Here is a 72,089-nt window from a genome sequence, read left to right as displayed (position 1 = left end):
AGGACATAGTTTTATGCAAATGTTTTTCTGATATCTTTTTCTTCCACTTATTTGTAATGGAGTTTCATCTAACAATGAGAATGAGGTGTACCCAAGAGTTTGTGATTTCTTTACTTGTTTTGGTTTTTTTCTAAAAAACCAAATTGAAGGCAGGGGATTGAGTAAAGAGTGGTCTATCATAGATGAAGATCTTGTAAACTCTATTGTGATCACTAATGACCAGCTCACTTATCTGTGGCCTCTACCCAAAGAATGGAGAAATGGAAATGTGACAGTCACAGTTGATCCAAATTTAGTCCTTGTCATACAAGGAAATGGTCATTCTTTTCCTCTGTGGGAATGTTTGAAACTGCAGAGAAATTAAATGCAATCAGCACCCTCCCCTCCCATTCTCTCCTTTGTTGTGCATGGTGTTTGGAGGAGGATTGTGGAGGATGCAATTAAAATTAACTTCAGCTGCTATCCTCTCCTCCCTCATGTGCCCCCCATCTCCCAAATCTCACGTGTGTGTCTGAAGGGATTGCAAAAGACCCTGTTGGACGTGAAGATGAGGAAGGGTCTGCAAAGACAAATTTAAACTAGTCAATGCCTCCCTCAGATGTGACATGTGGTAAGTGGGAAACTCACGTGAGGTGCAGGCCAAGTGATGTCTTTGCTGGGAGAGTGGGGAGGTAAAAACAAATCGCATTTGGCAAGTGCAGTGCCTTCGACCTCCACATTTCCCTTCTAGCAGCGTGGCATATTGAAGGCATTGGAAGCATGTTTCAAAACAAATAGTTGCATAATGGGTAAAACATAGCATGTGCCACCCAACATTCCTCCCAGTAATTCACGTGAGATGCAAAGGGGCTATAGAGGACCTCCAAGCCTTCTGCATGGAGATTGGAGAAGGAGTTGCAGATAATTCCAAATAAATTCAATGGAAAGGAATCAACCTCTGTTTAGCATGTTAAAAGATAATAAAGTTCTATGTTTTAAAATTGTTAGCAGGACTAAACACGTAGAAGGAGGAGAACCAGAGAAACTTTTAAGAAAATGCAACTTTGTACCTTCTCCCTTGTGGTCATGTGGGGGTTTTCAAACTCCATCAAATAGCATTTGGCAAGCATACATCCCTATGCAATGGAGAAGAAGGACATTAAAATCCCAAACAAATGCATTGCCAAGCCATTAAAGTTGTAGAGAAAGCTTAAAAAGTGAAGTTCTAGGCTTAACGTTTTAACCCACATTCGCTAGGAAATGGCATTTTTTGGTATATATGAGCAATACTCCACACAAGTATAATGTCAAAGCCTCAGGGCTTTTGATGGATAGTTCCCATTGGGCGCCCAAGCAGACCCCACACATGTGGGCACAAATCCCAAGGCAGCCAAAGAGGTGACAGATGGCAATAGGTGGACCCCACACAGGCATGGATCTCGAGGTAAGCGGGCGAATTTTGCAAAGAAGGGTCGGCTTAACCAGTGAGTGATTTGCAGAGGATCTGACGAAGCACGTTGATTCACAAGCCAAAGATGCTCGCCAGTTAAACCCTGTGAAACAGCAAAAAGAGGTAAAGATCATGCAGGTTCTAGCCGATCTGACGGTGCGTGTGACTTCGCGAAGGCGAGATGCACGGGAGTTAAGGGCTGCAAAATGGTGAAAAGCCCAGGGCGAAAATGCAGCGAGTTAAAGATCGAGCAAGTCTAATGAAGATCAATGGCTCACATGACTTCGTAACCCAAAGATGCACGAAACTTACCCATTGTGAAATGGCAAAAGCCAGGTGGCGCACAGGTGGCGGGTCCTATCAATGGTCTAGCAGGCGGGCCTCGGTGAGGTGGTTGTTCAGTGGCGCGTAGGTGGAGCTTAGGTGGCAATGACATGGCACTGAGGTGGCATTGAGGTGGCCGACAAGCAAGCAAACATGTGGCAGAATGATGAGGTGTCATCCAAGGTGGTGCCCAGTGGACCCCATCGACCAATCAGAGATCACCACGTGGCAAGGCATTAGGGCACAATCAGAGCAAAAATCAAAGTTAAATGCAAATTAAATATATAGTTTAAACTATATTATGTTATGAGGTTGTAATGGTATTGTCTGCTATCAGAGAAAGTTTCTTGTGAAGAATTAGAGAAAATATACATTGTTGAGAATTGTAAGAAGTTCTTACAGCTGTTTATGAATTCTCCCCAATGTCATAATTGGGTGGCGACTGTAGTCTCTGTACCAGTGCTTGTAGGAAGTTTTTATTCCAAGATTTTCACAAGATTAGTAGATAATCTGATGAGTCATATTAAGATGCAGATGATTAAATTAGTTGTATGCTCAGACATGATATTTTCATCATAAAAGCTTGAGAAGAAAAGTGCAGTAAAAGATTTCAGTTCACACATGAATCTGATGTGTTATCCAGATTTGTGTTTATAGCCTAGAGTGTTGGTTGCAGCGAGATTGAAAGAGAAACAGAGAATTAAATTTGTGTTGAAAAGTATTCTGCTGTTCAAAATATCCTCTGTGCAAGAGGTGGCGACTCTGATGTAAAAGGCAGTGCTGAAATGTGAAATAAATCTTCATATCTACAAGTCTTACAGCTGCAAATCTCCAAGTATTTTCAGAGGTTTTAAATGCAAGACATCTCTTCTGAAAAATTTGAATGTGTAATGTTATTTTCCCATTTAGTGAACAGCACTAGTCTAGAGGGAAAGGGGAATCACAAAATTAATTTGCATATCTATGATGCTAAAATATCCAGTGTATATGATCTTCCGTAGTATGCAAATTTGGAAGAACTTTGTGTCAAGCAATGTTAATGAATAGATTTGAATTAGGATATGTGCTTGAAGTTTCTTATCCTAGATTGTATAATCATTTGTAGGAGTAGGAAGAAATGTGTAGTGAACTTTTTCAGCCCCAATTATTTTCACATAGAACCATGCCTAGTGAAGTGTCACAACCGTGTAATAGGAAAGGTTTCAATATGAAGTATTATGCTGCTCTAAACTTTGAAGGTATTCCGGGTTACCCAAATCCCATACCCATAGAAATCAGAAAGTATTTACCCATATTCAGTGGGAAGAAATCAGAATCAGCATGTCAACATGTGAAAAGATTTTCAGATTTGATAGGAGAGTTTGAAATTTGTCAGGAAGATGTATGCATGAAATTGTTTGTTCAGTCATTGAAAGAGGATGCAAGGGATTGGTTTTCCTTTTTGCCAGTAGATTGTATTTCCTCATGGGAAGAATTAGTTTCAGATTTCATAGACTAATTTGATGAAAAAATGAGTGATTGTAATTTGTTGAAAGAATTCACTTATATACAAATCAGGGAAGATGAATTGGTACCAACATTTAATATCAGATTTTCACAAGTTTTGTCTAAAATTTCCAGAAAGTATAAACTTGATGATAAAGTATGTCTAGATGTTTATATGAGTGCATTTGATGAGAAGATGAGTTTCTTAATGAGAAACAAAGAACCCAAGACTTTGTATGAAGTGTTTAACATAGCTAGGGATATGGAAAATAACTTGAAGTATGGGATCTCAAAGAGATTCGTGCCTGCTGTTGTTTCATGCCAAAGTACCTTCAATGGTGAAATATCATGTGAAGCTGAGCAAATCATTCCTTGTCTAGGTGCATCAAGCTCTGTAGTTCCGAATGGTTTTGTCGATGCATGTGTTTCAAATTTAAATGAGAGTCAAGAACCTCTGCTGTTAATGTTGGTTGTCTCTCATGGTAATGATGGAATGATCAGTGGGAAGTGTTGTGAAAATGTTGATACAGAGGTAGATATATACAAGGGATATGTACCATTTGATTTGTATGCCGGTTATGCTGACTATGTGATTGCAAATTACCAAGTGAATCATGCATCTCTCAAAGATAATGACAATGAAAATAATGATGGTGATGACCATCAATTTTTACATGTTGCTGATGTATTTGATGTTGAAATACCAAATACAGAGGGATTACCAAGTGTTGCTATTTGTGCAAGTGAAAATGTGCAATATGATGAAAATCAAAGTTGTTTGGTGCAAACAATAGTTGATCCTCACTTAAATATTGATAATGTCACTTGTGTTGAGGATGAAGTAAAAGCATTTTCAGATTTCACTTCTTATAATCATGTTGGTGATCTTTCTAATTTGAAAGTTATGCATAAAGTTAATTCAGAAAATCTCAATGGTACACATGATTGCAATGAAAATATAGCACACATGGATGGACAAATTTTTATGGAATCTCACATGGAACAGCAAAGTGTAATACAATTTCAAAAGATTGCAGAACTTAGGAAAGCTCTTGAAATTGTGGACAAGAAGGTTCAAATGTTGGAGAGCCTTCGAGTTGTTAATGAACACCTTCTGCAATATGGTGAAGAGGATTCTTCAGAAAATGATTGTGAATTGAATGCTTGTACATTTGATGAACAACATGCTGATCTAACAGATGGTTTTATGACAGAAAATTTTAGTGAACATGCTAAAAATTCATCAGATGAAGTAAATGGCAGCGATATTCATTTTCATTCTTTGGCTAATGACGAGTGTTCTATTGGTAAAGAAGATCAATTGTGGCAAGATAAGTATGATTATCTTGATTTTCATAATGATGGTCATAGAATGAAATCTTATGGATGTGAAACATGGAACACTAAGGATTGTTCCAGCCAAGTTTCAATATCTTCTTTGTCTGATGAAGATGATTATGATGATCAAATGGATGGTATCTTTAGCAATTTTACTAATGTTTTATTCAATGTTGATATAGATATGGACTAACCACTTCAGTGTCATAATGTTCATAAGGGGATTTTTCATTTGGTTTCTAACCCTTTGTATGAAGAAATAATTGATCAACCAAATGTTGTAAATGATGAACCAGTCCATAATGCTGATACCATTCCATGTAGCAGTGACATGTTTCATGATGAAGAAAAGAGGCATGGGTTGTGTGATGATTACTCCAGACCATAGATGGAAGTTTTTCAAGTGGATATAAGTTTGAATGAAGAAAACTTAGCTGAGGATTTGCTTCAGCTAGAGGTATGCATTCTTTTTCATGAATGGGATTTTGAGAATGCGGAGGTTTTGAGCTTGATGAACAAGGATGGTAAAGAGTGTGATTAGCATAGGGAAGTATCACATCTGAACCAAAATGTTTATGTCCCTTGTTTGCATCAGTTGGTTAGTAGTGTCCCTCATTCTATTAATTTAAATGGTAATAAGGCATGTGCTGATGAGAATTACAGTGTTGAGAATGAATGTTTTACTTTTAAAGTTTGGCATGATAATTTCCTTGCAAATGATAGAGTTGAGTGGGACAGTGAAAGGTATGGCAGCTTGTGGGAAGGACCCTATAGTGGTTTGCCTCATGATTTTGTTTTTATTGAAGTAATGTGTGACTATAAAGTTCAAAATTAGACAAAAGGCATGTACACCAGTTGTTTCAGTAGTATGATGGTAAGATTTGATTATAATGATTATGCTCAGTTGTTACTGGAAGGTGCCTTTGTTTGGATCATGATATCAAGAGATGAAAATCAGATTTTTGACAGAGATAAATGTTGAGGAAAGTGGAGCAGTTATAATCAGTTGTAAGTATGTTTGTATCTCTTGTACAGTCGCTTTGCTTTCAGCTGTGTGGTTTTCAATAAAGTGCCCTGTTGTTCGGGTAGAATAAGGAAGCCCTGTTTTTGAGAAGAGAAGAGAATGATCCGTTTTTGGGTGGTCTGCTTAACCATTGATTCTATGTTCTTGTGTTGATCTTGCAATCAACCATCCCCAGTCAGAGCCACTATTGGAAATCTTTAAAATTGAGTCAAGTTTTGAGGCCCAATTCAAATTTTTGCTTTGCATTTCCAAATGAGTCAGTTTGAATGGCCTAGTTAGAGACAAGGTAAAAATGGAGCTAGTTGATTTTTGAAGGGTAAGGCTTGGGACACATGTACTACACCTTTCATTTGGCCTATTTAGTGATGTGCAACTTTCAAAATTCAATTTTGGATAAGTTTACTAGGTAGCCATTTCGAGGGGTGAGCTGAAAGTGCATTTTAGGCACAAATGCAGATTTTATTGAGTAGCCTACTTTGAGTGATTGTATCTTTTTCCCTATTGATCGTCATGAAGAAATTAAAAATGGATTAAATTCTATGCATAAATGTGAATGAACTTTCAAATTTTCAAGTTCTAATGAATCCATTTTCTCAATTTTCAGAGCCAAATCCGTTTGTAGTTTGTGTGGTTTGACTAGTCCCTGTTTTGACAACTAGTCAGAGCCATGTTTTGCACGAGTGTAAAAGTTGCCTCAGTGAGTTTCATTTTAGAAAGTTTTCTTAGGGTTATTATTGGTATATATGAAAAGCTATGTTTCAAATTTCAAGTCTCTGCCAATCCGTTTGATCGGTTTTCAAAAGGGTTCATTTAGCCATAGTTTTCAGTTATCCGTACTTTCAGTGCTATATCAGTTAAAGTAGTTGTTTTTATGAGTGCGCCATTTGCATCCAGTCAGGATTTTGGTTGAATTGAGAATTCAAAGATTTAGTATGTACTTTAAGGTACCTATGTTTCAAATTTGATGGTCTACGGAGGTCGTTTGATATTTTTGAAAAAGGCATCATGTGTTGCCAGAACATTGACTTCATCAGGTCCGCAGTGTCGACAAAGCCAGTTGGTCATCTTCACCAATTAATATCTCTTCACTCAGGACTCATCTTGAAAAACCGCTTGGCAAATTTTATCCTTGTATATCAAAGTACACGTCTATAAATTTTCAAGATCCAAAAAGGTGTTTTGACCACTTTGAAAAATATGTCTTCGCGATTAAATGCAAAAATCTAACGTAAGTGACTGAAAGTTGTAAAATTCAATTTTATGATCTGAAAACGATGCCAATCATTTCCAAAGGTGTGCTTGAGGTTCTTGAAGCATACTGGAAGTCAGTTGCAAGAAAACAAAAAAAAAATTAGTCGGACCCACTTTGGGGCCCGACCTGGCTCGTGCTCATGAATTGATTTTATCAGCGACTGTTCCTAGAGATGGGACACATGAGGAGGACATAGTTTTATGCAAATGTTTTTTTGATATCTTTTTCTTCCACTTATCTGTAATGGAGTTTCATCTAACAATGAGAATGAGGTGTGCCCAAGAGTTTGTGATTTCTTTACTTGTTTTGGTTTTTTTCTAAAAAACCAAATTGAAGGCAGGGGATTGAGTAAAGAGTGGTCTATCATAGATGAAGATCTTGTAAACTCTATTGTGATCACTAATGACCAGCCCACTTATCTGTGGCCTCTACCTAAAGAACGGAGCAATGGCAATGTGACAGTCACAGTTGATCCAAATTTAGTCCTTGTCATACAAGGAAATGGTCATTCTTTTCCTCTATGGGCATGTTTTAAACTGCAGAGAAATCAAATGCAATCAGCACCCTCCCCTCCCATTCTCTCCTTTGTTGTGCATGGTGTTTGGAGGAGGACTACAGAGGATACAACTAAAATCAACTTCAGCAGCTATCCTCTCCTCCCTCACGTGCCCCCCATCTCCCAAAGCTCACATGTGTGTCTAAAGGGATTGCAAAAGACCCTGCTGGACGTGAAGATGAGGAAGGGGTTGCAGAGACAAATTTAAACCAGTCAATGCCTCCCTTAGATGTGACATGTGGTAAGTGGGAAACTCATGTGAGGTGCAGGCCAAGTAATGTCTTTGCTGGGAGAGTGGGGAGGTAAAAACAAATCGCATTTGGCAAGTGCAGTGCCTTCGACCTCCACATTTCCCTACTGGCAGCGTGGCATATTGAAGGCATTGGAAGCATGTTTCAAAACCAACAATTGCAGAATGGGTAAAACATAGCATGTGCCACCCAACATTCCTCCCAGCAATTCACGTGAGATGCAAAGGGGCTGCAGAGGACCTCCAAGCCTTCTGCATGGAGATTGGAGAAGGAGTTGCAAATTCCAAATAAATTCAATGGAAAGGCATCGACCTCTATTTAGCATGTTAAAAGATAATAAAGTTCTATGTTTTAAAATTGTTGGTAGGAGTAAATACATAGAAGGAGGAGAACCAGAGAAACTTTTAAGAAAATGCAAATTTGTGCCTTCTCCCTTGTGGTCACGTGGGGGGTTTTCAAACTCCATCAAATAGCATTTGGCAAGCATACATCCCTGCGCAATGGAGAAGAAGGACATTAAAATCCCAAACAAATGCATTGACAAGCCATTAAAGTTGCAGAGAAAGCTTAAAAAGTGAAGTTCCAGGCTTAACGTTTTATCCCACATTCGCTGGGAAATGGCATTTTTTGGTATATATGAGCAATACTCCACACAAGTATAATGTCAAAGCCTCAGGTCTTTTAACGGACGGTGCCCATTGGGTGCCCAAGTGGACCCCACATGTGTGGGCAAGGATCCCAAGGCGACCGAGGAGGTGACATTTGGTGACAGGTGGACCCCACACATGCATGGATCCCAAGGGAAGTGGGCAAATTTTGCAGAGAAGGGTCATCTTAACTGGTGAGTAGGTTGCAGAGGATCTGATGAAGCGCGTTGATTTGCAAGCCAAAGATGCTTTCCAGTTAAACCCTACGAAACAACGAAAAGAGGTAAAGATCATGCAGGTTCCAGCCAATTTGATGGTGTGCGCGACTTTGCGAAGGCGAGATGCACGCAAGTTAAGGGCTGTGAAATGGCGAAAAGCCCAAGGTGAAAATGCAGTGAGTTAAAGATCAAGCAACTCTGATGAAGATCAAGGGCTCGCGTGACTTCGTGACCCAAAGATGCACGAAACTTACCCATTGCAAAATGGTGAAAGCTAGGTGGTGCACAGGTGGCGGGTCCTATCAGCGATCCAGCAGGCGGGCCCCGGTGAGGTGGTTGTCTGGTGGCACGTAGGTGGAGCTTAGGTGGTGATGACATGGTGCCGAGGTGGTGTTGAGGTGGCTGACAAGAAAGCAAACACGTGGCAGAGTGATGAGGTGTCATCCAAGGTGGCACCCAATGGACCCCATCGACCAATCAAAGATTGCCTTGTGCTAAGGTATCAGGGCATAATCAAAGCAAAAATCAATGTTAAATGCAAATTAAACATATAGTTCAGACTATATTAAAATTTTGAAAATTTAAATGATGTGCACATGTTGAGTGATTAATTCGCCCAAAGGTCCATTTTTGTTCAAAATGGCAACTATCATATATCACCAGAAAGCTCTTGAGATGAGTAATGCAGTTATGAAGTTTGTTTCAACAAAGATCAGATATTTTGAGAGCAGTTTCCTTGGGAATGATGAAGGAATTGAAATTCAGTTGGAAAATGAGACACTTGGCAATTTCGGTTGTAGACCTAATCTTTTCCGTCTTTCCTTCTTATTCCAATTTTCTTCTCATTGTAAGGGTTCCAGAATTCTATGAGAAGTGCTCCAGTTTTCATGGCTTCCATTTTCTGAATTTCTTGACTCGGATGTGTAAATTTCTATGGTTTTGTTTCAGGGTACAGAGGATTTCAGTGCAACATTCAAGATGTGTTTTCTAGTTGCAGGCTTTACTTGTGTCAAGCATGAGTAATTTCCCACCATATTGTCTCTGTGTATGCATTTTAGTATTATGAATTCAATCCTCAAGGAGGATGAAATTTGTCAATTTCAAGGAGGTTGTGTGATTGTTTGTGGGTATCCTTCAATGAAGGTTTTAAATTCTGTAACCAATCATGAATAATGGAATGTGTCCCAGCTTTGATAATGTTGTGAATGGATCTGAATAATGCACTAATATAAGGTGTTAATGTGGGGATATCTTGTAAGGAAAACAAATTTGCAGCTATGATTGGTATTTTGTAGTTCTGTGTGTGACTCTATTACCCGATGAACAAGGCACTGGTCTTTGACAGATTTGGGGATGGTTTTTAGATATATATTTTAAAAGACAAATATAATTTCCCTTTATGTTTAGGGGTTTGTGTTCCATTCTTTCCAAGCTCTATTTCATCTTATTGTTTGTACAGATCTAGCCAATCTGTAGTGTTTCCTATCCTATTGAGCTTGTGAAATGATCTATCTACTTCATTGATGCTATCATGGTGAGTAAATAAGTTTTGATTCAGAGCATCAAAAGGTGTCCCCCCCTAGGTCTAACAGAACCTAAAGTATAGGAGGATCATTAGGATCCTACGTTATGTTGTCCAAGCCTTTAGGTGTTTTCATTGATTGAGATTGGTTGTCTTATAGATAGATTTGCAGGTGTTCTTGGGTTAACCAGATTTGGTGAACAACAATTTCAATTCAACTCTTGCTTTGTGATTAATTCCTCTTTTGTAATAAATTAATTCGTTTTGCATGATTAAATGGCAATTTTATTAATTAATTAAATATGCAAAGATATTTAATAAATTAAAATGGGATAATTGATCAAAATGATATTCTTGGAATGATTCAATTAATTAAATAAATATTTAATTAATATTGAGTAATTGATTTGCCATGTGATATATCATGATTAAAGAATTAATAATGTGCTCAAGATTGATTTAATTCCCTTTGGTTAGGACCTTGGTGATGTTGTCGAGATTAGGGGCCCATGGTTTAGATGACCATTTTTAGGGTATTATAATATGAGGAGACACAAGAAGGGATGTCGGAAGAGCCACCTAGTGCTGAGATGAACTTGACTGAAGGTGAGCTCAAAGGTAAACAGTTAGACCCTACTGTCAAGCAAGCCAGTGAGGAGTTCCTGGTTGATAGTAACTTTGTTACAACAGGGGCCTTCATGCAATTTGTATGGAAATAGAACATGAAACAATTTAAGGCCAGATATTAAAAAAGGAAGAGTGAGCAACCTCATAGAGATGTAACTCAGGTGGAGGAAGAGGTAAAACAAGAAATGATTGAAGAATTCAAGACCATTACTCCTGAAAAGGGAAGAGAGATGGTATCAAAGGTTGGTGTTGTGATCCTCCCTGAGTGGGATATAGTTGATGCTCTGGTACTTGAAGCAGTTAGGAAGGAAACTAAACCCATGGAAGGAGTGACCTTCAGCAAAGATAATGTTGCTTTAGTTATATGGTCATTAAAAAGGGATGAAAATAGAAGAAGGAAAGATGCCTCAGATTCTAGTTTCCTGGGAGGTATGATTGTAAAAAGAGTTCAAGATACAGGGATGGTGGAAGCTACAAGCACAGTCTTAGAAACTGCAAAGTTCAGTGTAGTAGTGGTAGAAAAGGAGGCAAAAGAAAAGGCTAATCACCAGTTCAAATTGGAAACAATCTTGAAGGCATATAATGAAGCCAAAGAAGGAATAGCCAACCAAGATAGCATTATTTCTATGCTTCAGAGTTAGTTGGCAGGTCAGCACCATCAAGGTGAATCCTCTACTCTTATGATAGCTTCTTCTCCAGAAAGACCTCCACCTACAAGTCCTATCATAGAATATCCCCCTTCTCCTATGCCTTCAAGTTTCCAGCCAACTGAAACTATTCAACATGAGTTGGAAAAGTTGAAACAGGCTCAAGCCCTATTTGCAAGCAAATATGAGTTGTTTCCAGGGGGTTTTGTTGGTCCTACTCAATTAAAAGAGGAGAAGGCATGGCTAGAAGAGATGGACCACAAATTATCCCATAGGGTCAATGAAATAATTAACACTAATGACACGTCCTTATTTTTCAAAACAATTGAGGAGATTGAAAAGGTAAAATCACATTATGGTTTCATAGAAACAGAAATTGGGCAGTTAAGAGTTACTTAGAAAAGGCTAGAAGGGATGAAGAAGAATATTGTTAGCTTCTCTTGGTGGAGTGATGATGTGTCCCAAGAGTGGAAAGACAAGTATGTCAGACAAAGAAAAGATATTCTAGAATAGCTAGAAGATGTTGCAGTGGAGCAACCATCTGAAGAGGTCGTTGATGTTGAAAAGGACTTGTAACTGTTTCTTGGAGAATATTGCGGTCTGTAACAAACTTTTCTTAGAAATTGTTTGAAGCTTGTAAGCTTCCTTGATATTATAAATGGATACCAGGACTAGTAAAAAAGGGATCACAAGAATTTTGTAAAGGACCTCTGGCAAAATATATTTAGGGCTTTTTCTGGTCGTAAGCAGATTCCTCTGAGTTATGTAATATTTTCAAGAATGAATATGAGTATACAGATCAAAGTTCCAGGCCTAAAATTTCTTTGTCTTCTGGTGTGCATTCTTTAGCTTTCTAGTTTCATTTGGATAATCTAGGGTTGTTCGAATGAGCATGGATTGCAAGGCAATCTTATAGACATTATTTTTGGCTTTTCTCTTTAGGAGAGGGATTAAATGTGCATGAAGTACTTCTGTTAGCAAATCTATTGTTTGTTGCTATGAATCTGATGAATTGTTTTAGTTAAATGGGAGAGGACCTATGTATATGTTAGGCATGTATGGGGTTCATAAAAGCCGAGATGATGAGATGTATGCGAATGTTTAGTTTTGAAAATTAATGCTTAATTTAGGTGACTCTGTGGCCTGGATAAGGCACTGGTATCTGATTGTAGGATTTCTTTCTATCTTTTCTTGAAGATCAATACTAAAAATGAATACATGTTTTTCTTTTAGTGTTTTAGTTTCGTTGAGGTGATGAAATCCATAGGTTTTTAGCATTGGTTTACTATGGATCTCAATTTTAAAGTGTGAAAGTATTCACAGAAGGTATACCCACCTGAACTTTGGATAAGTTCAAAGTGTAGAAGGTCTCAAAACCTTGCTATATGTTACTCTTGAGTTCTATTTCCCTGATCTTTGCATATGCAGATGGAATTATTTTATTTCTTACAGGAAGGATAGAAGGGAAATCAAAATTTGAGACTAACAAAAGTGGCGACTCTACTGGGGAGAGTCATAGTGCATATCTATGTTACAGATTGCTGCCTGAATTAGTTCAGAAGTTTGTTCAGATATTTGTATTGTGGAAGATTGTCTGATCTCTCATTTGTGCTATCTTTCTCTTTGAGAATCTTCATGATTTTGTTAAATCTTTGCAAGTAATTTGTTTAAGCTTGTTTTCTTATTTCCCACAATCTTTGTGGGTGGTGACTCTGACAAGTATAACCAGTCCTTTTGAATAAGTGTAACTCTTTTAAGAAAAACAAGTATAATGCAAAGAGGGAGGAACACCAGGTCTTTCATGAGGAAACATCCTCATGAGATGTTGCAAGAGGGATTACCTGAGCAGGCATGGAGAGGCCAGAAAAGATTAGTCGTACATGATCCATCTAATGCTTCTTGGGTATAGAAGAGAATCGATAAGGGTAAGTCATCTGAGAGACCCGTATATGCAAATTCAAATTCTTCTTCTCACAAATCTGATCAAGATATTTTAGGTTTCCATTATGGTTTGTTTGGTAACATTGAAGATGTCCAAGTTTTAAATCAGCGGATCTCCCATGCTAATTTGTTTGGGAATGACAGGAATAGTTCAAATATTAAGAGAGATTTTGTACCTAGGACAGTTGATGGAAATATCAATTTAATTGATATTGACCAAGTCAATGTGTCAAACTCTGAAGAAATCTTCCTTGATGAAGATAAGGTATCTCAAGAAATTGAAGTCCTAAATAGAAAATTCCATCATTTAATTTCCTTAAGAGCACAAAAGGAAGAAAACAAGGAAAAAGAAGTAAAAGCAAAATTGATGGAGAGAGATAGGCTTTTAAGATAGATAGTTGATCTTGAGTTATTTACCCAAGACAAAGCCAAGAGTGAGCATGAAGGTCCAATCATAAGAGAAATTCTAGTCCCCAAGACCAACCCTCCATACAAATCTATTGTGCAACCGAATAGGGAAGTCCGTAGTGACCCACAACCTGTTAGAAATAATGTAGACAAGGGAAAACAAAAGTACATGGAGGGTGGGTCTGGATCTAAGACTACAGTGGAGATTTCTCATATGCTATCTGCACATGAGAGAGAGATGGAGAGGATGAGGAAAGAGAAAGAAGATCTGCAAATGGAGTTGGAAAAGACTGAATCAGAAGCAGGCAATCAAGAAGTTAAAAGAAAGATTAATTATCTAAAAGCTCCTCCTACAAGTTTTCCCTCAGCAGACCTAAATAAACTTGTTCCTCAGAAAGCTTCACCCCCCCCCAGTCAAAATTCAATCAACGTTGCCTATGAGTACTATCCCAGCTAATCAAGCCCCTGTTACTAACCAAGGTGACCATATCCCTCTAATTCATGGCCCTAATGTAAGAATGAACATGGGAAATAATCTTGTTGCTAATCAATTCCAGAGAAGACCTATTAACTTGGAGTTATACAGACAGCTCTTCTTTGATGGAATCCCAAGGTACCCCAACCATGTTCCTATAGAATTAAGGGATAGACTCCACAAACTTGTTGGCAACAATGCAATCAGTGCAGAAGAGCACTTAAAATCTTTTGGTGACTTAATCAATGATTATGAAATAATAGATGAAGATGTCATCATGAAATTGTTTGTACAATCCTTAGTAGATGATGCAAGGGATTGGTATAGAGGTCTCCCTGTGAATAGCATTGGGTCTTGGGAAGATTTTAAAATTTTCTTTCAAGAACAATATGGTGACAAGATAAATGTGAGTTTTATGCTCAATGAGTTCAATACTATTAGAAATTCTTATAATGAAATTGTCACAGATTTCAATGCTAGATTTCAGAAAGCAATGCATAGGCTATATCAAGTGATGAGGTTAGATAATAATATGTGTTTGGATACTTATTACAATGCTTTTGATTCTACAATGGCCTATATTCTGAGGGATAAAAATCTGCATAGTTTGAGAGATGCATTTAGAATTGCCATCAATGTGGAGAGTAATAGGAAAGCATCTAGGAAAGTAGGGAGAAGAACTGATGGTAGGTTGTAGCAAGAATCAAAACAGCAACCCAATAAAGGTTCTAAAGAAGAAGACAAAATAGAGAAATTAGTGACTACCATGAAAGATCTTACTACCAAGGTGAGTAAAAATGATAAGCCTCATTACAATTGGAAAGATAGACCTCCTAGGTTGCATGACATGCCTTATAACACCACTTGGAAGGATGGCAAACCCCAAAATGAGAAGCCAAGAAACACTTAGAACCAAGATACCTCGGATCCCTTGAAAGGAGGAAATGTTCATAATATGGAGAACACTCCTTGGTGTATAGCTTGTGATGGACCACATTCTCCTCATCAATGTGTTTTAACTCAAGCCCTTGAAGAATCCATGAGACAAGAGGCTGAGCCTAATATTAATATGTTTGAAACTATTATTGAAAGTGATGATGAGTCATTACAAAGTGAACTCAGTGAATGTGATGTGCCGAATAGCAAAAGGTCTTACCAAGGATAGTTGACACTTGATTGGCATCCCACTTTGAACGTGGTAACAATTGAAGATGAAGAAGTTCATCTTAGAAGACCCAGTGATGAAGAAGTAAGAAACCTTACTAAGGTTGCCATAGCCAAAGCTAAGCATAATTACAACTTGAGAAGCAGTAAAAGGGATGAGGATCAAGGTGAACCTGGTTCAATGTTTATAAAAGAGGTATCCCAGAAGAAAGCAGCAAGTAATGCCACCTTGCCCCAAGATAGTCAAAAGAAGAATAACCAATTGAAAGATATGGCCAAAGGTATGGATAATAATGCTACTAGTGATATACAAGAAACTGTTGCAATAAAGAAAGTTAGCCTAAGACATAGAAAGTTAAGGCTAATATTGAGTTGATTAATAATTCCACATTTGATATGACTCAAACTCTTACCTAGATGAAGGTCACTATCCCATTGATAGAATTATTGAAAATAAAGGAACATAGAAAAGTTGCTTTATCTTTATTTTCTAAGATATCTGACAGTAGCACAACTTTGCCTTTAGGTTCAATGGAAGGTGAAAAGGATCATGAGCTGCAAACCCCAGAGGTATATGTTGGAACAACTATTACACAAGAGCCTTCACAGGTTGATCCTTTTTATGTTACTTTGTTAGTGAATAACCAATTAATTAAAAACTGTATGATAGATTCTAGTGCAGTTGCAAATGTAATGCCATATGGTGTCATGAAAGAATTAGGATTGTCAGTAAGTACAGTGTATGGGAAGTGTTATGCTATGGATAACAAAGAAGTGCTAGTGATAGGTACAATGAAAGATGTTGAAGTAAAAATAGCAGCATTCCCTTAAGCAACATATAAGATGGATGTCATTGTAATTGACACTAAACCTCACTATGGCATGTTGTTATCTAGACAGTGGGTTGTAGCAGTAGGTGGAAATGTTCAGTTGGATTTGTCATATGCTACCATCCCAATTAATGGAAACCAAGTCAAAATGTATAGAGAACCACGTGCCCCTAGGGTAATTGAGAAAGTAGACCCTAGTATGTATGATTGATGTGGATCTTGACAATTTTAGAATACAGCCAATTTTACCTCTATTGAAGAATATTGATTCTATTGTGACTGAATTGGAATCTCAACAGCATGATCTGTGGCACATGTATTTTGATGGAGCTTGCTCTAAAGAAGGATCTAGAGCAGGAGTTCTTTTTGTGTCCCCATCAGGTATAACCTTCAACTATTCCTTTTTGCTAGCCTTTCAGTGTACAAACAACACTGTTGAATATGAATCCTTGTTATTGGGGCTTGAAATTGCAAAAAGGCATGGGATTCAGTTGTTAAAAGTGTTAGGAGACTTAGAATTGGTTGTTTCTCGGGTTAGATCTAAGTGTGCATCTAATAATGATAGACTGAAAAGATATAAGCATGCAATATGGGATTTGATTGAACATTTTAGTGCATTCTCTATTATTTGGATAGAGAGGTCAAAGAATATCATGGCTGATTTCTTAGCAAATGTTGCATTAAAAAATGATGATATAACTCTAACCGGTGTATCCATGGTTGAGATAAAAGCTAGGCATGCCATTCCTGATAATGTATATAATTGGCAAGTGTTTGTTGATGATGAAGATATTCTCAGATTTATACAATGCATTGATGACTATGATGGACAAAAAATTGATTGCAATGCATTGGTAGAAGTAGTTGAAGATAAAGAAACTGTATTTGGAAATGACTTGGTTCAATTGGAAACTAGTGAAATTCCTAAAGGATTAGTAGAATTGGAAGGTATGTTCAGTTACAGTGACAGTCATTTACATCAGCAGTCAACCACCAAGTTAGATGAATTAGAGGAAGTAAATTTGGGGACTGAATCATCCCTCAAGTTGGTGTATATTGGAAAGAATTTGTCTCCTCATGTCAGAATTAACCTTATTAATTTATTGAAGAAATATAAGTATGTTTTTGCTTGGTCTAATGAAGATCTGAAGGCGTATAGACAAGATCTATTTCAGCATGAAGTCCCTTTGTTTCTAGATGCTAAGCCTTTCAGATAGAAACAAAGACCTATCAACCCCCTACTGGAATCTAAAATGCAACAAGAATTAACCAAGCTGAGGGAAGGGGGAATTATTAAGCCTATAAGGCATTCATCATGGGTGTCTAATTTGGTCCCAGTTAGGAAGAAGAATGGGGACATAAGACTCTGTGTTGATTTTAGGAATCTAAATGTTGCTTCTTTGAAAGATAATTACTCTTCTCCTAATATGGAAGCAATGTTGTAGAGAGTAACTGGTTGTGATCTATTGTCTATGATGGATGGGTTCTCAGGGTATAATCAGGTATTAGTGAAGGAATCTAAACAATTCAAGACTTCTTTTACCACCCCTTGGGGATCATATGTGTATGTAAGAATGCCTTTTAGTTTGAAAAATGTTGGAGCTACTTTTTAGAGAGAAATGGATGTAGCTTTCAAGAAATTCATCAATATTATCATGGTAGCATATCAAGATGATTTGACATGTTTCTCCAAAAGGGAAGATGACCACTATGGGCACTTGGAAAAGGTTTTCAGTAAAGTTCTGGAATTTGGCGTATCCTTAAATCCGAAAAAGTGTTATTTTGTTGTCACTGAAGGGAAGCTGCTCGGGCATATTGTCTCCAAAGAAGGGGTTAGGATTGACCCTGAAAGAATTGAAGCTATAAATAATGTACCCAAGCCAAAAAGTGTCAAAGGTATCCAATCTTTCTTAGGCAAGGTAAATTTTGTTAGAAGATTTATTGCAAATTTTATAGAGATAGTTAAGCCCATTGTTAAATTGCTTAAGAAGGATACAAAGTTCTATTGGGATGAAGAAGCTTCGAAGGCTTTTGATGAAATTAAAAGGGCTATTTAGGAGGCACCAGTGTTGAAGCCCCCTGACTATAGTAAGCCTTTCTCTCTATTTTATTTTGCTTCATATCACACAGTGGCTGTAGTTCTTCTACAAAAGGATAATGAAGGATATGAACATCCTATAGCTTTTTATAGAAAATCTGCAGAGTTAAAATATGAAATTATGGAGAAGAAAGCATATGCTTTGGTCAAGGCGGTTAAAGAATTTAGGCCCTATCTTGTAAATGCACAAGTAATTGCTTATGTCCCACATGTGGCTATCAAAGATATTTTATCCCAGTCTAAGGTCACTGGTAAAAGATGTGGATGGATAACCAGAATCCAGGAGTTTGATTTAGAGATTAAGATCACTAAATTGGTGAGAAGTTTAGGCCTTGCTAAGTTGATGGTTGAATCAAACCTTCTTGATGTTGAAGTAAATAATATTGAAGTTAGGGACATCTTGGTCACCAATATTGAGACACAACCCTGGTACTCAGAGATAGTACATTTTTTAAGGGATGCAACATTTTTAGAAGGGATGACCCATAACCAGAGAAGAACATTGAAGTTGAAGTCTCAAAAGTATGTCCTCATTCAGGGTGATCTATTTTGATGGAATAGAGATGGGGCATTGCTGGTGTGTTTGGATAAATCCCAGGCTAAAAGAGTGTTAACTAAAATGCATGATGGAGTGTGTGGAGGTCACTACTCTGCCAAGACAACTGCTGGTAAGATAGTTCGGGTTGGATATTATTGGCCTACTTTGTTTAAAGATGCCCATGAACATGTCTAGAGATGTGACCCATGCTAGAAGTTTTCATCAAAATTGAAGTATGAGGGAGCTTTACCCCTCAACCCAGTCACAGTGGAAGCCCCTTTTGTCCAATGGGGCATTGATTTTATTAGAGAAATCGTTGAGAAATTAGGAAGAGGTCATAGGTGGATTATAGTAGCTACTGATTATTTCACCAAGTGGATTGAATCTATACCCACTAGGAGAGCCACAAGTAAGGTTGTTAGTGACTTCTTGATGAATAATGTCATAACTAGATTTGGAGTCCCTGTAAAACTAGTGATGGATAATGCCATGAGCTTCAAGTCAGAAGAGTTCATTGAATTTTGCACCAGCCATGGAATAGTTATGTCGTACTCTTCGCCATATACTCCTCAGGGTAATGGGCAAGTTGAATCCAGTAATAAGAGCCTCTTGAACATTATTAAGAAAATATTGGAGGAGAATAAAAGGTCTTGGGACCAAAAGTTAAAGTTATCTCTATGGGCAGACAAGGTTACTAACAAGAAAGCAATTGGGGTTTCACCTTTTGAATTGGTTTATGGCACACAATCTAGGGTGCCAAACAATAATCTTCTTCCAGTATACAAGTTCCTGCAAGCTAAAGACATGGAGTTATCTGAACCTATGGAAGATAGAATGATTCAGATGGTGGAGGTGGAAGAAATTAGAACTTTGGCTCACAAGAGGAATTTGAAGATCCAATTACAGTCCAAATATCTATTTGACAAAAGAACCTTGTTAAGAAAGTTTCAAATTGGTGATGTGGTTCTTCAATGGAATGCGAAAGGACAAGATAAGGGAAAACACAAAAAATTTGAGTCACTATGGATAGGCCCCTTTGTGGTTTACGATCTTAATGGAAAGGATCCATATTTTTTGCAGAATACGAATGGTGAGGCACAGAAATTTCCAGTGCATGGACAATTCCTAAAACATTCCTTCTCTTAAGTCCATGCACAATAGGTCTTAGTCTGTACATATTTAGGTTTGCTTTTGTTGTTTGTTTTTTAGGCTTGTGTTTGGTCTATTTCTCCAAAGTTTCTAAATTCTTGTGTTGATCTTGCAATAAACCATCCCCAATCAGAGCCATTGTTATCACTGTTTAGAAAATGGGGTGTTTTTGTCTCATAGTTGGCTAAAATTCTGCAAAAATGTGCTTGGCATAGCCTTGTTGCCTCTGTGTTGTTTGGTCAAAAGAGGGTTTAAGGTTTTTGAAAAGATTTAACCCTTCATATGTTTGAAAACCCTCATGTTCATTTCCTACATTACTTTTTCCACTTAAGGAAGGGTCAGTTTATCATGAAAAGTGTCCCCCCCCATAGGTTTTTCCTGGGCGGTCTTTTTAAAAAAGTCTTCAAATATTATGCCTTTGCCTATGTATTGTTTTAATTTTATCGAGCTTCTTAACTATCATGCAAGTTAAAGCTCATCCTATGGTGTGCATTGGTTCACTGAGAGAAGAAGCCCGTGGTTTATGTCTTTGCGAAGTGGCGAAAAGGGTAAGCGGGCTTGACCAGAGGATTGCTCATCAGGTTAAAAGATTGCATCTCATTTTTTATCCAACGGCTAGCATTGCTTCACTAGCCCAAGATGCGTGTCATTTACCTTTCGTGAAATAGCGAAAGACTTGGCGGGTCCCAGAGGCAAGCAGTTCCATTGGATAAAGGATGATCAATTTAGAAGAAATCAACGGTTGGTGTTGATTCGCAAGCCAAAAGATGCATGTGTTTTACCTTTCGCAAAGTAGCGAAAAGGTGGAGGGCCCAGGAAAGGTGACCATGGCAAGGGTAACAGACGAGTGGGTTTCTAAGATCTAACGATGGTCTTTGCTTCATGAAAGAAAAGCTGCCCAAGATTTAAGGTCCACGAAGTAGGAAAAAGGTCTATGGGCCCAAAGGATAGGCAGGTCATAGTTTTAAAGACTGATTAAGTAGGAGTTAATTGGATAGTTGTCGTGGATTCGTAGCCTCAAGTCAAGCAAAGGTTTAATGTTCACAAAATGCTGAAAACCATTAGCCATCATGGTTGAGCGTGGTTAGTTAAGAAGATTGGCGGTCACTGTAAGAAGTAAAGATCAAGCAAGTAGATGATGATCTAATGGCCGACGTTGTTTCATGTGGTGAAAGTGTGCAAGGTTTAGTGTTCGCGAAATAGTGAAAAGAAGGTAGGGCCCATCACTAATGCAGAGGGACCGAAAGGAATAAAGGTGGTGCAAGTTCCAAGGATCTGTTGATTGTCCTTGCTTCATAAAAGAAAAGTTGCAGGGGTTTTAAACTCTGTGAAATGGTGAAACAACTCAAACAGAGAAAGACTTAGAGAATTTGTGGTCAGTTGGAGCCTCTTTTTGAATTCGATTTTTATGAATTCAATTCTAAGGTGATGGCTGAAGCATGTGGGATTAATTTCTCAATTCAATGCCAACTTGCTGTATTAAGGTCCACATCAATTGAATATTAGTACCATTTTGACAAGTTTGTTGCAGAGGAACTGGTGTAGAGCGAGTTTCTTCAGGTGAATAACCAGGTTTTTTCAAGTGTTTTCCTTGCTAATTGCAGTCTGAGAATCAGTGTTGCTGTGTGAATTGTTTCATTTGATTTTTATGCAAATCTCAAATTGATATAAATGCATTAACAAGATGGCACCAAGAAGGGAGTTAACAGGAAAGGTAAACTACTAGGATAGGAATATATGTGATGACTTTTTGGAACAACTAACTATGTCTACCAATGTCTGGGCCAAAGCAAAAGAATTGGTGTCGAAGAACCCTCATTTAAGAATTGGGGATGGCTTATATGACAAAGGTAATTGGTTAAGGGATCCAAAAATAGGGATGTCAGGTTTAGGACTATTCAAGGTAGGTTTTGGTCAGAGACATTCCCTTGCCCCTTTAAATAGTATATGGGAATTGGATGTGGGGAAGCTTATAGTCCCTAGGGTCTTCATGATGTAGATTTGTTGACTCTAATTGCACAAAATTATGACCCTGTAGCTAGATGTATCAGGAATGTGAAGGGATTAGCCCTGATTGAAAATAATGATGATATTTTTAGAAGAGTGTTTAAGCTCAGTGAGGATTCAAATTTGTTAGAGCCTATTGATTTTGAATCACTGTCCCAGGTTTATAATGCACAAAGGGATCACCTTAGGAGTGGCCCATTGAAAGATTTTTTTGTTAAGATACGAGGGATGACTGTTGTAGGCCCCAGCACCATGGAACCTTTCTCCCTAAATTTGTTTACTTTAAGAGCTAAGGGCATGTATTGGGCACTTTGTCAGATTTTTGGAGAAGATGCTGAGAAAAACATGCCAACCCATTATATGCTGATATTGCACAGATTCTAAACCACTCTCTGGTAATAACATTTGACTATGTGCCTTACCTCACTAATGCAATTCATGTAGGGCTGGTAGGGATAAAAAATGGTAGGGTGGATAGACCATTTGGATGGTATTCTCTTCTAATGCACATATTTTTGTTCAAAGGTGCTGATTATTTTGCAAAAGAAATGGATTTAGTCAAGGTGAAAGATAAGGAAGAGATGCATGTTCAACTTTGGAGTACTATTTTGTCCTGGGATAGGGAAGATGCCAGTTACCTAAAGTTTGACAGATGCTTTGCATCTAAAATCAGGATTCTTTTGTGCATAGAAAACCCTAGGATCCCTAAGGCTCTTTTAGAATTCCTCAGGCCCAAGGAGTTTGCTAAGGGTATTAAAATTGTTTATAATGGGGGAGATATGTATTTGTACCCTGTTTCTACAATTTTTAGAGTATATGGTTTCAGAGGCACTCCATATTCATTGCCTTATCAAGTCCCACTAAAGATAGGAATTGCAAAAATCTTAAGGCAGATTGGAGGTGTGCAAGAGGCAAAGCTGACAAATAGAGTTAAAGGGACTATTTTCCCAACTATTACCATGGCCCATCATTTTGTGATCACCAAAGGTGGCTGGAAGTATCTTGAAGAATTCTTTAAACCATATAGATTGTCAATTGCAGTTTCAAGATTTGTAGACCCTAAAAACTTTTTCAACGGCATGTTTAGAAAAAGAGCAGTTTGTAAAGGTAGGCCTCACCAATTTCAATTCCCTGAAGATTTAATTAGGAATGAATTCAATTTGGATGAGAAAGAATTGAGGAAAGAGAAATGGGTTGCATATAAAAGGGCTCTTGACTTCATTCATCAGTTTGATAGTAGTTATGACCCTCTTTCTAGTTTCAATCCCTTTGAGGAAAAAATAAAATTCTTAATTCTTTATTTTGAAGACCTCATGCAAACTTTGAAAGAAAAGAGGGAGGCTATAATGAGAGATGATCCTGATAGGGTTAAATTGGTTCTTGCTAAGCCTACTTTTGCTAAGGCTATCCCACCAGGTGATTATGTAATGCACAAGAAATCAAAATACAGTGTGATGATGCCAGTGACTGGTGAGCCTTCTACTTCAAGAGGGAAAAGAGCAATTGACGATGTCATTGACATCCAAGACTCCACTAAAAGGAAAAGAGTGTGGAAGGAAGTGAAAACTAATGAGCCTCTATATTCTCCATCTTAGTCCCCTATCCACATAGGAGATGAGCAGGTGGTGGTCGAACAATTGTTATAGTTAGGGAGTCTCGGGGAGATTGCCTACACATATTAGGAGACACAAGAAGGGATGTCAGAAGAGCCATCTAGTGTTTAGATGAACTTGACTGAAGGTGATCTCAAAGGTTAAGAGTTAGACCCTACTGTCAAGCAAGCCAGTGAGGAGTTCTTGGCTGATAGTAACTTTGTTACAACAGGGGCCTTCATGCAATTTGTATGGAAATAGAACATGGAACAATTTAAGGCCAGATGTGAAAAAAGGAAGAGTGAGCAGCCTCATAGAGATGTAACTTAGGTGGAGGAAGAGGTAAAACAAGAAATGATTGAAGAATTCAAGACCATTACTCTTGAAAAGGGAAGAGAGATGGTATCAAAGGCTGGTGTTGTGATCCTCCCTAAGTGGGATATAGTTGATGCTCTGGTACTTGAAGTGGTCAGGAAGGAAACTAAACCCATGGAAGGAGTGACCTTCAGCAAAGATAATGCTGCTTTAGTTATATGGTCATTAAAAAGGATGAAAATAGAAGAAGGAAAGATGCCTCAGATTCTAGTTTCCTAGGAGGTATGACTGTAAAAAGAGTTCAAGTTACAGGGATGGTGGAAGTTGCAAGCACAGTCTTAGAAACTGCAAAGTTCAGTGTAGCAGTGGTAGAAAAGGAGGCAAAAGAAAAGACTAATCTCCAGTTAAAATTGGAAACAATCTTGAAGGCTTAGAATGAAGCCAAAGAAGGAATATCCAACTGATATAGCATTTTTGCTTGGCTTTAGAGTCAGTTGGCAGGTCAGCACCATCAAGGTGAATCCTCTACTATTGTGATAGCTTCTTCTCCAGAAAGACCTCCACCTACAAGTCCTATCATAGAATATCCCCCTTCTCCTATGCCTTCTAGTTTTCAACCAACTGAAACTGTTCAACATGAGTTGGAAAAGTTGAAACAGGCTCAAGCCCTGTTTGCAAGCAAATATGGGTTGTTTCCAGGGGGTTTCGTTGGTCCTACTTAGTTAAAAGAGGAGAAGGCATGGCTGGAAGAGCTGGACCACAAATTATCCCATAGGGTAAATGAAATCATTAACACTGATGACACATCCTTATTTGTCAAAACAATTGAGGAGATTGAAAAGGTAAAATCACATTATGGTTTCATAGAAACGGAAATTGGGCAGTTAAGAGTTACTTGGAAAAGGCTAGAAGGGATGAAGAAGAAGATTGTCAGCTTCTCTTGGTCGAGTGATGGCATGTTCCAAGAGTGGAAAGACAAGTATGCCAGAAAAAGAGAAGATATTATAGAATAGCTAGAAGATGTTGCAGTGGAGCAACCAACTGAAGAGGTCGTTGATGCTAAAAAGGACTTGTAACTGTTTCTTGGAGAATATTGTGGTCTATAACAAAATTTTCTTAGAAATTGTCCGAAGCTTGTAAGCATCAATGATATTATAAATGGATACCAGGACTAGTAAAAAAGGGATCACAAGAATTTTGTAAAGGACCTCTGTGAAAATATATTTAGGGCTTTAATGGTCTTAAGTAGATTACTCTGAGTTATGTAATATTTTCAAGAATGAATATGAATATATAGATCAAAGTTCCAGGCCTAAAATTTCTTTGTCTTCTGGTGTGCATTCTTTAGCTTGCTAGTTTCATTTGGATAATCTAGGGTTGTTCGAATGAGCATGGATTGCAAGGCAATCTTATAGATGTTATTTCTGGCTTTTCTCTTTAGGAGAGGGATTAAATGTGCATGAAGTACTTCTATCAACAAATCTATTGTTTGTTGCTATGAATATGATGAATTGTTTTAGGTAAATGGGAGAGGACCTATGTATATGTTAGGCATGTATGGGGTTCATAAAAGTCGAGATGATGAGATGTATGAGAATGTTCAGTTTTGAAAATTATTGTTTGATTTAGGTGACTTTGTGGCCTGGATAAGGCACTGGTATCTTATTGTAGGATTTCTTTCTATCTTTTCTTGAAGATCAATACTAAAAATGAATACGAGTTTTTCTTTTAGTGTTTTAGTTCCATTGAGGTAATGAAATCCATGGCTTTTTAGCACTAGTTTACTGTGGATCTCAATTTTATAGTGTGAAAGCATTCACAGAAGGTATACCCTCCTGAACTTTGGATAAGTTCAAAGTGTAGAAGGTCTCAAAACCTTGTTATATGTTACTCTTGAGTTCTATTTCCCTGATGTTTTCATATGCAGACAGAGTTATTTTATTTCTTACAGGAAGGATAGAAGAAAAATCAAAATTTGAGACTAACAAGTTGCGTTCTCAATTTAAGAGACTCTAAATAGTGAGGAAGTTAAGAAAACATATAGAGGAATATGCAGAGAGCATTGTCATTTCGGCAGAAGCAGTTAGGAAAGCTAGGAAGAAAGTTGTAGAGGTGAAAACAATCAAAGTTGAAAAAGCGAGTCTGCAAGCCTCCTCCACAAAATCAAGACAAACCAGAAGCCTTACACCCTCCTCCAATTATCCTAAGCCAACCAGTACTGATAAATCGCAAGCTAAATCATTTGGCCAAGAAGAGAATAGAAAGAAAGAAAAGAGCAAAAAGGTGCATGTCATTGTTGAAGATGATGAAGAGAAAGAGTCAGATGAAGTTGTGAAGAAGATCAAGACTAAGGGAATAAAATAATCAAGAGTCTTTATGGATAAACTCTCTGAAGAAGAAAAATTAAGTAATCAAATGAAGCTAGATTCAAACAAACCTAGTATGTCAGTAAATGATGTCAAAAAAGCTATAACTATGCAAGGTAATTTGAAGCCACTTTCTCAATTCTATGATAAGTTTTTTGATACCAGTAAGAGGATACTTGAAGAAGCCATTGTTAAGTATTTGAATATATTCAATAGGGCTCTTGTTGAAATAATGTCTGAAATACCTAAAATTCTATATAACCTTTTATAAATGAGAAGAGTTAATGATAAGGTTGAGGATGAAATACTAAAAGAGCATGTATTGATCAATCTATGCCCTATGATATCTATAGAGGAAATGAATGAAATATTCAAAGAACCTAAAGAGGAGTTTAGGAGAAAAACCAGAATAAATAAGCTAATGATTGAGCAAACTGATGGAGTGGTTACAGAAATAGAGTAGATCTTGAAGTTGGTTCTGAATAAAAATAATTTTTATGTTGTCACAAAAGAAGCTCATGGTGGTGATGATTCATTTGTTTTAGATGTACAAGAATTACATTCAAAAGTTGAACATGTTGAAGTAAATATTTCCTATGTTCCATAAGAGGAAGGTGTGAATAAATAAAAAGAAAAGATGTTGAACCAAGGTGGAGAAGAGATAGAGAAAGTAGATAAAGTTGAGAATACTCAGAATCCTCCAGACCAGACAAATAAAATGGATACAATACCATCTGTGGAGATTCAAGATCCAGCTATAAATGAAGGTCCAAAGGAGGTCAAAAAACAACTCGACACAAGAATAAAAAATATTGAGGTAATTGGCATTGTCTCTAAAGCAAGAGACACTATAGCAGATGTCAAGAACTTCATTGAGATGGATAAACAACTTTTTGATGATCCTGCATTGTGCCAAGGGCCTATCAATTTGGCCACTCTCTCTCCCATCCAGAAGTTGAAGTTAGCATCACTTTCTCAAGCCAAAGAAAGAGAGGAGATTCTGAAAACTCACATGGAGGAGAGTGAGCTACTAAGTCTTGCATTTGGTATCCTAGAGAAGATAATGCATACATTCTGAAATAACACATCTGAGTCTCCCTCCAAATAGCTGAAGAGCTTAATCAACTTTGTAAGTACTCATTTTGAGTCTTTAGAAAAATCAGTAGAAGTTAAGGTCCGAAATGAGTTTCATGTCAAAAGATTTAGTGAGTTGAAGGAGATGATTGCTAAAGATAGGATTTTTCTAGATACTTGTGTAAAGAGTATTTAAAATGCCTTATCTGAAGGAGACAATATCTATAAATCTTGTTTATCATCTTCTAAATTTGTTGAAGATATTGAGAAGCAGATAAAGGAGAATGAGAAGCAGTTGGCAAGTATTTCTCAGTCCTTTGATCCCCTGACCATTTATGTGGCTAGTCAAAAAGGTCAAGTTATATCTTTACTTGACAAGATTAAGATCTTGATGCATGATAAGGATGATACTATTGGTAGTGTTGGTTCCCAAAACCACAGATTGGAAATCCTAGAGCTTTGCCAACTCACCTAGTGATTTCTCAATCTGCCTTGGCCAATGAACAGGAATGGTCAAAGACCAAATTCCTCTGCACTTTAGGCTCCACTAGACCTAAGTGGATATACCTCAATCTCCAAAGCACAAAGAGATTTCTTTATAGTGAATTTAAACTTAACAAATTAGCTATTTACAAGAATGGCAAAATATTTCCTGCAACTATGCTTTATCATGTGCTTTTAACTTGCTTTAATTTGAAAACTTGAATATAATTGATAATGAATAAAAGCTTATAAAAGAATGATGTTGGAACCTTGAGTAATTATGAAAAAACAATGCTAGTAGAGATTAGTAGTATTTTTCTCTGGTGATGACCTTATGCAAACCAAATTTTGTCATAGAAAACTAATAATAGACCAGTGCCTTATCTGACAATTTACATGCTACTTAATGGACAGATATTTGTAGTCTTTGGAGACAGTTTGAAAAAACTCACAAGTATGCAAGACTATCACTACAATGATTTCAATGTATATTATAAGAACAACAAAAATAATTATGTTACTTGCATAACAACAAGTGATAACACACTGCAAAAAACCTTATTAGATTTCTCCAAAGGACTTTGACTCATCAACATCATATAACATGAGACGATCTGAAGATAAAGATAGCAAATCTTGTATATTAATTTCTAGATAATAGGTATACAAAAGCTTCAGACTCACTGGTACTTCATGATATACTTGCTTGCACAAAATGAATTTTCATTTCTATAGACTTGTTTTACATAATACTACTAGTCCCAACAGACAATCTGAAAGAGAGCAGTTTTTTCTTACCTCTAAAAAAAAAAACCCATTAGAATACAAAATGATTCCCTATATATATGTGACTCAAAAGACACAAATGAAAGGACACACCCTTTCATTTGTATAAACTAAAACTAACAAAAAGCTAACTAACCCCCCCTAACTAATATAACCAAAATGCATCACAATGACATAGACTAATTCTTCCCATCCAGCCTTTGACCACACTTCTGGATATGCCTAAGATATCTTTCATCTTTATGTGTGCAGGAATTGAAGCTGATGTCTCTGACTGCTACTTCTGCTGTAACAAAGTTCTCGACGTGTTCCCCTATTTCATGCATATCCAAAGTATCTGCACAGGAAATGCTAAGGGTTGCACTAAGTAATGATCTGTAGTCAGAAATCCACTGGGTTTTATTCTTTATTTCCCCTTTATCATCCACCACACTTGGGAATCCATGATTAGCAATCACCTGACCCTCCTCATATTCAATCTTCAACTCTGTTGTAAATTTCTCATGAGTATCAATTAGCTTTTTGATCTTGTTGATCCTTTTGCCACTCTATGTCTTATCCTGTAGTAAATTTTTAACCGATCAAAAATCCTCTGGTGAAATACTGTATTATCCATGTTTCTCTGGTAAACAATACAGAATTCCTCTAGTATTTTTTGCAGATTCTCAAATCTTTTCGACAGTAAGACACATGTTGTGTCTATCCTTATATTTTGCATTCTCTCCTTCAACTTCTTATTTTCTTTGTACAATTATTCGCACTTCTTTTTCAGTTTTGATTCATCTGCTATCTGGGGTATAGGTTGGCCCCTTCTTCTTAAGAGTTCCTCATACAATGATTTGTATTTCCCTGTTTCGCTTGCCAACATCTTCATATGTGCTTTATTTAATTTTGAAATGTCAATTCCCATATCTGTTGTGACCATGGGATCCACTTCACCAGCCTTTAACTTCATCATGTGACCGAAAGCCTTATCCACATCTATAATCTTTGGCCTCTTATTTGGAGGATAAAGGGCCCATAAAAGAATGGCTTCATCATCTGGATCATATCTTGATCCAATAAAAATATCGTTCACGCCTTGAAAATATAACTTGAAATCCTTTTTATCTAAATGCAATAGGCTATCAAAAATGAAAGACGCACTAAGGCCCTAGCCTCAAAAAATAATTTACCTTCCCCTTTTAGGATTCATGCCTTCTAACTCTGAAATGATATCAGCCTTCATTTTTCTAAGCATCTCTGCCTCATTTTATGAGGTCACATCTGGCATTGCTTCTCTTAGCCTCTTTCCTTTGAAATGATACAAGAAGGACTTAAAATCCTTTGATTTAATGAATTCATCATCAGACACAAAAGAAGTATGCTCTTCTAACCTAATAGCCACATCAAAATTCATCCTCGCAACAATTTGGTCTTGTGCTTCAGGTTCCTCCTCCTTTTCAGGCATTCTAAATTTCAAGACAGCCTCATTCTCACCTAGTTCACTTTCAGCTTCTTCTTCTTCTTCCATTTCTTGCAGTTTTTGTTTCTTTTCTTCCATTTTTTGGTTCAAATCCTGTAAGATTTTCATAGCTTCTTCAGATTCCTTGTTTCTGAAGATGTCCAAGGCTTCAACATGCTCATGAAAATAGTCACCTAGATTCTGCCCTTTTCTGGTCTCTGTATATAGCCCTCTGGGTCATATTTTTTTCTACTTGTGTGCTCATAAAGATTATAATCTTCTATTAACCTCTTGTCAATAATTTCATATGCCTTTGTGGATACAATGGTGAAGTCACCAAAATGCAAAGTCTCAGGTAGAAAAACTTTCTTGTGGGCACGCCCAAAATGTTGGGCATTAGAGACACTCATTTGTCTCACAATCTCCAGGTAAGCAATTATGTCAGGCGTAGGCTTTGGTAACACATAAGGAGCACCTTCGAATCCAAAAACTCTAACATATGTGAAGTCCTAGCATACATACCAGTCACCCCAATTATGATTCACCTTGGTATCCCCATGCTCATGGGGTCTAAGAAATCTTTTGATTTCCTCTTAAAATTATCTAACAAAAGAAAACCCAAAAACTCTATATAATGGTTGCACAAAAAATTATTCAAACTTGACATAGTGAGATCTCATGAACCGAGAATCCCACAGTGATACCCATAATTGAACTAGCTTCTCCTGCCCATCTTTACCATGAACATTTAATTTCAAATCCTTAGGCCACAACCCCCTGAGTCATCCATAAAACAAGACAATATGCATCAACAATGAATAAAACTTAAAAGATTTGTCAGGGTTATTTTGAAGACTCAAGAAACCCTCATGCATCTTCTCGACAACGTAAGTAGCATAATCAAATTGTCTCAGCTCATGCATTTGTGTGTCCGCAATAAGTATTGATGCTCCTATTTGAGCCACATTAGGAACCTCAACTCTTCCCACTTGACCGCATGCCATATGCGTAGACTGTAGATACTGCCTGAAAATGTTGATATCAAATAGGGGCTCATCTTCATCTGTCAACTTTCCTTTCTTAGTATTATGTATGGCCAAATTCCACCCATTGTATATAGTGTCCATCTTTGTATATTCTTCTTCCAGTTTCTTGAAAGATAGAGGCACATCAAATTTGAAACCAAGACCAAAAACCTCATGAATGGTGGCTACTGAAAGGTGGATGAATGCATCACCATTTGGCAATTAAATACATCTTTTAATGGAATTATAAGCCCTAGCCAATGTTTTCATCAATTGAATATTTACAAAGAAATTTGGGACCACAAGTTTACCCAATCCAGTTGTCCATGGGTTTGAGATTGGGATTGGCTTTCTTCTTCATGAATAATGATACAAGAACAACTCGTGATCTCTAACCCTGGTCTAGACATCACCAATGACCTTGAAATCATCTTCTAGTTGGTCACGGATAGGAAAATTAGCCTTAGATTTTCAGGATTTGGCTCCTGTGAGCTCATTTGGTCAATCATATCTTGATTTAACTTTTGTTTTTGTGCACCTTATCCACCTTTAGACTTCTTTGAAACACTCTCTGAAACCTCAGTGACCTTCCTCTTTCCCTTGGAACTAGAACCCTCTATATTTGAATCCTTCAATATTTCTATCTATTGCATGAATGTAATAATGGCAGGCGGATTCGTTGAGATCATATTTTTCAATGGCTAGTCATCATAACTCCTCCCGATAATTCAATCATTTGGTGCCACCTGTCTTTTTGATTGGCATAGATCTCACCGATCACCTCGTTGACAATCAGCGTAGCTCATTTTCTCTCATTTTGATGGTTATAACTGTTGGCATTCTACACTCTTATGAGAATATTTGATGTTGTCATTGATGGCAACCAACTGGAAACTCACCTAAAATTACTTTCTACATTCCCGGCATCACAAACTTCATACATCAGCAGACACTGGCACTGGCAGGCACTTCACCAGCATTTAGATTACGTCGGCAACAAAGCATATCAGCACTCTAGCCGACATGGGATAAAGTTTTGTTTATATGAATTTTTTTGTAATGTAATTATCTTTTGTATGTTGACATGGTATATTGTAAAAGACTCATATATGTATGAGATCTTATAGGTCATTTTGATATGATTATGAGAGATGGAAGTTGTATGAGAGGTATAGAGAGTGAAACATTTTATTGTATAAGGTGATATAGTTGACAGGGAAGGTTTTGGTTATAGATTGAGCTTAAACCGGTATTGAACCTAGCATGAGAGATGTTGTTTTGAGTAGTACATTGTATTGGCTTTGATAATCCATTTTTCTAGTTAGTGTGACTCTTTATTGAGCAGTGAACTCTAGGTTGTTGGCCTCCCTACATGTGCAAGCCCCTCATTATAAGTAGTATTTATTCATTGGCCAGTGAATAAATATTGTGGGTCAAAAATCCCACTGATTTTTTTCCCACACCGGGTTTCCTCGTTAAATATCTTGTGTTATGGTGTGTTTCTATGTTGTCTCTATTATTTCTATTTATTGCATTATTTATTATTTATCGGTTCACTATTTTGGGATGCAAAGTTATAAATAAGTTTAAATATTCTGCAAACTAGTTAGACACTGACTCACCCCCCCTCTCAATGTCTTTGCGACTATCATTGAATCTAACAATTGGTATCAGAGCCTGGTCCTTTATTTTCAAAAGCCTAACAACTTGAGGAAGATTCTAACACTGGTACAGATGGATAACTTAAGAAAATAGTTGGAAGGAGCTCTTGAAGATATTGATGCAGAAAAATTAAAGAATATATCAAACTTGAAGATGATTTGAGGACTGCTAAGGAATTCATTAAAGGACTTCAGGAGAACCTGGTTATAGCAAAAAATAAAACAAAGGAACTTCATGAGAAGATAACAGTAATATGAAGAATGAAATGTAAGATATGACTATGAGATTATGTAAGGATATTGAAGACAGGAAGAAGATTGAAGAAGACTTGACTAGGAGACTTAATGATGCTGTAAATGAAAATCTAAGACTTGGTCATAAAAATGATATGCTAAACACAGATCTAATTCACATACAACATGATAAAACTGAGCTTGTGAGACAAGTTGGAATTCTGGAAGATGAGTTGGCTACTGCAAATGAACACAAAGACAAATTCAAGAAAAGTTCAAAAGAACTTGATGACATGCTTAAAAGATAGAAACTTGATGGAGATACAAATGGACTTGGATTTGAACATGGAGAAAGTTCTGGTACTACAAACAATCAAGATCAAAACAAATTGGTAAGACAACCTAATGCTTATAAATTTAATGAGAAATGTTTCAATTGCAACAAATATGGTCACAGAGAAAATTAGTGTAGATTTAGAAATAATCAGAATATAAACTCACCCACCAGTCAATGTTCCAAATGCAACAAAGTTGGTCATAATTCAGAAAATTGCAGAATGAATGTGAAATGCTATGTTTGTGGAAGATTTGGGCATTTATCTAATCAATGCAGATCACAAACTAGTCAAGGATATGGAAAGACTATCCAGAGGAATAATCTAACATGTTATGCATGCAACAAGATTGGACATATTGCAAAATTCTACAGAAGCAAGAATGCACTACCGAACAACAAAGGATCTAGTTTGAAGGGCAAAGAAAAGGTAGATGAAGTAAAGAAAGAATTTTCAAAACAATGTATTAAGAAGAGTGATCAGAGAACTGATGAAACTATCTCTGCACCGATAAAATAGAGTAATCCTCCACCGGCAGGAGATTCTTCATCTAACTAAGGAATAATCCTTAGGGGGTATTGCAGCAAGTTGAAGATCATGCATTCTACCCTCGGTTGATGGTGAGAAGATACATTTCTTCTTTACTGGTGGATGTGTTAAGTTTTAACTTAACTGGTGAGCATTTAATCTAGTTTTAAGAACCCTTTTTGGCTATAAAGTACCAGGAAACCCTCATTTTGAACTCACCAAGCATTCAAACAATTAGAGAGCACGAAATTGAGCAAGGGAATTCTAAGGTGAAGTTGCAAAGTGATTTTCAGGCATTCAAAATTTCGTTGTATTTATCTTTGAAATGGATTCCTCATCTTTTGTTCCTGAGTTTATTTCAAACCCTACCATTGTGGAAAATATCAAACGCCCTAGACCCTATTCAAGATTATCCTTGAGATTGCAAAACAAGATGATTATGTAGGAGATTTTTTGAAAATACTGAAAGGTGTAGCATTTGCAAAAGACCCTAGAATCTACATACATTGTAACATAGAAAACCTAGGGACTGAGGATTTGAAGAAGATATTCAATGACGTTATTACTGATGAAAATGGAGTGATTAAACCTGAACATAAGATTGTGGGAAATTTAGGTTTTGTAGAGATTTTGAACAGTCCCGAATTTCCAAAGGAAGTTATCAGAATTGTATTGAGCAGAGTCCATGGAGAATTCATGTGGTTTGAGTCAGTTTGCAAGATAACCAAGGATGTAATTAAGGCAGTTACTGGTTTACCTTAAACTGGTAGTAGGCCTGATAAAACAAATAAGATACCTAATAGAGGAGTTATGGATTTAATCAGAGCCACATATGATAGTAGGTCACTTAGAGTGAATGATGTTAAGGACATAAATGTGAGATATGTGAGTATGGTACTAGGTTACAAAGCAACTCATGAAAATAGACTAAATTCTATTTCTAGCCTATGTATTCACAGTGCATATGAGATGGTGAACAATAATGCTAAGATTGATGTGTGTGAATGGCTTAAGGATGAATTATTTGATAACACATTACCTATTCTAAAGATGATTGCACCAAATTGTAAGATAGATCACATTAAGGATTCTTTAGGGAAATTGGACACATTGTCCAAATTCATTGTTGATAATGTGATAACAATAGATAAGGTGAATGAGGATACCATAAAAGAGAGAGTTGAAAAAGAGAAAAACACATTCTTTGAAAATACCATAAAGAATTGTACCGCTCATGTGGATACACTTTTACCAGTACTCAATTCTACAATTTTGGAGTATAAGGAGTTATATAGGGAAGCAAGTAAACCTCACTATTTGACTAAGGACATTGATGAGGAGATCAAAAAGAAAAAAAAGGAAATTGATGACATTGCAGAGAATATTATAGGTTCATCTGAACTTATATCAGTTTTTGAGAAGGAAATGGTAGTTTTTGAGGAGAAGTTAGAAAAACTTGAGAAAGAGAAGGCAAGAATAAGGTCTAATGCCCGAGAACTAAAGGATAAACTTGATCCGAGGCTCGGTAATCTGATTACTTAGAGAGTTGAATTATCTAAGGCAACAGTTCAAGGAGAATGATCATCGGAGCAGCAAATGCACTCTCACCAATATGATCTAGTAGACTAAGGCAACTCTTACCGATAGCAACAAGTTTATGCAGAGTTTGAATATGATTTTGGCGGACATCTTTCAAATTGTAACCAACCAGTTACAAACCTTGAGGTAGCATTTTTTTGTACTCTTTTGATTATTTATGACATCATTTGTCATTGACATCAAAGGGGGAGTAGTGGTGAGAAAAATGCATGTACAGAGGAGATCACTTGCTCAGGGAGAGGACATCTTTTTGGATTTTAATTTTGGGATAACATTTTTTATTTTTCTCATGAGTGTTGCCATCAATGCCAAAGGGGGAGATTATTGGCATTCTACACTACTATGAGAATAGTTGATGTTGTCATTGATGGCAACCAACTGGAAACTCATTGGTAATTAGTTTCTACATGCCCGACATCACAAACTTCATACACCGGAAGACACCAGCACCGAAAGACACTTCACTGGCATTCATATTACATCGGCAGCAAAGCATACTGGCACTCCAGCCGACATGGGATAAAGTTTTGTTTGTATGAATTGTTTTGTAATGTAATTATCTTTTGTAAGCTGACATGGTATATTGTAAAAGACTCATATATGCATGAGATCTTATAGGTCATTTTGATATGATTATGAGAGATGGAATTTGTATGAGAGGTATAGAGAGTGAGACATTTTATTTTATAATGTGATATAGTTGACAGCAAAGGTTTTGGTTATAGACTAAGCTTAAATCGGTACTGAACCTGGCATGAGCGATGTTGTTTTGAGTAGTACATTGTATTGGATTTGATAATCCATTTTTCTAGTCAGTGTGACTCTTTATTGAGCAGTGAGATCTAGGTTGTTGGTCTCCCTGTATGTGCAAGCCCCTCATTATAAGTAGTATTTATTCATTGGTCAGTGAGTAAATATTGTGGGTCACAAATCCCACCGATTTTTTTCCTACACCAAGTTTCCTCGTTAACTATCTTGTGTTATGGTGTGTTTCTATGTTGTCTCTATTATTTTTATTTATTGCATTAATTCTTATTTACCGATACATTGTTTTGGGATGCAAATTTATAAATAAGTTTAAATATTCTGCAAACTGGTTAGACACTGATTCACCCCCCCCCCTCTTAGTGTCTTTGGGACTGTCATTGAATCTAATAATAACTTCCTCGATGGCTTCATCTTCTAGCTAATCTTTTACCTTTACCTTTATATCTCATCATTGTAGGTCACTCCGATATACCCTCCTTCTATTCCTTCGTGCCATTCTACCCATCGGGTATCGAGATAACTCCAAATATGCTCCTCCAATGGTTTAAGTTATCCTGATGAGTCGTCACTCATATTCCGCATCTTGTTTGTTATATCGGATCATCTTATCGAGTATTGGAACAACCCATTTTATGTTTCTCCGATGACCTGATGTCATCGCCTTCGCACTTGTGTATCTTTTTACTCCTTTGGTCTATTGGCATACGTTTCCTGATGAGATCTCCTTATTCACACCTATCTCTGCTTTCTCATTGGGTATCGGTGTAATGAAATATGTCTCCTCCTGATGAGGCGATGATATCCCAATGACTTCATCTTTGATCAATGTAACTCATCCCAATCAAGTCTCCTTCTCCATGCCCAGCTTGTCTTCCTCATCGGGTATCGACATAACCTAAAATACCTCTCACTGATGGTTTAAGTTACCCCAATGACTTAGTATTTTACTCCTTTTGGTATCGCCTTATCGGAGTAAGATATGTCAATAACACATCCTTCACCATCTAGCCCATCGAGTATCGGGGTAGCATAATATGACATTTTCTGATGACCCAATGATATTGTCATCATCTACTTTGCATTCTCCTTCATTGGTGTAGGCTATACCGATAGCCTCATCGGCTATCGGCATAATACTTTTCTCATGCCCCCGATAGTGAATGTTATGCTAATGAAACCCTCCTTTTGAACTTTCTTTTGGTTCTCCTTTGGAGTGGTCGGTCTGAGTCATGTTGATAGGTTCTTTCATTGTTTCGGCTAGTCGGTCTTGTCGAGGTAGCTTACGTCAATAGCTCAAATTTGATAATTATGCTAATTAAGCTCCTCTTCATATATTGTTTACACTTCCAACCTTCCATGGATACTTCATATGTGCTAATAACTGACAGAGTCTATCACATAGGCCCAAAGAATGTCCTTATAAGGATCTCAATACTGTCATGATGAAATTTCCTCATGTAGTCCCTATTTAGTGCCAACCCTTAGCATGCCCCAGTGGTACTTGTCCAATTTTGAAAATAGGTTACAGTAGGATTTTTCTGATACTGCAACATACCTCCTGAACATGCAATCCAACAATAAATTCTCTTATGATGAAAATGTACATATAAAACATCAAATAAATAGCACAGAATATTTAACAAAAATATGTGCTAACGGGCAGAGTTGGTGAGCTTTGGATTCTAATTTCTCCTAAGTTGGAAACAATGTTTAGTGTTTTAAATGAAGCCTAAGATTCCATGGTCACCAATAATCCCATAGATCTTCAAACGGCAGAGATGTTAGCATTTCTCTTAATTGGTGTCATCTCAATTTTGGAATGTCTCAAGAAAGGTTGGGACACTCATTTGAATTTATTTAAGAACACTTTTGTAGATATATTTTAATTTTATGTAAGTTAGCAAAGTCTATTTGTACATATGCAGCCTGTTTATAATATTTTGTGTATGAATTTTGTTATGTGGATCCCTACCTTTACCATTGATGTCAAAAGGGGAGTGTAAGGCAATCAAAAATTTAATATTCATCTCAGGGGGAGTTTTGAGTTTTGGAGTGTGTGTGCATATGTGGTACTGATTCTCACACTTAGTCATTTTTCACCAAGTGTTGCCATCAATACCAAAGGGGTAGATTGTTGGCATGAGACACTACACACATTATCTAGTATTATCATTGATGGAAACCCAAGTTAGTGTACTCATTCATAGTGCATTATTTGATCATGTTGGAAGTCAGATTGAAGATGTGTACAAGTTTGGCAAGCTAAGACCAGGGCATTTGATAGTGTTTAGTATTTTGGTTGGTACTTCTTTTATGATTAACATTTTATGTTGTAGATCTGAGGGAAGATATATGGATGTTTGGGCTACCCTATTCTAGAGTTTTTGTCTTTGGTGATGATTGTCGTGCAAAATAGAATCTTTTGACTACTAGTTTTTGGTTTGACAGTGCAGAACGACTGACTTGTATGGATAAAATTTGTGTGGATTTGATGGAGTAATTTTGGTGATTGTTTTTATGGTCCAAACATTTTTCTAATAGTTTTGGTAATGTGTAATCAATTATTTTGTTCCACATTAGTATTTGTGCTCGAATTCAGCCGACTATTCATACACATTTGAATAATGTTCTAAGTCTTTGTGAGTCAACAAATGATGAATCTAATTTCTTGTTACGGATATATATGATCAATTTTTTTGATCATTTTGGTAATGTGAAAGGTGTTGATGACCAATTATGCTTAGTTTCATGTGCACATGGTAGAGATTTATGCTATGGATCTTTTACAGAGCATTGTAACAGAGAAATGAGAGATGGAGTATATGAAATAAATGTATTGTGTTTGACCAGAACTATATTTTGGCATTCATAGATATTGTTCTTTAGTTCAAACATTTATGTAATCCTTTGTTAATGATTTTGTAGGTAGTGAGCCTCCTTTTGAGTAGTGAGCTCTAAGTATTGATCCCCACCATGGTTTTTCCCTTAACCAGGTTTCCACGTACAAAAATCCTTGTGTTATGGTGTTTTGGTTGTTTGTTTTATGTTCTTGCATCTTTATTTTGATTAAATGTATTAAGTAGTTGAAAGAACCGAATAATAATAAGATTCGCAGAACACTGATTCACCCCACTCGCAGTGTTCTTTAATTCCAACAATGTGCATATATTGTATATGTAAAAATATTTGTGAATGTGAATGTTGTTAAGCGGCGTATGTATAGTGGATGTAATAGCATTTTGTGTACCACAACGAAATTGTATTTCATGCATATGTCAGATGCAATTTTAGCAGTTCAATTTTGTATTCCGGCTATAAGCCTATCATTTGTCAATGAGCCTTCTATACTTGGGTAGTGAGTCCCCACCATCAATGAGCCACCCCTAGTACTGTGTAATCGATTACATATTACACTATACTTAAGAGATCACTCTCTCCATGGGTTTTCCCATATTGGGTTTCCCACATATAAATTTGGTGTTATGTGTTTTATGTTAATTTCCTTTACTATATTTAAATTATGTTATGTGATTGGTTAGTAAGAAGTTTTAATAAGTTCAAGGGAATACTGATTCACCCCTCCCCTCTCAGTATTCTGGATATTCAACAATATTCATTCTAAGTAAGCTGAAAGGGAAGAAAATAAAAGGTTTTGAAGAAGCACTTTCACTCCACCCAAATCCACAATCTCTCCAATGCAATCTAAAATCTAAAGCATAAATACAACTTCAATCCTTTGAAGTAATCTTTTTGAATTCCTAAGCAAGGAAGAGGAAAAAAAGAGACAGAATGCAAGGCTAAACTCATCGGTAGAAATAATTCCCTCCAATTCCCTTTCTTTTTTCTCATTATGCAATTTTTGGCTTTTTTTTCTTTTTGTATTTCATTTTTCTTTTGAAGGAAAAATATTATGTTAAATATCATGCATCCCTTTCTTCACTAAAACAACCTTTCATTAAAAAAAAAAAAAAAAAAATTATATGAGGCAAAATTAGAGAAAACATAATTAAAATATTCACAAGCCTATATTCTATTGTATGAAAACATGCAAATATCCCTTTCACTTAAGAAAACCACTGCATATCATGAGACATTATAACAACATATCTTTACCCAATACTAGCATAATGTTATTTTGTTGGAATCCAAGAACACTGAGAGGGGGGGTGAATCAGTGTTCTACCGAAATATAAGATTTTAGCCTTATCAAAACATTCATTCATCCATCGGTAAACATAAATACATATAACTGAAACAAATAATGCAATCATATAAATGAACACTATAACATAGAGAGTTTATACGTTGAAAACCTCAATGAGGAAAAACCACAATGGGATTTGTGACCCACAATATCAGTTCACTAGCCATATGAAGAGATATTACATATGATAGGGTCCTACACATGTAAGAAGGCACACTTCTCATCACAAAGAGTCTCACTAACTACAATCACTTTCTGATACAAAATAGTAAAATTGAACTCATATAATGCATCTGTTATGCCTAATTGAGTTCTAGTTAAGGTTGTGACTATTTTGATTCTTAAACCCTAAACCCTTGTCAGAATACCATACACCTTATGAGTAGCTTAGATATCATCTACAGATCATTACAAAATATTGCTTTCACATACAAATGATCTTGCATACATAAACTTTGCATGTCAGATCTTATCTCCAATGTTATATCTTAAATGACCTAATAGACTGACTTATATACCCTTACAAACATTTATGCCATATGTCGACTTACATACAAAATGACAATACATGTCGGCTCATTACAAATACATATGAATTATAAAATGCTTTGTCAGATACTATCCTTTGCCGGATTTCCAAGTGATGTGGGCTTCCCATACTGGTACCCAGTTTATCGGTTACCTTTTAAATCCTTGATGTTGGTGAAGTGTTTTTCGGATGTCGGTGAACCAAAATATGTTGCCAATGTTGTCATCAATGACAACATAAGAAACTGAATGAGTGTCAATTGCCAACAATCTCCCCCTTTGGAATTGATGGCAACACTCATGTGAAAAATGGTTTCAATTTGTCTTGTCGATCCTGGAATGTGATACTGCTCCCCCTGAGCTATATATGACATCTGAAATCTGATCTATATATTTCACCTTCTATTTTTCACATACACCACTCCCCCTTTGGCATCAATACCAAAACCTGGTACAAGAATGAATAAATCAATGAAATTTTGTACAGGGGAATGTCTCCCAAAATACTTACTAGAGTTGAATGAGCTTGAAGATCTCCGGGTAAGCATTCTTCAAAAAATCCAAGTATGTGTCCCAACTAAATTTGAATGTCCCTAAAATTGACACAAGTCCATTTAGGGCATATGCATGAGATTCTTGATCTTCTGTTGGTGTGGGTTTTCTCATCATATCTATACACTTCTTATGTACATACAATGTGTCCAACCGGGATATCACAAACCCTCTAAGCTCCTTAGCTTTCTATATGATTTTATCTCTGTCTCTTTCAAGAGCTGAAATTTGGACTTCTAATAACAATTTTTTACCATCTATAGATGTGGTTAAAAATTTACTCCATCAAAGTTATTTACAATGCCTGCAAATGTATTTTGAACATCTTTAATGCTTTTATCTATACCTTCTATGAGTAAACTTGAACTGTAGCATGCTCGGTAAATATTTGTACATTGCCTCAAAGCATCATCTATCATTTTCAGTCTATCTGTTGTGTACCTTGTCTGATTCAATCAACTGATTAAAAGTGGCCCTCTTGGTTTGAGCAAACCGGTTCAGAGCATGTTGGATAGAGATGTGTTGCAGTGATTGAAATTCCTTTGAAATATGCTTTGTCAGCCTCTTGAGCTTGTTGCACGGGCTTTCTCCCTTATCAATTTGGCATTCTAGGACTAACTGGTACAAAATTGGAATGGAATGATCAATTATTTTATTTTCCTCAGTCCCCTCTTTGATCATTTTCTGAGTTGCAATCATCATGAGTTCGATTGAACCCATCTTCATTATGCACTTTGGTTCAGCATTAGCAGTTGTAATTGCCAACAATATAGTTCTGGTTGTCAGTTGTCTATCAGATTCATCTCCCTTTTTCTATGATGATTGTGCAGAAACACTTGTCTCAGTTTGAACTTCCTTTTCCTTCTATCCTTCCTAATTTTTCTCTTTATCTTTCTCTTTTGGTTTATTTTCTCCTATATCATCTTCTTTTGCACCAGTGGCTTTGCCACTTGGTGCAGCATTTGCTACTATCGGTTCCACATTTTTTGTATCCACAACATGTTCATTCTGATCCAGAGGACTATTGTCCTCACAATCTATAACCTATTTATTTGGTACACTAGCCTTTTCTGCCTGTATCTCCTCTTTATCTTGTACATTATCTTCTGATGGAGATTATGCATTTAATTCCTTGGAATCTTTCAAAATTGTGGATGGGCTATCAACTACACCTTTGCCTTTTCCATCAACCGGGATGTCTGAAGTGTCAAACTTAAGATTAGCTTCTAGTGATGTAAGGAAATCAAGGTTGTTAATAAAGAATTTAACCCATGCCTAACTGGCTTCACTGATTATTTCTTTGACTCTACCTGCCATAAGGCTCTTGCGCCTTTTTCTGAAAAATTGTTTTATTAGCTATCTCAAGACACCTATCCATCTCCTTTAGGGTAATTGAACCATGTTTAGTTAATAATGTATGAATCTTTATGTGTCGATCTTCCTCCATAGCAAATAATCTTCTAGCATTTAGATTATTATATAATTATGTCGGTATTTGCTTTGCAATCTCTAATAAAGCCTTCTTATATATATCTAAGTATAACAAAACTGCTTCCTCACTTTTTTGTTCATTATCATCCAAATGTTCATAATAATGTTGAATGTTCATTATAATACCATCCTTTGTTATCTCATCTATTAACTCAGTGCAAGACATAGGTGGAATGATAGTTACATTACCAGTTTCAATAGCTTCATCTATGTCTTCTTTCTTCTTCTTATTGTTGGATGATGCAGGAGTTTCTTTCACTGGCCTTTTCTTCTAAGTAGGCTCCCTTTCAGCTGGCTGACTTGTCAGTCTTTTAATGGTTACCTTCCTTGTCAACTGCTTCCTTGTCTTCTCAGCTTTCTCCTTTGGATCTTCTACCTTATTTCTCTACACCCTCTTGAAAGATAGAGGAATTTCATCCTCAGTCTCAATATCTAAATTAATTTGTACAATGAGAGCTTAAGGTTGTTTCCTCTTCTTGACTTCTTTGGCTGATGAGGCATCACTAATAGTATGAATATCTTTTGAGACCTTTTCAATAAATTGACTAATTTTCCTCTGCTACCTCTCTCTCTTCTTCTGATTAAATTAAGTTTTCACTTCAATTTCCTTTTTCTTTGTAGTCCCAAATGATTTTCCAGATTCATCTGTTAGTGAATCTATAAGTGTGTGGGAGAAAAAGTGACACTAAGCAAACATGCCCTAATCTCACTTTCAACCACACACTTGTGGAATACAAAAGAGCCTAGAGGTATCACACAATTGGCTACTTCTTCTTGTGGAAGAGAGAGCCACGGGCTACCTATTAGGATTTCTATTCCTTTGTTGTAATTGAAAGATAAAATGATGCAAGTTCAATTCCTAACCCCAAAGTGCAAGTATAAACTACTAACAAGATTGCAGAATTGAACTTAAATAATGAAAAGCTGTAAACACAAGGACAAGACAAGAATGTAAATGCATACCCGGAGTTAAAATCTGACTGAGAATGTTCGAGACGGGGGCATGGGCGCCACTATCCTGATTCTACCCCTGAAACTGCTCCGAAAACTGTTGTTTTGCACTCTGGAAAAGCTGTCAAAAATGCTGAAAATGCTGTCTGTCAGGAGGACCAGGGCGCCCAGCGCCCCTGTCCCAGGGACCAGGGTGCCTAGCGCCCCTGTCTTGGTAGGACCAGGGTGCTCCACGCCCCTGTCCTGGTCTTTTGCTTTGAAATTTGGTGGGAATGTTTGTTTCCGTCTGCTTCTTCCGGATCTGCAACCTGCGGCGTCGTCCGAGTCCTGAAACCTGCACTTATATCTGAAAAGGTGTTTGGGCGGCTATATAGGGTTTTGCCTTAGTCAAACCCCCGCTTCGGTGATTTCCACCTCCACGAATAGCCAAGTTGTATTGTAAAATGTATTGTGTGTGCAGACCTAGTGTGTGTGCAAGGTCCTAAAATGCAAGAAAGCAAACTAGAGCAACCTAGAAAGTAAACCCTAATTGCTTGTAAATGATAATGTAAATGCTCCAAATCAAGATGCAAAGTGATCTAAAGCATGAATAAAGGATATATTGAAGCTTATGCAAAGACATGAAAACAACATGAAATCATACCCAACCCTCAAGGGAGGGGTACAAGCCAATCTTCAGTCGGTAATCTCCTATTGTTCTTCAATGTCTTCCAAGCCCTAAATGAATGAATGAAATTGATAAATGCTTGATAGAAGGATGTTGAATGTTGTTGAAGTCTTCAAAGATCTGCTCTTTCACTGCATAGAAGGTCCTTGAAAGCCCAAAATTCGGATCCTTTCAAATGAAGAAAGAGAGCTCTTATGTATGAAACCCTAGGTCTTAATTTCAACTTTTGGCCGACCTAGAGATTGAATCTCCCACCAATTTCTTGGGGTTAAGCTTTATTTTATGATTGGATCGCACTCCTAAAATTTCAGGAAAAATGTCCGGGACCATGTTGCACTCCGGGCGCCATGGTCCTGACAACTTTTCACCAAATTTTCAGGGCCGTCGGATATGATGATTTTAGAGAGAATCCCGAAGTTACAAGTGATTTCGAGATGTTTTGACCCTGAAACCAAGCCCCCAAGTTCGAAATAGGACCTAATTAGGGTTTTTGATTAAATGATGCATTGGAAGAATAAAATGAAAGGGGCACACTTTAATGAAAAGGGCCCAACTTAATGATGATGAAATGATAAAATAGAACCCTAGACCTAATTAATTTAATTAATTAAGTGCTAAAGGGAAATGCAATGCAAAATGCAAAATGCGCCAAGGCGGGTGCTAAACTAGGTGTGAAATTGTACCACCCTAGCAAGTGCCTACAATTTACGACGCTACATTTAGCCCCCACTTTAGCGGTCATATGAACACTACGTGCATATGCAAGCTAAAGTACAGAAAAGTAAACATTATTTGAAAAAGGATATATCCATAAGTCTGTCGAACGAAGCCCCCAGCGGCATCTGCAGTACACAGTTAGGAACCGCACCCTACAAAACCACATGTTAGATCACAAAATCACCTAATGCTTACTAAGGAAGGTGATGAAAATTCGAGGGTAGCTATATGCCCCCCCTGTTTCGGCTTGCTAATTTTAGTGAGTTGAAACAGGGTATCATGTTTACCACTTCGAATTGTTAAAGAAATATTGATGACAAATGCTCACAAGAAGATTTGATATGAGATCACAAACTAATGGAGAATCATTTGGTAAAAAAAAAAAGGACTAAATCTCAATTCCAACACAACAAAGAGTGTGAGGATTTGAGAGTTCTCTAACACAAGATGAAGGATGTAGATGGAAACAAAATGCAAAGAGAAGAAAAGAAAGGAAAAAAGCATGAATACACACATTGGTGATCCATGAGAAGAATAGTGAGAGAGAAAACATGGACTTCTCGCCCCTAGATCTTGTCTAGGTGATCCATGGGAAAAAAGGACATGGAAAACTAGCCCCTAGAGTCTGTCTAGGTGATCCATGTAAGGAAGGAGAGTGAGAAAGTCTAGCCTTATGCCGCTAGTTCCACTCAACCTCGTGCATGTGTGTGTAAGTGAGGTTAGAGAAATATCATAGGAGTCTATGCCCGAGTATGCTACAACCTGTATATGTATAGTACAAAAGTGTGACATCTCGCTCAAAGAGTCTATGCTCTGGTTCCGAGAATAATCACCTTGCATAAAAGAAAAATGGAGACATCTCGCTCTAAGAGTCTGTGCTCTGGTTCCAAGAATGACCCATTTCTCAAAAAGTGTAATGTTTATGTTATAATCAAAGTAGAACAAGGATACCTACCTTCATCACAAAAAGAAGATACCCCAAAAATGCAACAATGTCATAGATCCAAGCAAGAGAGTTTTGCACTCTTTAAGCAAGGATAAGATAGTTGAAAAGGGATATCTTGTAGTATGTGTAAAGGAGATCCTTAGAGGAGAAGAGATCTTTGTACAAAAGACACCTATCCCCGAGAGCAATTGTCTTAGACAAATATAACATCTTCTAGAATAAGACAAAGAAGAGAATAAGAATGCAATACTTCCTTCTTTTGCGAGTTGAAAGTGATTCTTAATGAAGGATGACGCTCTTTTTAACCCAATTAGGAGAGTGAATTCATTATGGATGTATTTTACCAAGTGCAAAAGAGGTTGTAGTCAAGGACTTACACCTCTTGTAAGAGAGAATCCTTGAACAAACAACAACAAATGCGTACAAGGCATAACATCAAGTAATAAAGTCCACACCATCCACAAAATAGGAAAAAGTGGATCCTTAGATAAAAATAAAGAAAGATCATTGCCTCCCAAGGATAAGGACAATGAGAAGGACTTACACAATCTTCTAGGGAGAGATTTGGACATAAGCGAAAGAAGAGATGTATGAAATCACTCTTGTCCCCATAGGAACAAGAGATAACATAGAAAATTAGGCTATTATGTTGCTTCAAAAATATGATTGCACTTGAAATTGTACCATCATGAATGACAATGAGCCCCCAGTAAATGAGCTACCAATGTCACATAATGATGAGCAACATAATAGCCATTAATGTTATTTAAAGACATGATAGATTGAATGAGGTATTTGAATATGACATGCTAAATGCTCAACTATAAGTGAGATCAAAAACATGTATAAAGTGATAAAAATTGAAGAAGTAAAGTCACAAGAAATCTTAGAAGAGGGATGAGTGTAATTTATTAGAGCCTTATCCCTAGAGGAAAGGACTTTATGATGAATAGGAGATAAAGATTCATAAGTGGATTTAGAAATTTGAGAGGATTCATAAAGAGATTTGTTCATCACCAAGATTTCCTTATGAGTAGAAGATGATTTAGCTGAAGTGAGATCATCATCACTACTAAATATAGCATTCACATTGAGAGATGGACTTTTAGATGCTTTGGTACGTTTGCAGGGATTATAGCCGAGTCCAAAGGCATAATTGTGAAAATTAGTCTCTAGAGGAACTTTTATCCCTTGTTCATGAGCGCCACAACCATTTCCATGATACCCATGCTTAGCAAAAATGCGAAAACCACGACCATAACGATCAGCCATTTTAGGAAGAGAAGGTGGTTTTTCATAAGACAAAGAATCAAACTCTTCATAATTAGAGGTGTGAGGAGCAGAAGTTTGAGAAGCGGCCACAAAATTATTGCTCATAGGTTCAGGTAAGATTGATTGATTTTTAGTGTCTTCCTTCTCTTTACCTTTAAGCTCTCTAGGAGGAACCCTATACTCACCTACAAAGGTGGGATTAAAATCAAGAGATCCCCAATCATCTTCTGCAAGAACCTTCTCAGGATCAAAAGCCTTTTCATGTGTAGATTCAAGTCAAGAAGGATCTTCTTCAGGAGCTTTAGACTCATCCAAAGATTTTTGACTATCAGAGGATGATGATTCATTCATAGGTATCTTGTTTAAAGAGTCATCACTAGAAGAGGAAGGTTTAGAAGAACTCCCTTTGGAAGTAGATGTTTGCAAACAAGCCTGAAGATTAGTATCACCTATCAAGGTATATGTCTTATTGTTATAAATAAATTTAACTTGTCTATGCAATGTAGAGGGGACAGCTTGCATACTGTGAATCCAAGGTCTCCCTAATAACAAGTTGTATGTTAGATTTCCCGACATAACATGGATAGGAGTGGGCAAAGTAACAGGTCCCACTGTGATGGGTAAGGTGATAATACCTAATGAAGACTTAGCCACATTATCAAAGCCTCGAATGGGATGAGAGTCAGGCTCAATAAGGGATGTATCCACATTCATCTTATGCAATAGATTAATGCTACACACATTAAGGCCAGAGCCATTATCTACCAGTGTTCGTCTTATAGCAGTGTCATTTATGATAACCACAATCATCAAGGGATCATATTGATGTTGAATTTCACTAGTAGGCAACTCATCTTGGGTAAACACAACTTGAGCTTTAGGATTCATCACAGAGTTAACCAAAGATGCTATATTACTAGATGTATTAGGTGGAGGAACATTCAAATCTTTCAAGGCATCTTGTAACATTCCATGATGAGCAGAAGAAGTTTGGATCAAATCCCAAAGGGATATCTTAGCAAGAGTAGTTTTAAGTTGTTCAATGAGATCATATTCCTTACCAAGAACTTGTGAAATATGTGGAGCTTGTGGAAGAATAGGTTGGGAAGGAGGAAGTGAAGTTGGGATGACTGGAGGAGGATTAGGTTGCCTATTGTTTCTTGTGTTATAGGTATGAGCAACCGCATGATAACTCTCTCTAGTCAGTTGCTTAGCATACTCATAAGGGCTCTTAGAAGAATAACCTCTTTGCACAGTAATAATAGGTTTTTTAGGAGTGCAAAAAGAATCATTAGCATAACCACCTTGAACCACTAAGATAGGCTTATTTAAAGGTTGAGGATTTTGAGAAGGACAAGCACCTTGGACAGTGAAGAGAGGTTTGTTAGCTGTCTCATTCACATGTATCAAATTGATTGAGGATGGTTTAGAAGAAAGAACAAAAGTGTTGGAAGAATTATTGATAGTCTTCTCTTGCACTAAAATCTTATCATGGATCAAATCAATTTTAGGAGAGAGACAAGGGATAGGCATTGATGTTCTAATAGGAAGAGTAATACTAGGAAAGGTCATATCATCCTTTATCATCAAAGGATCTATATGGGGAAACTCTCTAGGAGAAGGATCAACATTACTCTCTAAAGTCTCACTTTTAAGAGAGAGATCTTTGAAAGAGATGTTAACCATCTTGCTTTGAACTAGGGCTTCCTTATGAGTAGAACCAAGTTGAGGAACGGGAGAATAATTGAGATTCAAGAAAGGGGAGAAACTATCAAGGGAGTTTCCAATCTTGATTTCATCCCCTTTGGCTAGGGGTAGAGAATAATCTATACCTTCTTCTAATGGTTCATCCCAAATAGTGAGGTTGTTGAAAGGAATGTTTGAAGTATTGTCAATTTCGGGAGAGGAGATAACATTGTTTATTAATTCCTCATCCTTAGGAGGGAGAGCATCAATAGATGTGTTAAACTCATCCTCTTTCCTCAAAATATGTTCAATATGATCTTTAGGGGAGAGAGAATTAAGGAAATTGCTTATTATTTCATCTTCTTTCTCTAAGGGATGCTTGTGGGTAAGACAAACTTTAGGAGAAGGGTAAGCATTTATCATTAATTCATCATCTCTATTGGGAATTTTGTTGGAAAAGGAAATGCCATCAATAGGAAATGTAGGGATAATGTCATCTTCTTGCACAAAAGGATCCTCATGAAGGGAGTGTTTTTTAGGAGGAACATGAACATATTTCTCCAAAGATTCATGCTTAGGAAGGAGATCTTTGAAAGAAGTGTTCATAACCTCTTGTTGCACTAACATGCCCCCATTGGAAGAAAAAACTTTAGGAGAAAATAAGTCAATGTCCATAAATACCTTTTCACTTAGAGAGGCATCATGTAGGGAAGGTGAAGTAACATTAAGAAAGGTGTTTATGATATCATTCTCTTCTTCTAGGATAGCTAGATAGGAAGGGCACATTTTAGGAGAGTTGTCAAGATCACTCTTAAAGTCTTCATCCTTAGAGCATGGGAGAGTCTCAAAGGGATTGATAGCAACTCTTTTAGGCACTAAAATGTTGTTATAGATGGGGGGAGGTTCTTTAGGAGGAGGAAAAATTGAAACAAGGGAAGCTAACCCATTATCACATTTATGAAATGAATGCATCATGACAATAATTTTCCTCTTTCAAATGATAACACATGCAAAATAGAAGGAAATGTTTAATTTTAACCAATGCAAGCACTTAGAATGTAGATTTAGAAAATGAAATTTATGATTCAAATGAGTTCCTAAATCAGATTTGAAATTATTGATCCCAATTAAGCTATCCACAAGTTCAACTTTGAATTGAAAAATTAGGGTTTTAGCAAAAATTTCCTCTAGATTTTTGAATCTTGCAAGAAATTAAAATTTGTAAATACAAATTTGATTTTGAAATAGCATAAACACTCAAATTTGAAAACATAAATCAGAATTAGAGAAGATTGGATTTCACGTCGGGTTCACCAAAATGTGTGGGAGAAAAAGTGACACTATGCAAACATGCCCTAATCTCACTTTCAACCACACACTTGTGGAATACGAAAGAGCCTAGAGGTATCACACAATTGGCTACTTCTTTTTGTGGAAGAGAGAGCCACAGGCTACCTATTAGGATTTCTATTCCTTTGTTGTAATTGAAAGATAAAATGATGCAAGTTCAATTCCTAACCCCAAAGTGCAAGTATGAACTACGAACAAGATTGCAGAATTGAACTTAAATAATGAAAAGCTGTAAACACAAGGACAAGACAAGAATGAAAATGCATACCCGGAGTTAAAATCTGACTGAGAATGTTCAGGACGGGGGCGCGGGTGCCACTGTCCTGATTCTACCCCTGAAACTGCTCCGGAAACTGTTGTTTTGCACTCTGGAAAAGCTGTCAAAAATGCTGAAAATGCTGTCTGTCAGGAGGACCAGGGCGCCCAGCGCCCCTGTCCCAGGGACCAGGGTGCCTAGCACCCCTGTCTTGGTAGGACCAGGGTGCTCCACGCCCCTGTCCTGGTCTTTTGCTTTGAAATTTGGTGGGAAGGTTTGTTTCCGTCTGCTTCTTCCGGATCTGCAACCTGCGGCGTCGTCCGAGTCCCGAAACCTGCACTTATATCTGAAAAGGTGTTTGGGCGGCTATATAGGGTTTTGCCTTAGTCAAACCCCCACTTCGGTGATTTCCACCTCCACGAATAGCCAAGTTGTATTGTAAAATGTATTGTGTGTGCAGACCTAGTGTGTGTGCAAGGTCCTAAAATGCAAGAAAGCAAACTAGAGCAACCTAGAAAGTAAACCCTAATTGCTTGTAAATGATAATGTAAATGCTCCAAATCAAGATGCAAAGTGATCTAAAGCATGAATAAAGGATATATTGAAGCTTATGCAAAGACATGAAAACAACATGAAATCATACCCAACCCTCAAGGGAGGGGTACAAGCCAATCTTCAGTCGGTAATCCCCTATTGTTCTTCAATGTCTTCCAAGCCCTAAATGAATGAATGAAATTGATAAATGCTTGATAGAAGGATGTTGAATGTTGTTGAAGTCTTCAAAGATCTGCTCTTTCGCTGCATAGAAGGTCCTTGAAAGCCCAAAATTTGGATCCTTTCAAATGAAGAAAGAGAGCTCTTATGTATGAAACCCTAGGTCTTAATTTCAACTTTTGGCCGACCTAGAGATTGAATCTCCCGCCAATTTCTTGGGGTTAAGCTTTATTTTATGATTGGATCGCGCTCCTAAAATTTCAGGAAAAATGTCCAGGACCATGTTGCACTCCAGGCGCCATGGTCCCGACAACTTTTCACCAAATTTTCAGGGCCGTCGGATATGATAATTTTAGAGAGAATCCTGAAGTTACAAGTGATTTCTAGATGTTTTGACCCCGAAACCAAGCCCCCAAGTTCGAAATAGGACCTAATTAGGGTTTTTGATTAAATGATGCATTGGAAGAATAAAATGAAAGGGGCACACTTTAATGAAAAGGGCCCAACTTAATGATGATGAAATGATAAAATAGAACCCTAGACCTAATTAATTTAATTAATTAAGTGCTAAAGGGAAATGCAATGCAAAATGCAAAATGCGCCAAGGCGGGTGCTAAACTAGGTGTGAAATTGTACCACCCTAGCAAGTGCGTACAATTTACGATGCTACAATAAGTATCCTAGCATATACATCCAAAATGCTTGCATCTACCTCATAACCCATTTCTTCAATCCATATCTTTCAGGGTATCAGAACTTCCATAAGAGTTTCTTCCTTTTTCACCATGAAACAGATTTCAGTTGAGTATTTCTCAACTATGTGCTTTGGAATTCTTTCCCTTGACTTCATGACTTTCAAAAATGATTTGATGTATCCCCAAACTTTTTCATCTCTTAGATTCCCCAAACCGGTGATAGCACCCTTAATTTGCCTACCTACTAGTATATTGAAGGCCCATTGCCTTTTGTCAAAACCCAACATCTCATTCAAAAAGATAAACATTAGGCACACTATCATATTTCCATACTGGAAAACTCCTTTCTTTTCACCCTTTATCTTGCCTAAGTTCATAATCAACTCCTCTTTCATCCATTCACACAGATCATACTTTTCATCCTACTTCAACATTTGATATGTAGAAAAAATGCAAGAGCTAGAAATGGAGTTATGTCAGTTAGATTGGGTTACCTTGTAACCTATAATCATATTGATGAATTTGATATCTTTGTTGCTAATGGTACTGACTCTCATTGACCGATTATCAGAGGTTGCACCTATGAGCTTGTTGATCTGATCATTTGATATCTCCTTCTCTAGTTTTTGACCTATCTAAGGTAAGTCAGTGGTGGACCTAATTGCTTCCTTGGTGATCTTCTGGGATCCACCCAGCCAAATAAATTCACCATGAACTCTACTTAGTACGTATCAGATTATTTCATCCTCATACTTAGGAATATCAAAGATTTTGGTTAACCCTAGGTCTGCAATATGTTTGAATTTGGGCTTGATGATTCTGGAGTCATTTAATAGTTTAAATATGTACATTGATTTGATCTCATATATTCCCAAATCCTCTAGATTACAGTGGATGTAAGATCTAACATCCTCAACATAAACAACACCTTCAGGAACCCTCAAAAAAGCATTGATCAAATCATCCAGAGTTGCAAAATATGGGCATCTCTTGAATATTAGTCTCGGACGGTCCTTAATCTCTAATACAGTATGATTTGCAATGAAAGTAGGGATAGAACAAGATCCAACCTCCATTCTGAATGATTTAAATGTGAAAAATACCTAGAAACAGTCGTCAATGACAAACCCAAGATATCTCCTTTGAATGGAGTTGAAATCTCTTATGATTACTTTCGATCGCTCTGAATTGCCTATGACTCACTCTGTATTGCTCTAAATGAAAGGTGAACATATTGAAGTGAATTCTTCCTTTTATCCTTCAAAAAACCCTAATTTTCCATCAACATAAATGTCTTCCGGTGAGACATATCGGATCTCGATTCAACATATATATGCCAGATAAACTTCTTAGATGTCTGAAACATCCTTCTAGATCTCTTTCTCGAGGAATATGTAGGATTTTCATGGAATTTGACTACCCCTGAGGCATCTGCCTCATTTGTCAGATGAGCTTCCTTTCAGTGCAGGAACAATCTACTCTATTGGTTGAGTAATCAGAGTAGTTTCACCTCCCGATTGATCATCTGACTTCTTGACCCATCTCTTGGTATGATCATGTCAGATCTCATTAATCTTTTTCTTTCCTTTATCATTTGATCCATCATTGCTAATCGGTGGAATTTTCCTTCTACAAAACTCAGCTATATGTCCAATCTTGTTGCATGCATAGCATGTAATAATGTTCATTTAAATTGCTTTGCTATATCTAGAATAATTGCTTGACCTACACTGATTAGCCATGTGTCCAAACTTTCCACATGCATGACATTTTACATTCATTCTACAATCTTTTGTCTTATGACCATACTTATTGTGTTTGGAACATTGACCAGGGACAGAGTTATAATTTTGATTTGTTCTACTTCTACATTGTTTAGCCATATGACCAAATTTATTATAAACAAATCATCTACCATTAAATTTGTGAGCATTGAACTGCCTTACCGGTGTCTTCTAGTTTTGGTCATTCTGATCATTATGCATATCGAATGTCTAATCTTCATTTGTAGTATCGGAGCTCTGACCTTGTTCAAATCCAGGTCCTTTGTAGTCTTTATTCTACCTTTGGCTTTCCAATAATTTATTAAGCTATGTTGAACTAGCCTTGAATTTGTCCTTATACTCATTTGCAATAGTGAGATCATCTCTTAGGATTGTCATCTGTCTTTCAAGTTCTTGTTCATTGTTTTGGAATTGCACTAATTCTATTCTCAACACATCATTTTCATGACCTAACCTGATGCATTCTTTAGATCTGTCCTTCAATGATCTAGCAAGGTCTTCTTCCTTTTTCTTTCTATCTTCAATTTCTTTTTCCATCCTCATAGTTACGGCTTGTGTTTCATTCTTCATAACTTCATTTTATTGACTCATATTCTGACATAGGTTGTTCAAAGTGTCATTTTCTTCATCATCTTGATCTTGCAATTCTTCCCACAGTTCCTTCCTTTTGGCTTGAGCATTTGATAGCTTTTCTTGCAGAGTGATAATGAATTTTTTGTAGATCTAAGTCCATCTTCCAGCTTTATGTTCTTTACCTTTTCAGCTTCAAAATCTTCAAGAGCAACTTCAATCTTCTACCTTAAACACATCTCTATGGATTCTAGATTCAAGATCTTCCTCAACTTGTTAGGCTTCCTCCGAGGCACAAGGATTTGATACCAATTGTTGGAATCCAAGAACACTAACAGGGGGGGTGAATTAGTATTCTACCAGAATATAGATTTAATCCTTATCAAAACATTCATTCACCAACCAATAAACATAAATACTTATAACTGAAACAAATAATGCAATCACATAAATTAATACCATAACACAGAGAGTTTATACATGGAAAACCTCAATGATGAAAAACCACGGTGGGATTTGTGACCCACAATATTAGTTCACTACCCATACGAAGAGATATTACATATAATAGGGGCCTGCACATGCAGAAAGGCATACTGCCTAGAGCACACTGCTCATCCCAAAGAGTCTCACTGACTACAATCACTTGTTTCTATGCTTGATTGAGTTTCGATTAAGGTTGTGACTATTTCGATTCTTAAACCCTAAACCCTTGTCAAAATACCATACACCTTATGAGTAGCTTAGATATCATCTACAGATCATTACACAATATTGCTTCCGCATACAAATGATCGTGCATACATAAACTTTGCATGTCAGATCTTATCTCCAATGTTATATCTTAAATGACCTAATAGACTGACTTATATACCCTTACAAACATTTATGCCATATGTTATATCATTTTTAAATTGTGCATTTAACTTAAATAAGTTTAACATTACCTCTCACAATTAACTAAATCATTTGACCCCTACTAAAAATAAATTCATATTAACCATCTTAATAATTGTTAAATTATTTTGAACACTTAATGCAACCAAAGTGCATAATAGGAATAAATAAAACATAAGGAAATCATACAATCGTATGGGATTCACATGGGATGGTTCCTAAATCACAATGATTTATATGTGGAAAACTAGATAAATACAAGGAAAATAATTTTGTTTACAACCAAATAGGATGCATTAAACAACTAAACATATCACAAGAGTCATATAGTCACTATTGTGACCACAAGGACTATGTACAGTCAAAAGATCTAGTGAATCCATTTCACTATCCTTCATATATTTCTATTTTTTAAATATCTATATATACGAAGGTCATAAATCATCAAATTGAATAACGAGATCATAGTTGAAGAAACAAATAATAACCCATGAGGACATGAAATCTTGTAAAACACCTTTTCATCCCATAATCACATCATATCATAATAAAATAATTATAACCTTTAATCTAATTATAAAAATATGAATACATTGAAATATTTAACAAATGTCCATAGGCACAAAAAATTCTCTACAGCTTCATCAAATCTCTTGGCCATGATGACAACTCTAGTTCAAAATTAACTAGCAATTGTTATAAATTAGATTGTTAAGAATAGGTCTAAGCAAGACCATGGGTGTAACTATAGGCTACAAACATATACATCAAATAATTGGACTAAGGAGACATTTATTGGAATTATCTACACAAGATCACTCCTTTCTCTAAAACTATTTGATATAGTTCAAGTTCTAAAGACCTAACATAAGTTGTCAAATAGAGGATGATGATTCTAAGTCAGTGTTTGTGGCAAGAAGAAGGGGTCTAATTCTTCTAAACCTATTAAGAATAAGTCCCCTACTTCAGAGAAAAGATTTGTGACTAATCCTTCTATTTACAGCCTTTCTGAGGAATCTACTCCTGGTACCAGTAAGGAAGGGACAACTAGCTTCCCTAGGGATCTCAATGCTACTTCTCCCCTCCTCAATCTTGATCAGGAGAACCCTAACGATGTGTTGGAAATAGCCCGTAATGTTGCGGTTGAAAACTTCAGAATGAACAAGTGGATCTTTCATTAAATTAAGGACATCAACCTCAAGCTATTGTTGATTAGCAGCAAACAAGATAGAAGTAGTGAGGGGTTATGGAGTAAGGATGAAAGGAAATCTATCATCAATTCTCTATAAAAGACCATGAAAAATTTTGAAGTTATGAAAAATGATTATGAAGGGAGAATTCAATATTTGGAGAAAAAATTGAAAAACATCAATGATAACCTTAACTCTCATGTAACCTTTAGTAATAGAATGGTCAAGAATTTTGTCGATAGTTTCAATACCCTGGTAGAGAAACTAGAAAAATCTCAACAGAAAGAAATTGTGGTGGATATTGAAGAATTGGATAAGATGAAGGGGTAGGATAAGGATAAAGGCTCATGCAAGTGAACTAAAGCTAATCTAAAGAGATCTATTGAACAACCCTCCCAAGACATCCACAACCTGAAGAAGATCGCCCTCAATATAACTCAATTGGAAGTTGAAGCCACTGAGCCTCTTAAAAATTTGAACTAGGCTATTCTAGTCTTTTGAAACATTCTATGTTTTTTGTCTGATCTTTTGCTAATGGTTTACTAGCGGTTTATTGGTTTTTATCACTTTGGCAGCTTAATGTAAAAAGGGTTTCGGGTCCCTTCAAACTTTATTAGGTATTGTTGAGAAGTTTGCTAGAATGATGTGTAGTCATTGATGTCAACATATTCTTTTGTGTATTCTAGTATTACAGTCAAATTGGTTCAGTTGGTTTGGTTAGTGTGTTGCAAATGAGTTATTGTGGTTTAATGGGTTTAGAGATACTTATCTCTAGTTGATTCAGCATACGTTTTAGTGGTCTAGATGATGATTTGATCGAGTTGACAGATTTGGTATTATGGTTGATATTCAGTTGTTCATGTTATTCGGTATTCTATATTGTGCTCTAGATTGCTCCGGAATTGAATTATCTAGGTTTGTGGATTTGGCAGAGTGTTTGGGAAGTTTATATGTGTCCTCAATTCAGATGGTTTGTGGTTTGGAATTTTGCAAGTGAATCTTTCAGTTTGACAGTCAGTTTAGTGTGTGTTCTTGAGGTTCAATTATGATGATGAAGACTTTATTAAGTGGTGAGGTTGTGGTTTTTGTTGTGGTGATTCACATTGCTTATGGATGTTTCTAGATCATGTTCTATTTGTGTTGATGGTCTGCATTGATCGTTGTGCACGTTATTGATCATTTTCCTGATCCAGTGGTGTTTTTTGTATTATACGACATTCTTGGTGGTTGTAGCATGTTGTGGATGTTCGAGGCATAATTGTTGGAGATGTTGTGTGTTTGCGGTATTGGTTTAGGTCCAAACTATGTCTTAGCAGACATTTTTTTGGTTTCTAAGTATTGTTGTAGCATGTGAGATTATTGTTTTATAGTTTGTGTTGAGGGTTTAGCTGACCTTGAAATATAGGTTGATGATTTGTATAAATATATGTTGTGGATGTATCTACTTGGTATGTACATGTGTAAATATTGATTTTAACTTTCAGTAGCAGAGGAGAAGTGCAAAAGAGTGAGAATAAGTGTGGAAGAGAAGATTTTGAGTATATGTGCTTAATCATAACTGTAACAAGGCATGGGAAGATGTTATTTCAATAGTTCATGATCCTTCAGATGTAATCTGGATATTTATGTAAAGTAGTGAGCCTTCCCCAGGGTTGTAGCCCATCTTGTTTTGTGATTTGAGAAATGAGCTCTAGGTAGAGTGCCTAAATGCATGTGCATTCCCCATTGTAAAATTTACACTTACTCCTAACAGGGTATTATCTCATTGTGGGTAGGTTCCCATCATGGTTTTTCCCTTAACCAATTTTTTCACGTCATGTTATGTGTGTTATTGATGTGGTGTTGATTTTTTCTTTCACTATTTATTATCAAATCTGAATTTAAGTTTGATTTGTGTAGAGTTTGAGAGAAAACTGATTCACCCCCCTCTCAGTTTGCTACATTATTACCAACAATTGGTATTAGAGCTATATCCTTTGGAAGAATCTTAATCACTTGAGGAGATCCGAGATGGCAACCTTTTCTTTTAAGAAGGATAGTCCAAGATTTGATGGAACAAATTACACTCTCTAGAAGAACTGGATGGAATGTCATTTGAGATGCATCGGTGAAGACTATTGGAAGATTACTAAGAATGTGTATAATGCTCCTCATAATGGTCCTACCACTCTCGATGAGATAAAGGAAGTTTAAATCTATATTAGAGCTAAGGAAGCACTGTTGAGTGCCTTGTCTAATTCTAAGATGACTAAGTCGATGGATTTGTAGACTGTTCATGAGATTTGGAAGAGGCTAGAGACTTTGTATGAAGGTGACAGCCATGTGAAAGTTCCTAAGTTGTAGAGCTTGAAAGGAAAGTATGAGATGTTGAAGATGGGCGAAGATGAGAACATTACCTCCTTTATGTTGAAAGTGAATGAGCTTGTGTTGAACATCAGATGTGTCAGTGGAGTATTGGAATAATTTGAGATTGTTGCTAAGGTGTTGAGATCCTTGTGTCCTTCTTACAAGCATAAGGCTACTACTATTCAAGAGATCCAGACTATGATAGATGTGACTAGAGACATATTGATTGGTAAGCATGTTTCTTTTGAGTTGAGTGAATTTGGTGAAGCCCCTCCTAAATCTAAATCCGCATTTAAAGTTATTGTATCCGAGAAGCAGAAGTATGATCTAGGAGAAATTTCTACAATGGTATCCAGATATGAGAAGGATATGAGAGAGCTTAAAGAAGATGAAAGAGATCTTGAAGAGCTTGAAGCCCTAATTTCTAGAAGATTGCCTAAGGGTGTCGGTAAGTATGAAGTAAAGTTACCTCTTAAATGTTTTTCATGCAATAAGATAGGACATTTTTCCTCAAGGTGTTTGGAAAGAGTTTCTAAGAAGCCATTGAAGCCATATAAGTTTAAATATCAGAAGAAGTGTTATTTTTCTACTAATGAAGGTGTGACAAATATGAGTCTAAGAAGGGAAATTCAGGAGATGAGTGGGTATTCATTGCTATCAAGGAAGATAATCTGATGGTTGTTGATTCTATTAGTTGCATTATTGAAGAGAAAGCTTTAGCTGCTAAAATTGAAGAGAAAGATGAATGGGTTATTGATAGTGGTTTTTCTCATCATATGACAGGTGATAAGAGTAAGTTTGTGAGTATGGAAAAGTATGATGGTGGTGTAGTAAGATTTGGAGATGACAAAGCTGGTATAATCTGTGGTAGAGGTTCTATTTCTCTTAGTGGTAAGCATAACGTTGATGATGTCTTGTATGTTGAAGGTCTAAAGCATAATCTTTTGAGTGTTGCATAGATGGTTGATAAGGGATATGATTTTCAATTCAAAAATGGAACGTGTAAGATCTTGAGTAGCTCCCAAATAGAGCGTGCATTAGGTACAAAGACTAAAGGTAATATCTTTCACTTGAATGTTGGTAGTAAAAGTTGTTTGATTGCTCATATTGATGAAATTTGGTTATGGCATAGAAGGATGTGTCATGTAAATTTTCACTGCATGGTTAAGATAAGTTCTACTTAAGTAGTAAGAGATCTTCCTAAGATAGTAAAGCCTACTAGTCCAGTATGTAAGGAATGCCAGTTAGGGAAGCAAACAAGAGTTTCTTTCAAAATCTAATAGTATACTTTAAATGGGATATTGGATCTTGTGTATACTAATTTGTGTGGTCCCTCTAGAGTGAGAATCTTGCAGGGTAACAGGTATTTCATGTTGTTGATTGATGATTATTCAAGTATGATATGGGTTACTTTCTTAAGGGAAAAGTTTGAAGCATTAGAGAAGTTCAATATTTTCAAAGCTATAGTTGAGACAAAGACTGATGTAAAGCTGAAGTGTCTGAGACCTGAAAGAGGTGGGCAGTTTACTTCCATTGAGTTCAATTCTTTTTGTGAAGAGCATGGGGTGAAGAGACAGTTATCTGCTCCACGAACCCCTCAATAGAATGGTATTGTGGAAAGAAAGAACAAGATAATTCAAGAAGCTGCTAGAACCATGATGATTGAAGGAAATGTTCCACCTATCTATTGGAGAGAAGTTGTGAGTACTGTAGTGTATACCTTTAATCGGGTGCATATCAAAGGTGATACTGGTAAGACTCCTTATGAGTTATAGTTTGGTCATGCTCCTACAGTTAGATATTTTAGAATTTTTGGTAGTAAATGCTATATCAGAAGAGATGAATATCTAGGAAAATTTGATGCTAGAAGTCATGAAGGAATCTTTCTTGGTTATTCTACTAAGAGTAATGCCTAGTAGTGTTTTGATTAAGTAAAAATGGGTTTTTGAAAGGAACCCAAACCTTTTACATAATAGGAGAGCAAAAGAGCTAGAAAGAACTGTGCCTGATCACTTCAAAAACAAAAATTGATCCCATCCAAACAAAAAGGGATCTCAACACACATAAAATGAAGAACCAGGAAAAGACAGCGAAAGGAAAGCAAAAAGACAGCATAAAGACAGAGACCAAGACCGAGACCAAGATCAAGACAGCTAGATAATTTTCATGATATCTTTAGCGTGGACCACCATCTGCTTCATGTTGTCCGTAGAGGTCTTTAAATCATCTAGCTCTCAACCTTTGATGCTGCCCTTATTCCTGGTATTGGCTCTAGTCCTCTTCTTGTGACCTTTTTTGTCCAGTTGATCTTTGTCGCCTTCTTTCTCTTTGATGTTATCAAATATGTTAATCAAAATTTTCATGTTGTCCACTGAGGCTTTGAGAATCTGGAAGTTTTGTTCAACTATCTTCTTTACTATGAGTTCCATCCTATCAATTCTGCTGCCTAGATTGTTCATAACAATTTCCATCCCTTTCACCTCCTTATTTTCTTCCATCTCCTTAACCTTTTTTTTAGTTGCAATAATTTTACTCACCATGCTTTCAATGGCTTCAGCATTATTAGTTGCCACCGCCAACTCTTTGACATTTTCAAATAGGGGTTTGTCACCTATCGTGGCTCTTTTGACAACATTCATATCTTTCTTCAAGTTGCCTATGTCTTTCACCATTGTGTTGATGGTATCATAGAAAACCCTTAATACTCTCATTTTATCCAACACAATCACTATATTTACCCCTTTTGTCCTCTTGATCCTCTTTTTGCAAACCTTGAGTATTCAAATCCTCATTGTTGCCCACAACTAGAATCTCATCCCCCTCCTTATCCTGCCCATCATTATTTTTATTCTCCTCTGCCTCCTCATCAGAATCAATCAAACTTTGATTAATATATTTGTTACCTCCCTCTTTGATGTTCTTATTCCTTTGGGTTTTCTTTCTAGTGCCTTTCCCTTTCTTATTTTTGATGAATTTACCTTCGAAGGACTCGGCCTCAGACTCTGAAATATCTGAATCCACCACTATCCTTTTCCTCTTAGCCTTGTTCCTCTCCTTTTTACTTGGCTCCTCCGAGTCACCTTCAGTCTCCAAGTTGAAGTTAAAATCCACTAACCTCACTCTTTATGTCCTCATCTCTTGCATTTTTACCTTTAATAGGTTTTTCAATGCATTTCCCTTTCATCACTTTATATACAAGAGCCATAAGACCCTAGAGAAGAGTGTAGTCACCCTTGAGATATTTTTGTATCTCTTTGATAGTATGGTCCATGGAACATGCAAGATAATATGGTAGGCTCACATTTTCCCCATGGCAAAAATGGTTGAGGAAAACAAAGTGGTGTCCATAAGCTCTCGTAAACCTTCCATCCAAATTTATATAGGTAATTGTAGCAAATAAAATGAACCTCCATGGCCTACATATACATTTTGGGAGTGATAGGAGTTGTCGACCTTCACTATTTTCTTCTTCTCACCTTTTGTGATAGGAAATTTGTCCACTGCCTTATCAGAGATGCTACGATCTCTATAAAATTTCATACCCTTTGTCATCATCCCCATGGCTTTAGTAATAATCTCCTCATCCACAGTCATCATCTGGGTCCCCACCAAAAATTTTCCATTCTTCAAATTCTTGATAAAGTGTTTAGTGATTGTTGGATCTTTCCCACTAAGCCTCTCCATAAACACACTCAGACCCCCCTCCTAAATAATTTCCCAAACTTCCCTGTTCTTCCTCCATTCCGAGCAAGAGGTAGTTTTGAACCTTTTTTTATTCCCTCCCATTTCTCCTTTGCAATTCCTGAATTTCCCTCTCTCGGCTCTGATTCTTCTTCTCTGGTTTCTGTAGTTGCCCTAAAAAATAGCTCTGAATCCATGCCAAGAAATTATGAAAAGACACTTAAATAAATGCACATCACCTCCATTGTAAACCTACTTCGAAATAAGTGGAAGAGGCATTTAGAAATTATGGTTGATGGTGCCATGTTGCCTCATTTGGATATGGTCCAGATCAAGCAAGGATTTTGCTTCACATGCGAGTTCACTCTCACCATTAATAGTAATGATTTCCTCCATTTGACAAGCCAAGTTGGCGGCCTAGTCAGCACATGAATTTGCTTCCCTGTACACGTGTGTGAAAACACATATTTCAAATGTCTCACTTATTTTCTTTGCAGCTTTAATAGCATTGTTTATTGACCAAGATGGTGGCAATTTCTTGTTCAAATAGTTGATTATATTCAATGAGTCTCCTTCACACCAGACTCTGGTGCAGTTAGCTTCCTTTGCTAGGACCATCCTATGATAAGTTGCCATAGCCTTAGCAACATGCTCTGTCTGATTTCCTAAAGGTATTCATTTAATAATTTTGCATTTTCCCCGTTCGTCCCTTAGGACCACACCATATCCCGCAATACCAGGATTACCCTTTGAAGCTCCATCAAAGTTGATTTTCATCCAGCCATTGGGAGGACATTCCCATATCACACCCTCTCTAGGATTGGTGTAAAGTGATCACAACCTTTTAATCTCCACTTCTTGAAGATTATTTGATCATCCTTGTCTTGAGGATTAGCAATATCACCTATGATATTCATATTTTCCAATATATTTCTTTTTATTTTCTCAAACACAATTTGAGCCTTAGACACCTTCTCTCTGAATACTCTTTCGTATCTCTCTTTCCATATACCCTAGCACATATGGGGTAAGGCCAATTTCCACAACAAAATAGTGGACTTATTCCTTGATGGATGCTACCAAGAATTAAAAACCTCTTGAACTGATTCTGGGAAACTCCAACTGATATTGAAGTGATCCAGATATCTTCCCCAGACTATAGTAGAGAAGGGACAATGAAAGAGTAGGTGGTTGATGGTCTCCTCGTTCTGCATACAAAGAAAAAAAAAACACTAGGCATACACATACCTCTTTTTCTGAGGTTATCAATAGTTAGAATTTTATCTTGAAGGGTTGTCCAGAAGAAAATATTAATTTTAGGGGTTAGGCCTTTCACCCAAGCCTTAGCCCAACAAGGACTCTCCATTTCACAAAACTGCTAATAATAAAGAGAGGCCACAGTAAATTTTCCATTTGTTGTGAGTTTCCAGATTAATTGATCTTCATCTTCCACCACCACCATGGAATTCATTAATTTGTTCAGACTTCCCAAGGAAGGATCAACTTGAGATAAATCCTTCCACTATCCATCTTGCCAGTAGTCACCCACCATAGATCCATATTTTTCCTTCCACTGGTTCTGAAATCTACTCTCCTCGGGACTTTCACTCAAAGGGGACTCGAGCAACTAGGAGTCTTCCCAGAATTCGATAAGGTTCCCTTTCCCCATCTTCCATTTCACACCTTTGGCAATTAGATCGCTTGTTCTAGACATAGTTTTCCAAATATTGGATCCAATTGGGATATCTTCCACATTGAGGAAGCTTAGAAGAATAGGATATTGCCTTTTATACTTGTTGTCCCATATCAGTTTCCATTCTCCCTGGTTATTATACCCTCTCCAAATCTGCTTGGCCATAAGTAATTCATTCATGTCTCTTATTCTTCTTAGACCTAGACCTCCCTTTCTTATTGGCTTACAAACCTTGTCCCATGTAATCAGATTCATTCTCTTCTTCTCCTCAACCCCTGTCCACAAAAACATTCTTTGGATCTTTTCAATAGCCTCCGCATACTTGGAAGGAATTCTGAAAAGGCTGATGGCATAAAGAGGAATACTTTGAAGAGTAGATTTCAACAGCTGAACCTTATCAGTTTGGCTAAGAAGAGAGCCCTTCCAACCAGCTAACTTCTTATAGAATTTGTCCACCAAAGCTCCCCACAAATTATCAAAAGAATCTTGGCAGAAGGGGAGCCCCAAATAGGAATCAGGAAGACTCCCCGATTGACACACCAAAATATTGCTTATTTTTTTCTTTCTTCTCTCTAGAGTATTGATGAAATAAACAAAACTTTTAGACCAATTAATAAGTTGCCCAGTAGCTAACCCATAACTATCCAATACTTTCTTTAAACTTCTAGAATCCTGCACTGAATCATTCCCCATAATTATAGAATCATCCACAAACTGTTGATGGGAGAAAACTTGATCCACTGAAGATGGTTTCAATTCGCAAAACTCCCCCTTCTCAACCAACTTTCCAATGCATCTCCCGAGCCATTCTGCCATGATAATAAAAATAACCGAAGATAGAGGATCTCCCTGTCTGAGTCCCCTTGAGGACTTGAAAAAAGGGGAAGGAGGCCCATTAATTAAGATAGAAAAAGAAGCCGAATAGACTAATTTCCTAATAAGACTAATACTTCTAGAACAAAAACCAAAAGTCGAGAGAACTTTCATCATTAAATCCCAGTCCACTATATCATAGGCTTTGGCTAAGTCAAGCTTCAGAAGAAAGCCTTTTTTTTAGCACTAGACAAAGAATGAATATTTTCATGGATCGAAATTATCGAATCCAAGATTTGTCTTCCAGGGACAAAACCACTTTGCTAAGGAGAAATGATAGAAGGAAGCAACTTCAGGATTCTAGAGGTCAGAACCTTAGAGATAATCTTGTATAGAGAGTTGCAAAGGCTTATAGGTCTGAAAAGATCCATGGAATCGACTCCCATCTTTTTGGGGATAAGAGCAATAAAAGTTCCATTTATCTCTGTCAAAATTCTTCTAGGACGAAAGAACTCTTTCACATCTCTGGAAACATCATCTCCAACAATATGCCAATACATTTGAAAAAAGAACATGGGAAAACCATCCGGGCTTGGTGCCTTGTTACCTTCAAAGGAGTTGAAAGCTTTCATAATCTCATCATTGGAAGGGATAGCAATCAGGTAAGAGTTTTGATCTTCCTCCAGGATAGTTGGAATACAATCCCTTAGGTTCTTTTGAGACTGCATATCCAAATTCTGATCCTTAGTAAGGAGGTTGGAGAAGAACTCCATGGCAACCTTTCTCATATATTCTTTCTCTTCAACACTTATACCATTAACTTTAATCTATGATATCCTATTGATGGCCTTATGTTTTAAAGTGGACATATAAAATTATTTAGTGTTTTTGTCCCCTTCCTTCAACCATACATTTCTTGACCTTTGTTTCCAGAAAGTTTCTTCTTTTGCTATTATGTCATGATATCTCATAAGAATCTCATCTTTAGCATCTCTTGAAGTATTACTATATCCATTATTTTGAATATATTTTAGCTCTGAAAGAATAGTAACTTTAGAAGCAAAGATGTTCCTGAAGCATTCCTTATTCCACCTTTTAACATTTTCTTTCACAAACTTCAACTTTTTGACCACTTTATACATAGCATTACCTTCAATTTTGACCTGCCACCATTCCTTGATTTTGCTTTCCATATCCGGGTGTTTAGTCCACATTCTCTCAAATCTATAAGGGAAGTGTCTTCTTCTATACTTGGCATCAGCCATGAAGGATATAGGATAGTGATCTGATCCTGCCCTTATGTGAGCAAATAAAGAACAAAAGTAAATATTAAACCAATCCAGAGAGATAAGAGCTCTATCAAGTCTGGCCTGAATTAAGTCCTCACTGCTCCTTCTATTAGTCTAGGTATATTTAACTCCTTTCAAATCCAGGTCATGGAGAGAATTATTATTGATAAAGTCCATTAAATCCAATCTACTGTCTAGATTGGTTTGGATCCCTCCCTTTTTCTCGTTTTCCTTCAAAGGGGTATTGAAGTCCCCCATAATCATCCAACCATCTTCAGCAAACCTACTTCTTAACAAGGTTAATTTTTTCCAAAAATCACTTCTATTAGTCTTGGTGTTAGGAGCATACACATTAGTTAAGACCCATGAGGTACTATCTTTCAAATGCTTAAATCTGATACAAGCCAGATTGTTGTCCTGAATCAGCACTTCTTCCTCTACAGTGTTTTTATTCCAGAAAGTAACAATACCTCCCGAGTCACCTTCTGAACTACCACTGCTAACTCCTCCATTAATAAACATTTTCAATCCCTCTACCTTATCTTTTGATATTTTGGTTTCTTGAATCAAAAAAATATACGGGTTTTTGTCTCTAATCATACTTTTTATTAAATCATGTTTGTGAAGATTGTTCAATCTTTGAATATTCCAAGAGATGATCTTCATGGTTCTTTAGAAATACCTTCCTCAAAGATGGTTCTTTGAGTCCCATCTACGATGTTCTTTCTTGTTTCCATAGTCCTCTTCTTTGAATTTGAATATCTTCCTGGAGAAGTATGCTGAGCTCCCACATCCCCAAGTCTGCTTCTTGTATTTCTGGTTGATGTAATATTGTTGTTGTTGTTGTTATTCTTTTTTTTTTGCTTAATCTTTCTTTTTTCCTCCACTACTTCTTCTTGTTCCTGCTTTGACTCATTCTTTCCCAATGTCTTTTTTATGTCTTCCTCATCTCCCCATTTTGGCTCATTTTCCTCTAGAAAAGTCAACTTTACCTTAGCTGGAGAGGCTAATGAGATCTCTGACAGCCCTTGATCCAGGATGTTATCAGGTTGTGCATCTTGGATCCAGTCTACTCCCTTATCTGACTTGAATGAATTTGATACTAAATTAAAAATGTCTCCTTCCTCTTTATTGTCTTTGGATTGATTATCTCCCTTATTCTTTTGATCTATATTTTTATTCTCACTATTATCTGAGTTTTGATCTATCTTATCCTCTTCCTTTTCCTCTTTTTGGTTGCTGACTTGTGACTCTCTTCCTCCATAATCTGAATCCTTTCCATTCTGCTCCTTCTCCTGATGGGTGGTATTTTCATTATCTCCTTTCTTTGTTTCATTTCCCAACTTTCTGACTAACTCTTCCTGTGTCCTTCCAACCTGGGACTATTTTTCCTGATCCAGACCATCAGAATGTGATCCTTTCAAAGAGTTGTCCACCTTTTTTCGTACTTTAGTTTGGGATTGAGATTTGACCACATTACTTGGACATTTTCTAGCCTAGTGCCCTACTTTCTTACAATGAAAGCATGCAAAAGGGATTGTTTCATAAACAATATTCTACTTCCATTTGCCAAGTTTTGATTCTATCTCTATTTCCTCTGGCATATCCATTTCAGCCCCAACTCCTATGCAAATTCTGGCATAAATAAGTCTTCTTCTAGATGTCAAGACTGGATCAATAGCAATAATCTCCCCGAAGGCATTGGCTATTCCTAAAAACACATCTTCCTCCCAATATTCCATTGGGAGCCCAAGTAACTTTATCCAGACTGGAACTTGGACCACAAAAAAAAATTCTCTTCCCACATTAGGGTACCACTTTTGGATATACATTAAATATTTTCCTATCGCCCAAGAACCATTGCGAAGGATGTTTCTATGATCCTCCTCACAAAAGAAATAAAAAGGCAGGCATCCTTTGTTCATAGCAACCACATCTACCTGACCTTTCAAGTTCCATTTCCTCTTAACAAACCCATGAACGACCTCAATATTCGGTCTCATCCCAAAAAATTTACCAATCAAAGTATTTTCCATTCGAGCAATGTTATGATCTATTATTTGGTCAGGAACAGAAATGGAAAACTTACCCTAAGACACATTCAAGGTATTTTTGACCGGGGGCAAGGATGACTTACCTTTAGGTTTGACCCCAAACAAAGAGGACCATTTACCAAGGTGTCTAATCGATCTGGGTCCCCCCTTTAGAAAGATATTTGAAAGTGCTAATGTGAAGGTTGATGAAGGAAATGAGAGACAAATCAAATCTTGTGGATATGATTTATATGATCAAGATGTCAGTGCAGATAAAGGAAAGCAAATGCAGACCCAGAATCAAAGTCAAAGTGCTCTGAAAAAGCCTGAGAATGAAGGAGAAGCTAGTGTAGAAGAAAGAGGTCAAGAGTCTAAAAAATTAGGAAAATCCTAAGACTCCCAAGTATGTAAGGTTAAATCATTCAGAGAAACAGATCATAGGTGATAATAATAGAGGTGTGATGACTAGGAAAATAATTGTTGAAGAGTATTGCTTAATTTCTAACATTGAACCTAAAGATGTTGATGAAGCTTGTAAAGATGAAAATTGGGTTAAAGCTATGGAAGAATAATTGAATCAGATTGAAAAGAATAATACATGGATTCTTGTTCCCATACCTAAGGATAAGAATGTAATTGGAACTAAATGGGTGTTATGAAATAAGTTAGATGAAAAAAGTGTAGTTGTTAGGAATAAAGAAAGACTTGTTTGTAAGGGTTATTCTCAAATGGAAGGTATTGATTTTGAGGAGACTTTTGCTCTGGTAGCTAGAATTGAAGTTGTTAGAATATTTCTTTCTTATGTTGCTTACAAATATTTCAAAGTGTATCAGATGGATATCAAGTTAGCCTTTCTTAATGGTGAGCTAAAAAAGAAGTCTACATTTAGCAACCGGATGGTTTTTAGTTGACAAAGTAGAAGGATATGGTTTGTAAGTTGAAAAAAGCATTGTATGGATTAAAGCAAGCTCCAAGAGCTTGGTATTCCAAATTGGATAAGTATTTGATGAAGCTTGAATTCAATAAAGGTATTGCTGACAATAATTTTTACTTCAAGATTAATAATGATAACATCTTGATTGTTGAAGTTTTTGTTGATGATATTATTTTTGGTGGAAATGATGGTTTGTGCAAGAAGTTTGTTGATGATATGCAAAATGAGTTTGAGATTTCTATGATAGATGAGATTAAATTCTTTTTGAGATTTAAAATTACTCAGTTAGATAAAGGTATCTATATGTCTCAATCTAAGTATGTGAAGGAATTATTGAAGAAGTTTGGTTTGGATAATGCAATGCCTGTTGGTACACCTATGGTGACCAGATGTAAAATGACAAAGGATGATGATTCTCTGAAAGCAAATCAGACTAGATACAGATCTATGATTTGTGGTTTACTGTATTTAACTCAAACTAGATGTGATATTATGAATGTTGTATGTCTTGTTGCTACATTTCAAGCTGATCCTAAGGAATCTCATGTCGTTGTTGTGAAAATAATTTTCAGATATTTGAAAGGGACGGTTGATTTCGGTTTGTGGTATCCTAGAGATGATGATTTCACTTTGAGTGTTTTTACTGATGATGATTGGGCAGGTGATGTTGATGATAAGAAGATTACTAGTGGTGGTACACTTTTCTTGAGTAAGAGATTGGTTTCATGGATGAATAAGAAGTGGAATGATATATCTTTGTCTATTGTAGAAGTTGAATACATTACTGCTACTAGCAACTATACTCAGGTGATTTGGATGAAGCATATGTTGAAGGATATCAGAGTTATTTTTTATGAGCCTACTACTATATATTGTGATAATCAAAGTGCTATCAAAATTTCTAGGAATCTAGTGTTGCATTCAAAGACCAAGCATATATCAATCAAGTTTCATTTCTTGAGAGAGAAGGGAAATGAAAAGGAAGTCAAACTGGAGTATGTATCTACAAAGGAATAGATTGTAGATATCTTCACAAAGCCTTTGCCTAAAGATACATTTGAGTATCTCAGAGAGAAGCTAGGGGTGTTTTCCCCTCTTGATGAGAACTAAGATGCATGGAGTTGCATCAGTCTGATGGACTTCACAGAGACATCTTGTGATCTAGATTGATGAGTGAGGCTGCTACTTAGGGGGAGTAGTCAGTGTGTGGTTCAATTGTTCAAATTTGTGTTTTTATCTAAGGGAGATACATTATCTTCTAAGGGAGAGAGAACAAATATTTGTGTTGTATATTCCTTTTACATTGATGTCAAAGGGGGAGAAGACCATGTGAAAAACTGCTATATCCTGTGTTGATCTCAAGGGGAGATTTTTGTGAGTTATGGGAGACTGTTGAGTGTTGATTTATTTATTTGCATTTATTGTTTTCACATCCATATGTTGCCATCAATGCCAAAGGGGGAGATTGTTGGAATGATGTGTTGTCATTGATGTCAACATATTATTTTGTGTATTCCAGTGATGCAGTCAGATTGTATGAGCTGGTTTGGTCAGTGTGTTGCAGATGAGTTGTTGGCTTTAATGGGTTTAGAGATACTTATCTCTAGTTGATTTAGAAAAAGTTTTAGTGGTCTGCATGATAATTTGATCAAGTTGAGAGATCTGGTATTATGGTTAATATTGTTGGCATTTGGTATAACTAATATAGATACAGGTGATGCAGTTGAAGATGGATGATTGCACCGGTAAAGGATAGAAGTCTATTTGTGATGAAGAGATTAAGATTCTATTAATAGATGGCATGATTAGTTATTTGTGTTATCATTGATGGCAACTAATGTCAACTGATGTTCCTGATGTCTTATTTTGTCATCCAAGATATTTGGTTTACCAGAAGACAGGGTTTATCGACAGTTAACTAAAGCCTGTGAAATAGGACTTTAACCAATAAAGATGAGTTATTTTGATTGGATCGGTCGATCAGTAATGTTTGGTGATTTGAGGTTTGTATGGTGAAATTGTATCATGGAAAGGTGTATATGACCAAAACCGGAACTTATGGAGATTACCGGAAGGTGTGTTTCAAATTTCTGATGAAATTTTGTCAAGCTTTTAGCAGGGTTTAACACCAATGAGAAATCGTCAAACCGGTAATGATTTCTGTTATGGCGGTGATCGATGGTGAGTCTACATGAAGTTGGTAACATGGAACAACCCATGTGAAAGATTTAATTTTTATTTTGGCATGATTCAAGGAAGAATTTCTTAGGAATCAGCGAAACGCTTAATAGAGTGTTTTGAGGGTTTGACTTCAGTACAGATTGGATTTTTGTGATGGGTTATGATCAACCAACAGTTGACATTGCATTATGATTTTTTGTAATGATCTTTATATCGATCTGTGATGATCTCTTATGATTTAAATTATAAATTCATGTAATTAGGGTTTTGTGGTCGACCTAGTTGAGATGGCTATTTAGGATGGCACAGTTGATGTTTATTGTGTCGGTGGTCTTAGAGAATGCGTTAAGTCATCCAAGTGAAGTGTGAGATCTTCTTGAGAGTTGCAGAGTGTTGTGTATAACTGGATCTAATCAAGAAAGCAGAGAAGTGCAAGTAATAGATCATTTTCTTATTGTTGTTCCCTAACAGTTGCAGCAGGTTAAATCCCTTAACCGGGTAGGTCCTAA

Source organism: Cryptomeria japonica, chromosome 5 (assembly GCF_030272615.1).
Source record: "Cryptomeria japonica chromosome 5, Sugi_1.0, whole genome shotgun sequence".
Taxonomy (NCBI): Eukaryota; Viridiplantae; Streptophyta; class Pinopsida; order Cupressales; family Cupressaceae; genus Cryptomeria; species Cryptomeria japonica.
Note: the sequence above shows the minus strand (reverse complement) of the source record.